Source organism: Lolium rigidum, chromosome 7, assembly GCF_022539505.1.
Source record: "Lolium rigidum isolate FL_2022 chromosome 7, APGP_CSIRO_Lrig_0.1, whole genome shotgun sequence".
Taxonomy (NCBI): Eukaryota; Viridiplantae; Streptophyta; class Magnoliopsida; order Poales; family Poaceae; genus Lolium; species Lolium rigidum.
Window position 1 is genome coordinate 289,317,072 of NC_061514.1, and position 67,424 is coordinate 289,384,495.

At 46.9% G+C, this 67,424-nt stretch overlaps 3 protein-coding genes across 3 annotated transcripts; all 3 read left to right on the forward strand.

Annotated features, from left to right (window-relative positions):
• The first annotated feature begins 16,566 nt into the window (after window positions 1-16,566).
• Window positions 16,567-17,343, forward strand: LOC124672949 (protein SRC2-like). The gene has a single exon (XM_047209100.1). The coding sequence runs from the start codon at window positions 16,567-16,569 to the stop codon at window positions 17,341-17,343; it is 777 nt and encodes a 258-aa protein (XP_047065056.1).
• Window positions 17,344-28,765: 11,422 nt separating this feature from the next.
• On the forward strand, window positions 28,766-33,037 carry LOC124672951 (protein SRC2-like). Its single transcript, XM_047209102.1, has 2 exons — window positions 28,766-29,243; window positions 33,020-33,037. Exons 1-2 carry the CDS (start codon window positions 28,782-28,784, stop codon window positions 33,035-33,037), a joined length of 480 nt encoding a protein of 159 aa, XP_047065058.1. The 5' UTR covers window positions 28,766-28,781.
• Window positions 33,038-35,877: 2,840 nt separating this feature from the next.
• Window positions 35,878-37,185, forward strand: LOC124677299 (protein SRC2-like). The gene has a single exon (XM_047213303.1). The coding sequence runs from the start codon at window positions 35,951-35,953 to the stop codon at window positions 36,923-36,925; it is 975 nt and encodes a 324-aa protein (XP_047069259.1). The 5' UTR covers window positions 35,878-35,950; the 3' UTR covers window positions 36,926-37,185.
• Window positions 37,186-67,424: the final 30,239 nt, after the last annotated feature.

Here is a 67,424-nt window from a genome sequence, read left to right on the forward strand (position 1 = left end):
GTTCCATTTCTTGTTTAATATACCGCACTTCGGTGGAGGCTCGTTAAGTTGAACTTCCACTTAGGCAAGGTGCTACGCTTGTCTACAAGCTGAACAATGGACTATGCCTTGAATTGTCAGTCTTTGTGCAGCAAGTTTCGCTCAATGCCGGCACGGTACTAGGCTACCATAGCCTTCCCCTCGGGTGGAGCTTATAAGTCATACTCCTCGGCCTTTCATGAGCTTACTAGAGATTCACCCAAATCTCCCACACTATGACCAGTAGTGTCACTCATATAGGTGTGTTCTTCAAAAGATCGCCATGTAGGCCAGCGTCTTCGCTCATTAAGAGCCGCTCAGAACACATTAAGACATTGTCAACCTGCCTTACAGTAGCTATGAGAGAATTGCATCTGCAGCGGAGTGGGAGTATTAAATTTTCTCTCAACTCAGTTACTCCGGTTTGTTTTCCCGGGTCCTACTTCACGGAATTTCCGATCACATAGGTTGGGTTACCCCCTCGGCAACTCAAGTGGGTCTCAAACCCATCTCCATTGATGCAAGGTCTATCATATTTCTTGATAGTCCTTTTGTGAAAGGATCTCGCCAGATTTTTAGCACTTTGGACATAATCCAATGCTATCACTCCGGAGTTCTTCGGTTTTACGACGAGACTTCAATCTCCTCTTGATATGTTTGGAACTTTTCATGTTATCCTTAGAACTTTTCACTTTGACAATCACGAGTTTGATTATCACAGTTCATGAGGATGGCCGGTATTGGTTTTTCAACCATAGGCAAGTCCATCAAGAGCTCACGAAGCCATTCCGCTTCGACGATAGCTGTATCTAATGCTTGTGAGTTCTGCTTCCATAGTTGACCTCGTTAAGATGGTGCGCTTGCAAGACTTCCGAGGAAACAGCGCCACCACCAAGAGTGAAAACATATCCACTTGTGGCTTTCATTTTAGCATCGAAATCCAATTGGAATCACTATACCCTTCAAGTCCTCTTGGATGCCCGGTATAATGAATTCCATAACTCATGGTTCCCTTTAGATAGCGCATCACTCTCTCAAGAGCATGCCAATGATCATCTCCAGGTTGGCCACAAACCGGCTAAGTTTGCACACAGCAAACGAGATATCAGGCCTTGTAGCGCAAGCTAAATACATGAGTGAACCAATGATTTGAGAGTATCTCAATTGATTTTTAGTTGCCTTTTCATTCTTTCGAAGCAAGACACTAGGATCATAAGGTGTGAGAGAAGATTTGCAATCAGCATAACCAAATCTGCTCAACACCTTCTCAACATAATGAGATTGCACAAGTGTAATCCCATTATTCCCATCTCTCAATAACTTGATGTTCAATATAACATCAGCTTCTCCAAGATCTTTCATCTCGAAACATTGAGATAAGAAGGTTTTACCTCCTCAATCACTTTGAGACTTGTCCCAAGAATTAGTATGTCATCCACATACAGGCATAGGACAACTCCCTCACCCCCACCATGGCGGTAGTACACACATTTGTCGGCTTCATTGACAACAAAGCCCACAGATGTCAAAGTTCTTTCAAACTTCTCATGCCATTGTTTGGGTGCTTGTTTAAGGCCATACGAGAGATTTCTTTAATTTACACACCTTTCTTTCTTGACCTTGTAGTACGAAACCATCAGGTCTGTTCCATGTAAATTTCCTCGTCCAACTCTCCATTTAGGAAAGCCGTCTTAACGTCCATTTGATGAACGAGAAGACCGTGTGAGGTAGCCAATGACAGTAGTACACGAATGGTGGTCAATCTCGCCACGAGTGAGTAGGTATCGAAGAAATCTTCGCCTTCCTTTTGGGTATAGCCTTTGGCTACAAGCCGAGCTTTGTACTTCTCAATAGTACCATCAGCTCGAAGCTTCTTCTTAAATACCCATTTACATCCTACAGGTTTGCACCCATAAGGACGCTCAGTTAACTCCCACGTTCCATTAGCCAAGATGGAATCCATCTCGCTTTGAACCGCTTCCTTCCAGTAGTCTGCATCAGGAGATGCGAGAGCTTACGAAATGGTAGTGGGAGTATCATCCACAAGATACACAATGAAGTCATTACCAAAAGACTTTGCGGTCCTTTGTCTCTTACTCCTTGTGGGAGCTTCATTGTCATCTTCATCAGAATCTGAACTCTCATCATCGGATTCCTCATCAGACTCCATAGGAGTTTCATGTATTGGATCAGATTCCCAACTAGACATGCCATGCATATCTCTCATAGGAAATATATCCTCAAAGAATGTAGCATCTCTTGATTCAAAGATGGTGCCAACATTCATGTCGTCCACTCCAGATTTCACCACAAGAAATCTATAAGCAATGCTATGGGAAGCATAGCCAAGAAAGACACAATCCACGGTTTTTGGTCCAAGCTTTCGCTTTTTGGTGATTGGCAAATTCACTTTAGCCAAACAACCCCAAGTTCGTAGGTAGGAGAGTGTTGGTCTTTTCTTTTCCCACTCCTCATAAGGGGTAATCTCTTTATTCTTGGTTGGAACACGGTTTAGGACATGACATGAAGTCAATATAGCCTCCCCCACCATTCCTTGGATAAACCCGAAACATCTAACATGGCGTTAACCAAATCTGTTAGAGTACGGTTTTTCCTTTCCGCAATCCCATTGGATTGAGGGGAATTGGGAGGCGTCCTCTCATGGATTATACCATGTTCCGCACAGAATAAATTGAACTCATTAGAAAAGTACTCTCCACCACGATCGGACCGAACCCTTTTAATCTTTCTTTCAAGTTGGTTCTCAACTTCAGCCTTATAGATTTTAAAGAAATCAAGAGCCTCATCTTTAGTTTTCAGGAGATACACATAACAATATCTAGTGGAATCATCAATCAAAGTCATGAAATATTTCTTTCCACCTCTTGTCAACTCACCATTCATCTCACATAGATCTGAATGTATGAGCTCTAGTGGTGCCAAGTTTCTTTCCTTCGCAAGGCTTGTGAGGCTTGCGAGGCTGCTTTGCTTGCACACAAGCATGGCACTTAGAGCCTTTGACAAAGGTGAATTTCGAATTAAACTCATATCGGCAAGCCGCGTCATACAACCAAAATTAACATGACAAAGTCGTGAATGCCAAACATTAGTTTCATTAACACTAGTGCTTACATGGTTCACAACATTATCACAGAAGTCTTCTAGAGAGAAGCGCAACATTCCCTCACATTCATATCCCTTTCCAACAAAAGTTCCATACTTAGACAGTACAACTTTATTGGACTCAAACACCAACTTAAACCCATCTTTCATAAGACGGGAGCCACTAACGAGATTCTTCTTGATAGAAGGGACATGCAGCACGTTCTTCAGTTGCACGATCTTTCCCGAAGTAAACTTCGGATCTACCGTGCCAACACCACGAGCAGTAGCATGTAACCCATTCCCCATCATTGTCGAGGAACCTCGGGCTCGATAAGAGGTAAACATGGAGATGTCGGCACACACATGAACATTAGCACCTGTATCAACCCACCATTCAGTGGGCTGAAACACCGAAAGAACATGTAGGTAATATATTACCATACCACCTGTAGTTCCTTCCTCTCGTGTTGCCAATGACCATCTTCGACGAATTTGAGTTCAGTCCGGCTTGACATTTCTTTCCTTTGCGTTGTGGACAACGATTAGCCCAATGGCCAGTCTCGCCACACACCCGGCAAGGATCTTTCTTCTCCGTTTTCCCCTTCTTCTTGAAGTTGGTAGTGCGGGAGACTCCCTTGTTCTTTCCCTTGGACTTGTGGGCATTTTTACGCACCATATTGGCGGCGGAACGTCCCTCGGTTCCTCCGGTGTGTTTGTCTTTTGCCCTCGCCTTCTCCTCAACATCCGAGAGAGCCCATGATATTCTCAACAGAAAACTCATGCCTCCGATGTTTCGAGAGAAGTGGCAAAGTTCCTCCATGAAGGGGAAGCTTAGCGACAATGCATCCCGCGACAAACTTGTCCGGTAGCACACACTTGAGGAGCTCAAGTTCCTTTGCCATGATCCGTATCTCATGAGCCTGTTCTACTACGGATCGGTTCTCAACCATTCCGTAGTCATTGAACTGCTCCATAGCATACGAGTTCACCTCCGGCATCGGAAGCACCAAACTTAGCGTCCAGTGCATCCCACAGTTCCTTCCCATTTCGTATGTGCGAGATAAGCATCAACCAACTTGTCTCCAAGCACACTTAGGACGGCACCCACAAAGATTACGGTGGCATCCCCGAACGCTTTATCCTCTTCGGGAGTAAGCGGACCTCACGGGAATACCTTCCGCAACTCGGTGCACGCCCATAGCAGTGAGCCACAAGAGGGTCTTACTCTGCCATCTCTTGAAATGAGATCCCGTAAACGGGCTCGGTTTAGCGCGGCGGCAAAACCGAACGGTGAAAATTGCCTATGCATATAAGGTTTTTGGATTGTTGGATTATTAGGCAATTTCCGTATGAGATTAATTACCGAAAGCAACATTACGAGATGCACAAGCATACTTAACCACGCACATCAGACTAAGCACATGCATCGGATCCGAACATGGAACAAGTAGCGAGTGCAAGGTAGGAGAGGAAAAGCACGTACATCGCGACCGGGAAGGTCGCACCAGCGCAACGACACCACCACCACCATGGGTATTGTTGATGTCGCCCATGGTGTAGTCGGATCCGTCGATGAAGCAGCCGGTCCGTCGAAGAAGAAGCACGAACGATGGCGAGCGATCGCGCCGAGACGCTCCCCAAAAACCTTATCGCCCGTCTCCCGGTGCAGGATCTCAACGGACGGAGTTTCGGAGGCCTGCTCTCCCGGACGGCTGTGCACGCGATCGCGGGATGGGGAAGACTAGAGAGTAGCACAGCAAAAGGAACTTCTTCGTGAGAGAGATGAACTGTAGCGTATTCGACTCCAGATCTGATCCGTCTCTTGGTATAGCCTGGGAAGCCGACCCGACCGCGTTGCCACGCGTAGGAAGCCAGGGACACGCGGCGAGCATGCACATGCAGGCCGACACGTACCCAACACAGTTGGTGCACCAAGCAAAAATTTAGGCTTCCTTGAGTGTGTCTCGAACTCGAACTCGAGTCACGAAACGCGACGTGCGTGCGTGACGAGACGAGAGCCGAGGCGGGGCGGGCGGAGGAGGAGGAGTGCGCGAGGGCTCCTTCTATTCTCACTCACTTGGAATGACTAGAACAGCAGCCCTTATATACCACTCCAACTCACTCCCAACTAGCAATGTGGGACTAAACTTTGTCCCTCAAGGCTGTCCCAAGCTGCCAACGTGATGGGCCTTGAGATTTCAGGAATTGTAGACTACATGGGCTGCCTTACTGGGCTGCAGCCCATCTACATTCAACAATCCCCCACCAGATCTCATATGCACATCAGATGACTCATTAGTTCCATTTCTTGTTTAATATACCTGCACTTCGGTGGAGGCTGTTAAGTTGAACTTCCACTTAGGCAAGGTGCTACGCTTGTCTACAAGCTGAACAATGGACTATGCCTTGAATTGTCAGTCTTTGTGCAGCAAGTTTCGCTCAATGCCGGCACGGTACTAGGCTACCATAGCCTTCCCCTCGGGTGGAGCTTATAAGTCATACTCCTCGGCCTTTCATGAGCTTACTAGAGATTCACCCAAATCTCCCACACTATGACCAGTAGTGTCACTCATATAGGTGTGTTCTTCAAAAGATCGCCATGTAGGACGACGTCTTTGCTCATTAAGAGCCGCTCAGAACACATTAAGACATTGTCAACCTGCCTTACAGTAGCTATGAGAGAATTGCATCTGCAGCGGAGTGGGAGTATTAAATTTTATCTCAACTCAGTTACTCCGGTTTGTTTTCCCGAGGTCCTACTTCACGGAATTTCCGATCACATAGGTTGGGTTACCCCCTCGGCAACTCAAGTGGGTCTCAAACCCATCTCCATTGATGCAAGGTCTATCATATTTCTTGATAGTCCTTTTGTGAAAGGATCTGCCAGATTTTTAGCACTTTGGACATAATCCAATGCTATCACTCCGGAGTTCTTCGGTTTTACGACGGACTTCAATCTCCTCTTGATATGTTTGGAACTTTTCATGTTATCCTTAGAACTTTTCACTTTGACAATCACGAGTTTGATTATCACGAGTTCATGAGGATGGCCGGTATTGGTTTTTCAACCATAGGCAAGTCCATCAAGAGCTCACGAAGCCATTCAGCTTCGACGGTAGCTGTATCTAATGCTGTGAGTTCTGCTTCCATAGTTGACCTCGTTAAGATGGTACTGCTTGCAAGACTTCCAGGAAACGAGCGCCACCACCAAGAGTGAAAACATATCCACTTGTGGCTTTCATTTTAGCATCGAAATCCAATTGGAATCACTATACCCTTCAAGTCCTCTTGGATGCCCGGTATAATGAATTCCATAACTCATGGTTCCCTTTAGATAGCGCATCACTCTCTCAAGAGCATGCCAATGATCATCTCCGGGTTGGCCACAAACCGGCTAAGTTTGCACACGGCAAACGAGATATCGAGCCTTGTAGCGCAAGCTAAATACATGAGTGAACCAATGATTTGAGAGTATCTCAATTGATTTTTAGTTGCCTTTTCATTCTTTCGAAGCAAGACACTAGGATCATAAGGTGTGAGAGAAGATTTGCAATCAGCATAACCAAATCTGCTCAACACCTTCTCAACATAATGAGATTGCACAAGTGTAATCCCATTATTCCCATCTCTCAATAACTTGATGTTCAATATAACATCAGCTTCTCCAAGATCTTTCATCTCGAAACATTGAGATAAGAAGGTTTTTACCTCCTCAATCACTTTGAGACTTGTCCCAAGAATTAGTATGTCATCCACATACGAGCATAGGACAACTCCCTCACCCCCACCATGGCGGTAGTACACACATTTGTCGGCTTCATTGACAACAAAGCCCACGAGATGTCAAAGTTCTTTCAAACTTCTCATGCCATTGTTTGGGTGCTTGTTTAAGGCCATACAGAGATTTCTTTAATTTACACACCTTTCTTTCTTGACCTTGTAGTACGAAACCATCGAGTCTGTTCCATGTAAATTTCCTCGTCCAACTCTCCATTTAGGAAAGCCGTCTTAACGTCCATTTGATGAACGAGAAGACCGTGTGAGGCAGCCAATGACGAGTAGTACACGAATGGTGGTCAATCTCGCCACGGGTGAGTAGGTATCGAAGAAATCTTCGCCTTCCTTTTGGGTATAGCCTTTGGCTACAAGCCGAGCTTTGTACTTCTCAATAGTACCATCAGCTCGAAGCTTCTTCTTAAATACCCATTTACATCCTACGGGTTTGCACCCATAAGGACGCTCGAGTTAACTCCCACGTTCCATTAGCCAAGATGGAATCCATCTCGCTTTGAACCGCTTCCTTCCAGTGAGTACGCATCGGGAGATGCGAGAGCTTCTGAAATGGTAGTGGGAGTATCATCCACAAGATACACAATGAAGTCATTACCAAAAGACTTTGCAGTCCTTTGTCTCTTACTCCTTGTGGGAGCTTCATTGTCATCTTCATCAGAATCTGAACTCTCATCATCAGATTCCTCATCAGACTCCATAGGAGTTTCATGTATTGGATCGGATTCCCAACTAGACATGCCATGCATATCTCTCATAGGAAATATATCCTCAAAGAATGTAGCATCTCTTGATTCAAAGATGGTGCCAACATTCATGTCGTCCACTCCAGATTTCACCACAAGAAATCTATAAGCAATGCTATGGGAAGCATAGCCGAGAAAGACACAGTCCACGGTTTTTGGTCCAAGCTTTCGCTTTTTGGTGATTGGCAAATTCACTTTAGCCAAACAACCCCAAGTTCGTAGGTAGGAGAGTGTTGGTCTTTTCTTTTCCCACTCCTCATAAGGGGTAATCTCTTTATTCTTGGTTGGAACACGGTTTAGGACATGACATGAAGTCAATATAGCCTCCCCCACCATTCCTTGGATAAACCCGAAACATCTAACATGGCGTTAACCAAATCTGTTAGAGTACGGTTTTTCCTTTCCGCAATCCCATTGGATTGAGGGGAATTGAGGAGGCGTCCTCTCATGGATTATACCATGTTCCGCACGAGAATAAATTGAACTCATTAGAAAAGTACTCTCCACCACGATCGGACCGAACCCTTTTAATCTTTCTTTCAAGTTGGTTCTCAACTTCAGCCTTATAGATTTTAAAGAAATCAAGAGCCTCATCTTTAGTTTTCAGGAGATACACATAACAATATCTAGTGGAATCATCAATCAAAGTCATAAAATATTTCTTTCCACCTCTTGTCAACTCACCATTCATCTCACATAGATCTGAATGTATAAGCTCTAGTGGTGCCAAGTTTCTTTCCTTCGCGAGGCTTGTGAGGCTTGCGAGGCTGCTTTGCTTGCACACAAGCATGGCACTTAGAGCCTTTGACAAAGGTGAATTTCGGAATTAAACTCATATCGGCAAGCCGCGTCATACAACCAAAATTAACATGACAAAGTCGTGAATGCCAAACATTAGTTTCATTAACACTAGTGCTTACATGGTTCACAACATTATCACGAAGTCTTCTAGAGAGAAGCGCAACATTCCCTCACATTCATATCCCTTTCCAACAAAAGTTCCATACTTAGACAGTACAACTTTATTGGACTCAAACACCAACTTAAACCCATCTTTCATAAGACGGGAGCCACTAACGAGATTCTTCTTGATAGAAGGGACATGCAGCACGTTCTTCAGTTGCACGATCTTTCCCGAAGTAAACTTCAGATCTACCGTGCCAACACCACGAACAGTAGCATGTAACCCATTCCCCATCATTACTGAGGAACCTCGGGCCTGATAAGAGGTAAACATGGAGATGTCTGCACACACATGAACATTAGCACCTGTATCAACCCACCATTCGGTGGGCTGAAACACCGAAAGAACAGTAGGTAATATATTACCATACCACGTAGTTCCTTCCTCTGTGTTGCCAATGACCATGCTGACAGAATTTGAGTTCTGTCCAGCTTGACATTTCTTTCCTTTGCGTTGTGGACAACGATTAGCCCAATGGCCAGTCTCGCCACACACCCAGCAAGGATCTTTCTTCTCCGTTTTCCCCTTCTTCTTGAAGTTGGTAGTCTGGGAGACTCCCTTGTTCTTTCCCTTGGACTTGTGGGCATTTTTACGCACCATATTGGCGGCGAACGTCCCTCGGTTCCTCCAGTGTGTTTGTCTTTTGCCCTCGCCTTCTCCTCAACATCCGGAGAGCCCATGATATTCTCAACAGAAAACTCATGCCTCCGATGTTTCGGAGAAGTGGCAAAGTTCCTCCATGAAGGGGAAGCTTAGCGACAATGCATCCCGCGACAAACTTGTCCGGTAGCACACACTTGAGGAGCTCAAGTTCCTTTGCCATGATCACGTATCTCATGAGCCTGTTCTACTACGGATCGGTTCTCAACCATTACGTAGTCATTGAGCTGCTCCATAGCATACGGTTCACCTCCGGCATCGGAAGCACCAAACTTAGCGTCCAGTGCATCCCACGAGTTCCTTCCCATTTCGTATGTGCGAGATAAGCATCAACCAACTTGTCTCCAAGCACACTTAGGACGGCACCCACAAAGATTACGGTGGCATCCCCGAACGCTTTATCCTCTTCGGGAGTAAGCGGACCTCCGGGAATACCTTCCGCAACTCGGTGCACGCCCATAGCAAGTGAGCCACAAGAGGGTCTTATTCTGCCATCTCTTGAAATGAGATCCGTAAACGGGCTCGGTTTAAGCGCAGCAGCAAAACCAGACGGTGAAAATTGCCTATGCATATAAGGTTTTTGGATTGTTGGATTATTAGGCAATTTCCGTATGAGATTAATTACCGAAAGCAACATTACAGATGCACAAGCATACTTAACCACGCACATCAGACTAAGCACATGCATCAGATCTGAACATGGAACAAGTAGCAGTGCAAGGTAGGAGAGGAAAAGCACGTACATCGCGACCGGGAAGGTCGCACCGCCAGCGACACCACCACCACCATGGGTATTGTTGATGTCGCCCATGGTGTAGTCGGATCCGTCGATGAAGCAGCCGATCCGTCGAAGAAGAGCACGAACGATGGCGAGCGATCGCGCCGAGACGCTCCCCAAAAACCTTATCGCCCGTCTCCCGGTGCGGGATCTCAACGGACGGAGTTTCGGAGGCCTGCTCTCCCGGACGGCTGTGCACGCGATCGCCGGGATGGGGAAGACTAGAGAGTAGCACGAGCAAAAGGAACTTCTTCGTGAGAGAGATGAACCGTAGCGTATTCGACTCCGGATCTGATCCGTCTCCTTGGTATAGCACTGAGGAAGCCGACCCGACCGCGTTGCCACGCGTAGGAAGCCGAGGGACACGCGGCGAGCATGCACATGCAGGCCGACACGTACCCAACACGGTTGGTGCACCAAGCAAAAATTTAGGCTTCCTTGAGTGTGTCTCGAACTCGAACTCGAGTCACGAAACGCGACGTGCGTGCGTGACGAGACGACGGACGAGGCGGGGCGGGCGGAGGAGGAGGAGTGCGCGAGGGCTCCTTCTATTCTCACTCACTTGGAATGACTAGAACAGCAGCCCTTATATACCACTCCAACTCACTCCCAACTAGCAATGTGGGACTAAACTTTGTCCCTCAAGGCTGTCCCAAGCTGCCAACGTGATGGGCCTTGAGATTTCAGGAATTGTAGACTACATGGGCTGCCTTCTTGGGCTGCAGCCCATCTACATTCAACAATCCCCCACCAGATCTCATATGCACATCGAGATGACTCATTAGTTCCATTCTTGTTTAATATACTGCACTTCGGTGGAAGCTTGTTAAGTTGAACTTCCACTTAGGCAAGGTGCTACGCTTGACTACAGTTGAACAATGGACTATGCCTTGAATTGTCGGTCTTTGTGCGGCAAGTTTCGCTCAATGCCGGCACGGTACTAGGCTACCATAGCCTTCCCCTCGGGTGGAGCTTATAAGTCATACTCCTCGGCCTTTCATGAGCTTACTAGAGATTCACCCAAATCTCCCACACTATGACCCGTAGTGTCACTCATATAGGTGTGTTCTTCAAAGATCGCCATGTAGGCCAGCGTCTTCGCTCATTAAGAGCCGCTCGAACACATTAAGACATTGTCAACCTACCTTACGGTAGCTATGAGAGAATTGCATCCGCGGCGGAGTGGGAGTATTAAATTTTCTCTCAACTCGGTTACTCCGGTTTGTTTTCCCGGGTCCTACTTCACGGAATTTCCGATCACATAGGTTGGGTTACCCCCTCGGCAACTCAAGTGGGTCTCAAACCCATCTCCATTGATGCAAGGTCTATCATATTTCTTGATAGTCCTTTTGTGAAAGGATACTGCCAGATTTTTAGCACTTTGGACATAATCCAATGCTATCACTCCGGAGTTCTTCGGTTTTCGACGGACTTCAATCTCCTCTTGATATGTTTGGAACTTTTCATGTTATCCTTAGAACTTTTCACTTTGACAATCACGAGTTTGATTATCACGGTTCATGAGGATGGCCGGTATTGGTTTTTCAACCATAGGCAAGTCCATCAAGAGCTCACGAAGCCATTCCGCTTTGACGAGTAGTCTGTATCTAATGCTGTGAGTTACTGCTTCCATAGTTGACCTCGTTAAGATGGTCTGCTTGCAAGACTTCCGAGGAAACAGCGCCACCACCAAGAGTGAAAACATATCCACTTGTGGCTTTCATTTTAGCATCGAAATCCAATTGGAATCACTATACCCTTCAAGTCCTCTTGGATACCCGGTATAATGAATTCCATAACTCATGGTTCCCTTTAGATAGCGCATCACTCTCTCAAGAGCATGCCAATGATCATCTCCCGGGTTGGCCACAAACCGGCTAAGTTTGCACACGGCAAACGAGATATCGAGCCTCGTAGCGCAAGCTAAATACATGAGTGAACCAATGATTTGAGAGTATCTCAATTGATTTTTAGTTGCCTTTTCATTCTTTCGAAGCAAGACACTAGGATCATAAGGTGTGAGAGAAGATTTGCAATCGGCATAACCAAATCTGCTCAACACCTTCTCAACATAATGAGATTGCACAAGTGTAATCCCATTATTCCCATCTCTCAATAACTTGATGTTCAATATAACATCAGCTTCTCCAAGATCTTTCATCTCGAAACATTGAGATAAGAAGGTTTTTACCTCCTCAATCACTTTGAGACTTGTCCCAAGAATTAGTATGTCATCCACATACAAGCATAGGACAACTCCCTCACCCCCACCATGGCGGTAGTACACACATTTGTCGGCTTCATTGACAACAAAGCCCACAGATGTCAAAGTTCTTTCAAACTTCTCATGCCATTGTTTGGGTGCTTGTTTAAGGCCATACAGAGATTTCTTTACTTTACACACCGTTCTTTCTTGACCTTGTAGTACGAAACCATCAGGCTGTTCCATGTAAATTTCCTCGTCCAACTCTCCATTTAGGAAAGCCGTCTTAATGTCCATTTGATGAACGAGAAGACCGTGTGAGGCAGCCAATGAAAGTAGTACACGAATGGTGGTCAATCTCGCCACAGGTGAGTAGGTATCGAAGAAATCTTCGCCTTCCTTTTGGGTATAGCCTTTGGCTACAAGCCGAGACTTTGTACTTCTCAATAGTACCATCAGCTCGAAGCTTCTTCTTAAATACCCATTTACATCCTACGGGTTTGCACCCATAAGGACGCTCGATTAACTCCCACGTTCCATTAGCCAAGATGGAATCCATCTCGCTTTGAACCGCTTCCTTCCGATGAGTACGCATCGGGAGATGCGAGAGCTTCTGAAATGGTAGTGGGAGTATCATCCACAAGATACACAATGAAGTCATTACCAAAAGACTTTGCGAGTCCTTTGTCTCTTACTCCTTGTGGGAGCTTCATTGTCATCTTCATCAGAATCTGAACTCTCATCATCAGATTCCTCATCGGACTCCATAGGAGTTTCATGTATTGGATCAGATTCCCAACTAGACATGCCATGTATATCTCTCATAGGAAATATATCCTCAAAGAATGTAGCATCTCTTGATTCAAAGATGGTGCCAACATTCATGTCGTCCACTCAGATTTCACCACAAGAAATCTATAAGCAATGCTATGGGAAGCATAGCCGAGAAAGACACAGATCCACGGTTTTTGGTCCAAGCTTTCGCTTTTTGGTGATTGGCAAATTCACTTTAGCCAAACAACCCCAAGTTCGTAGGTAGGAGAGTGTTGGTCTTTTCTTTTCCCACTCCTCATAAGGGGTAATCTCTTTATTCTTGGTTGGAACACGGTTTAGGACATGACATGAAGTCAATATAGCCTCCCCCACCATTCCTTGGATAAACCCGAAACATCTAACATGGCGTTAACCAAATCTGTTAGAGTACGGTTTTTCCTTTCCGCAATCCCATTGGATTGAGGGGAATTGAGGAGCGTCCTCTCATGGATTATACCATGTTCCGCACAGAATAAATTGAACTCATTAGAAAAGTACTCTCCACCACGATCGGACCGAACCCTTTTAATCTTTCTTTCAAGTTGGTTCTCAACTTCAGCCTTATAGATTTTAAAGAAATCAAGAGCCTCATCTTTAGTTTTCAGGAGATACACATAACAATATCTAGTGGAATCATCAATCAAAGTCATAAAATATTTCTTTCCACCTCTTGTCAACTCACCATTCATCTCACATAGATCTGAATGTATAAGCTCTAGTGGTGCCAAGTTTCTTTCCTTCGCGAGGCTTGTGAGGCTTGCGAGGGCTGCTTTGCTTGCACACAAGCATGGCACTTAGAGCCTTTGACAAAGGTGAATTTCGGAATTAAACTCATATCAGCAAGCCGCGTCATACAACCAAAATTAACATGACAAAGTCGTGAATGCCAAACATTAGTTTCATTAACACTAGTGCTTACATGGTTCACAACATTATCACAGAAGTCTTCTAGAGAGAAGCGCAACATTCCCTCACATTCATATCCCTTTCCAACAAAAGTTCCATACTTAGACGAGTACAACTTTATTGGACTCAAACACCAACTTAAACCCATCTTTCGTAAGACGGGAGCCACTAACGAGATTCTTCTTGATAGAAGGGACATGCGAGCACGTTCTTCGGTTGCACGATCTTTCCCGAAGTAAACTTCGGATCTACCGTGCCAACACCACGAACAGTAGCATGTAACCCATTCCCCATCATTACCGAGGAACCTCGGGCCCGATAAGAGGTAAACATGGAGATGTCGGCACACACATGAACATTAGCACCGGTATCAACCCACCATTCGGTGGGCTGAAACACCGAAAGAACGATGAGGTAATATATTACCATACCCTGTAGTTCCTTCCTCTGTGTTGCCAATTACCATGCTGACAGAATTTGAGTTCTGTCCAGCTTGACATTTCTTTCCTTTGCGTTGTGGACAACGATTAGCCCAATGGCCCGTCTCGCCACACACCCAGCAAGGATCTTTCTTCTCCGTTTTCCCCTTCTTCTTGAAGTTGGTAGTCCGGGAGACTCCCTTGTTCTTTCCCTTGGACTTGTGGGCATTTTTCGCACCATATTGGCGGCGAACGTCCCTCGGTTCCTCCGAGTGTGTTTGTCTTTTGCCCTCGCCTTCTCCTCAACATCCGGAGAGCCCATGATATTCTCAACGAGAAAACTCATGCCTCGATGTTTCGGAGAAGTGGCAAAGTTCCTCCATGAAGGGGAAGCTTAGCGACAATGCATCCCGCGACAAACTTGTCCGGTAGCACACACTTGAGGAGCTCAAGTTCCTTTGCCATGATCCGTATCTCATGAGCTCTGTTCTACTACAGATCGGTTCTCAACCATTCTGTAGTCATTGAACTGCTCCATAGCATACAGTTCACCTCCGGCATCGGAAGCACCAAACTTAGCGTCCAGTGCATCCCACAGTTCCTTCCCATTTTGTATGTGCAGATAAGCATCAACCAACTTGTCTCCAAGCACACTTAGGACGGCACCCACAAAGATTACGGTGGCATCCCCGAACGCTTTATCCTCTTCAGGAGTAAGCGGACCTCTGGGAATACCTTCCGCAACTCGGTGCACGCCCATAGCAGTGAGCCACAAGAGGGTCTTATTCTGCCATCTCTTGAAATGAGATCCCGTAAACGGGCTCGGTTTAAGCGCGACGACAAAACCAGACGGTGAAAATTGCCTATGCATATAAGGTTTTTGGATTGTTGGATTATTAGGCAATTTCCGTATGAGATTAATTACCGAAAGCAACATTACAGATGCACAAGCATACTTAACCACGCACATCAGACTAAGCACATGCATCGGATCCGAACATGGAACAAGTAGCGAGTGCAAGGTAGGAGAGGAAAAGCACGTACATCGCGACCGGGAAGGTCGCACCAGCAGCAGACAGCACCACCACCATGGGTATTGTTGATGTCGCCCATGGTGTAGTCGGATCCGTCGATGAAGCAGCCGATCCGTCGAAGAAGAGCACGAACGATAGCGAGCGAGTCGCGCCGAGACGCTCCCCAAAAACCTTATCGCCCGTCTCCCGGTGCAGGATCTCAACGGACGGAGTTTCGGAGGCCTGCTCTCCCGGACGGCTGTGCACGCAGTCGCCGGGATGGGGAAGACTAGAGAGTAGCACAGCAAAAGGAACTTCTTCGTGAGAGAGATGAACTGTAGCGTATTCGACTCCAGATCTGATCCGTCTCTTGGTATAGCCTGGGAAGCCGACCCGACCGCGTTGCCACGCGTAGGAAGCCAGGGACACGCGGCGAGCATGCACATGCAGGCCGACACGTACCCAACATAGTTGGTGCACCAAGCAAAAATTTAGGCTTCCTTGAGTGTGTCTCGAACTCGAACTCGAACTCGAGTCACGAAACGCGACGTGCGTGCGTGACGTGACGTGACGTGACGTGACGAGACGAGGAGGAGGAGTGCGCGAGGGCTCCTTCTATTCTCACTCACTTGGAATGACTAGAACATCAGCCCTTATATACCACTCCAACTCACTCCCAACTAGCAATGTGGGACTAAACTTTGTCCCTCAAGGCTGTCCCAAGCTGCCAACGTGATGGGCCTTGAGATTTCAGGAATTGTAGACTACATGGGCTGCCTTACTGGACTGCAGCCCATCTACATTCAACAAGTACTAGAGCAATCTTTCATCCGAAGCAACTTGAACGTCTTATACATTTCGCTAATTCAACCGTGGTCTTTCAAACAAAAAAAACTAATTCGACCATAGATGTTTTAGTTCTAGATAGGTGTTAAGATCAATGGGGTTTACAACAATGGGAATGGGATAGTGGAGACCAAATGTCAAGAACAAGCTTCTGCATTTGTTCTTCCCCTTGGCAGTAGGCCTCTCCCGCGTCCAGCGTCCTATACATACCCCGGCAGGCCATCCCATGGCTGCCTTAAGCCGTACGGCAAGCTCGCAAGCAGCCACGTACCTTTCCCTCGGTGGCCTGAGCTTAGGAGGATATCAATGGTGCACAGGGTCCTCGAGCTAACGCTCGTCTCGGCTCACAGCCTCAAGGATGTGAACCTGTTCAGCCGCATGGAGGTCTACGCCATCGCGTCCGTCTTCGGCGACCCTCGCACGCGCCAGCGCACCCACACAGATCACGACGGCGGCAGGCACCCGAGGTGGGAGGACACGCTCTGGTTCGCCGTCCCGCCCACGGCGGCCGCGGCCTCCGCGTATCTCCACGTGCTCCTACGCACCGAGCGCCTCTTCGGCTTTGACGACCGCGACGTCGGCGAGGTATCTATCCCTCTCGCCGACCTACTCGACGGCGCCTCTGGTAGCGCCACGGCGTGGCGGTGCGCGTCGTACAAGGTTCAGAAGATGCAATTCGCCGAACGCCGCGGCATGCTCAGCATTTCGTACCGTCTGGGCCCCGTGATGTCGCCCGTGTTCCGCGACGACGCCGCGGCTCTGGGGTACGAGGTGACGGCGCCGTGGCAGTACCGCCCTCCGCGATATGCTTACGTGCCGGAGTACCAGTTGGTCTATCCTCCGTCGTATGTTGGCATGCCGCCGGCGCCAGGGTTTGGAGCCGGCTCTGGCACGGCCGCTGCGTCGGCGGGGACGAAGAACATTCTGAAGAGCGGCAGCTTGGCGCTGGGGCTCCGCTCTGGGCTGCTCGGCGGAGGCTTTGGAGGGATGATGTTCGGCGACATGTCGTCGTTGTACAAATCGTTCCATGACGATGCCGGGCACGGGGCCGCGGCAGTCGACACTGGAGTAGTTGCCATCTAAGAAAAATACATAAATGTAACAAAAGCTTGAATAAACCATCAAGATTTAGAAGGGTGGACTTGCATTGCATGTCACGATGGCAATGGAGCGGGTTTGGACGGATACAACATGTATCTGCCTCATTTCAATCTCACGCCCGCCAAGGTTGAGGGGATCCGTCGATCTGGAGAGGTGGCAGGGACGGCGCCGACGGACCGCCAGCCCGCGGCTGCACCTTCCCTCACCGCATGTTGATGGAGCCGACGGACGGATCAATACTCGGAGACGGATGTTCGTGCGGGACGGGAGCCATAAGTATTTAGCGGTAGGAGACGGATGGGCAGATGGCTCGATTTTGGCTAAGTCCTTAATTATGGCAAGCAATTACCACAAGGAGGTGATGAAAGTCGGAAGAAGAGAAGTTCATGAAGGCCGGAGGGGAGGACTAGCTAAGGGAGGTTCAAGTCTCCGCGCTGTTGAGGGACTTGCTTGGTGTTCCGGGCTTCACAGCAGCGGTATGAAAGTGGGGGCGACAACACAGGTGAAGTTCGGAGTCCTACCTTTCAGGGTGAAAACCCAAGGTCCGGCCTTAACTGGTTGTGCCTGGCAATGACCTTGTTGGAGGCATTGTTTTGAGAGCGGGGACTATCTTCAGGGTGAAAACCTAAGATCGTTGATCAGGCACGATGGTGTTAGCGCACTGTTCCCTTCTTGGAGGCGTCGTTTTTGGAAATTCTGTATTTCAGGTGTTGTCTTGGCGGTGGATGTATTGCTGTTGTTAGGCCCGAGATACTGTAGCGAGACTTTTGTTTCTTAGTTTTTTTTTGGCTGTGTGCATCCGTAGTGCCATTAGGGTGGTGCGTTATTGCAGAGGCTGGATGTAATTGGTATCGTTTTGATATTAATATATTCCCTTTATCGAAAAAATTACCAAGAAGGCGGAGCAATCAGCGAAAAACCAGAGTCAATACGTACTAAGCCCAACCAGCACATCCGTGAATAGCTCTTCCGTGAGTATTTAGAGTATAAAATCATTAAGACTTAAATTAAGGATTTGGTGATTTGCGCCTAAAAATGGTAGCTAAGCCTAGGTAAAATCGAATGTGTCACTGACATGTGGGTCCCACATGTCTACCGGATATCCATCGAATATCCACGGAGCAAAAGCTCTATCCGTGCCCGCTCCATGAATTATTGGATATCCGGCCCATAAAATCCATGGACACAATTAGTCCTCTAAACCCGTGCCCGGTGGGTCGAATATCCGTGGATACCCGGATCCGTGGATAAAATTGCCATCCTCAATTGCATGGATAACATCCATGGTATTTTTTTATATTTTCCTTTTAACAGTGGATATCATTCAATGGATCGGTCCCACTCCATCAGTCGTGCACGAGATGCCCACGGCCCAATCCATTTAGCTTGGCAGATTCCCAAATATTACAGTGTTGTCACTTTAGGTTTCAAGAGAACACAATTTTCACACGTGCTTAATTCCTTGGAGTGAATTATTTCACCGTCATCGAATTTTCGGTACCCTATTATTTTGGAGATGCTGCTATGAGCCATGTTTTATGTGGATGACCTTTATTGTTCAACATCCATGGTTGACATGATTTTTATGGTTGTGTAGCCAGTGGTTGTCTTGTTTTTCTAAAAAGAAATATAAGATTATGCTAGATAGATAAACTCTTCATGGTTGACTAGCTCTGTTACCTTCCTGTCATTCACCCCAGTTAGATGTGCCGATTTTACCATATCAGCCAATCTAAACATTTTCACCTTTTAGGCCACGCATGCTAGTAAATGGAAGGTTCTTGAACATGTTGGTTCAAAAATCTTCTTCCGGAGTGATAGCATATCGAGTTCGTTTTCCAATATGAAATTGGCCTCCGTGCGGCTATATATTCCTTACTGAAATTATTGAGGATGCACTCCCATATAAGTATTTTTGAGTACTTTGGAGATGTGGCGGAGCTCTGTGTAAGCTAAGTGGTCAGTCGACCCCACAACTTTTTCAAAAAACACTTTCAACTTGTTGATAATTATGGAGTAGTCCCTGGTAGCTAAGCCAGCTGACCTTTATAGCCTTTTGCTGCTGGCCACTGGTTTGGAGATGCTGCCAGGCATGTTTTTATGTGGCTGATCTTGGTTTTCCTTTTCTTAGTTTGCATTATTGGACATAATGAGGGACAATTTTTTTATGGATGTGTCAACAGTGGTTGTCTTGTTTTTCTAAAACAAACTGAAAATTGTACTGGATAAGCAAACTTATGATGGTTGACTGGACCTTTCATTCAAGTTAAGTACTCCCTCAGTACCAAAAATGTCTCAACTTTTACAAAATTTAGATGTATCTAGACACTATCTAGTAGCTAAATATATCCAAATTTTGAAAATGTTGAGAAATTTTTGGTGGAACAGAGGGAGTAGTATGGGATTTATGGTTGGTTAATCTAAAGATCTTCACCTTTTGGGCCACGCGTTCAGTAAACTACGAGCAGTGCGTACGATTTGTGCCATCAAACCATCCATCCGTGTCCCAAAAGCAAAGCAGATTTGTCAGTGGACATGTATCGTACACTGATTTATCGCACGTAGAGAGGTTGTGCTAAATTAATCAATATTTTCACAGGCCTAGAAAAAAATGGAAATAACTAGCAACGGAATCCGAGTAATTTAATACGATCCGCTTGTGCTCTACCAGAACCATCCCTTAAGCGATTAACTGCTAATTAAGTACACTACAAGAGAGCAGTGCGGCAAGAGATACTAGTATTCCTGAAGAAAACAGACCAGGGTTAAAATGAAAATGATACACACAACAATCGCTACGGTTCTGTCTTTGCAGTTTGCACTACTGCCCAACAGCACATTCGAAGGTACAACAACAATGGCTGAAAGAAATGGTAGAGATATCCAAACTGGAATCTTTCGGCAACAAGAAAGGCGAACGAATAAACCGCAGAAAGGAGGGTTGGAGGCGCAGGCAGACCAAGATCGAGGCACCGATCGTCGGAGTAATATGCTGAAACGCAACTGCCAGAATCCCTCGATCTATACCGAGCATCAGATGCCCACAATCTTCTGTGCCTACCGGGCGCACTTCGATTAATGTGAAGCTGCTTGCCAATCACGGACTGACTGGTGTCCATACGCTTTGTGATGATGCCTTCGCTCCATTCTAATGGTTATGATAGGAGCCAATATGGTGGTGCCATTTTCGTATTTCTTTTGTGCTGACGTATACGTGATGTAGACTTCTAGACTTGTACGGAAACTAGATCTGTCTCTGTTCGTGACGGGCCCAAGCTAAGCATTGTGTTCTTGTAATTGTTTTATCTGTTTTTTAGATTCTCTCTATGTCATAATCAGATATATATTGACCATTTTCACGGTCTTGACGATTTATCTGTGACGACCGTTGCTGCTGGCTCCACCCTTGGTGGCAGAAGGCCCCGCTACCAAAGGCACGGGGTCCTCCAACGGTCCTACGCGGTCAGCGGTGTGTGGAATCTCAGGCCACAACCCGGTGGATCTTCGGATGACGCAGCGGCCGGACTTGGAAGTGGCGAGCCCAATTGCTCTTCGGCTAGTCTGCGGGGTGCATGCTCGCGTGATGTCTGGACCCAGTGGCAAGCGATGTTGAGCAGCCGTGTCTTCCTCAATAGTGTGATGGTGGTGGTTTTTCCTCCCGGCTGCATGGAGGAGATTTCGGTCCTCGATTTAGTGTAGTCTCCGCAGTGCGATCGATGCTTCATAGATCGAGCATGGACGGGCTTTCTTGCTAACAATTCTAGAGACCGTGCGGTGCGGTGTCTACGTTCTGAATAAATGTGGTATGGCCCTGCTGTTCTTCGAGCGCCAAGCCGCTGATCTGTTTTATGAAGGCTTCCTCGATCTGGACATCGACGAGTTCCGTTCTTCCTCTCGGAGATTTCTGATGTTTGGCGCATGGAATCACTGGATAACTAGATCGAAATCGATCTAGTCATGCACACCTTTAGCTTTAGCCAGTGAGTCTTCGTTAGGGTGTGGCGCGAAGCTTCGCTTTCTTCTCGATGCTATATATGGGACATATCTAAATATAGATATCCATGAAATTGACATTGGTGGAGAAAACTAGGTTGGTTGTGATCAGAGGTTTGTAATGGAAGACAGGTGTATTGGTTGCGATGAATGCAATAAGGCACAGGTTCTTCTGTGTGCCAGGTGTTTCACGACTTGCATCAACAACAACCTTGGCAAGAAGGGGCGGCAGCACATGTGGACTGCATTTTTGGTGGTGCTCCTCGATTGCCCGAGTCATAGTTTCGAGGGTGAAAACCCAAGCTGTGCCCTTTATTGATTGTACCTAGCAATGGCCTTGTTGAATGCACTAATTTGGAAACCTAGACATTATGCAGGGTGAAACCCCAAGATCTTTGATCAGGTGACGACAACACTTATGAATTGTTTCATTCTTCGAGGCATTGTTTTTGGAGAATCTCTTTTGTAGTCTAGGTTTTATCTACGATGGTGGTTAGAGTGTTGTTGTTGCGAGTGTTTCATCACCGTGACATGCTCTTTGTTTTCTTTTCCTCTCTTTTCTATTTTCATTTTTGTTTTGTACTTCCTTGATATGTTTGGACATCTTGTTAGTTCAAAGGTTGGGTGTAATTGGTATCTTCACGATATTAATATATTTTATTAATAGAAAAAACAATATACTATAAACATAATTTTTGTGACAAATTTAGGATATGGTTTACAAGATAAGAGAATTATATGTGTTCAAACAAATTGCACACCGGTGTCCATCTGTTCGGAGTTTTAGTGAACTAGCTCGTGCAACCAATTTAATACAGCATGAGAGCACTGATGTCTCAAGTTCAAGCCTTGTCTAAGACACAATCATTAAAAATTGTTGCGACATTCATGATCCCACGTCCAAAGCCTACTAGAGCCTACGTGTGCAAAAAGTGACCAATACCCCGATAGGTTAATAGATCATGTTGTTGGGTCCTTCAAATGTACACCATGCATTAGTCACCAATGACAAACAACCGAAAAACTGGCAATCAAATAATTCACACAAATATCAAATAAGTACTAGTATCATCTAATAATTACCAATCCCCTGTATTTCCCATGCGGTGGTGAACTACTATCGCAATTGAGGGGAGGGGAGAGGGGATGAACTTAAGGGAAATCATATCAATGATACTATAATCATGACAAACCAGTTGAATGATTTTTCTAAATAATAATCTCACAATTGGAATTCAAAATCAAGATTATAAACTCAATGGCATCTAAGGAGCTCTACCTATTATCGAGGAGGTTATTGCTTTTTCCCGTCTAGATCTATCATCTCCACTCTTCTTTATTCTATAGACTAGAATTGGCATCTCTTGTGTCGTGATGCTTCCAATTCGATATTTTAAGTGCTTCTGTCGGTGGCAAGCGGTACGAGCTATAACACTCCTACCACTCCTTTTCCTTTGCTTTGATGAGTTTGTTCCATTAAGGAAAGTTGCTAAAAAAAATCCCTTTTTTCAATCAGAATGTTCAATTAATAAAATACCTCGTTTTCTGCATACGTCACCAACACATAAGGTTTCTCATAATACTAGTTATTCAAAGCAAACACAATTATTGGGCAGCAAACTAGGGTGAAGTTGAGCAAAATCTTCGATGAATAAGTACGCAAAGTAGTGGAATTAAGTATGGAAAGGGCAAAATAGTTTGCATCAATCCATACATACATCCCTTTTGTGTATATCATAAATTTGTTATAGTCGCTGTTTATCTTAGCGCACATGATGCTTTCGTAAGACTTTGAACATAATATTTGTTAATAAAGGATTGTACGCATCGATTGATGTAGAGGCTGGGTTTTCCTTTTTAAAAAAAAAGTCAGGAAGTGGTTTTTGGTACGTAGTAAACTAATGTTGTTTGACTGTTACTTGTTTTTTCAAGATAGTGTACTAGTCATGGCGTTGGTGCACCGTATGTACACCAGCTTTGTTTCCAAGTGGGAATCTTAGTTGCTCACAAGCGCCTCCTATACATATACATGTCGCATTCCAACTTCCAAGCTCCCTCCCACTTTCAAATCACCATCACGGCGATCACCTGCTAAGCCGAAGGGCTGGTTACAAAGTCTAGCTCCCTTACTTCAACCATGGCGTACCGAGTGCTGGAAGTCACTCTCCTGTCAGCCAAGGACCTGAAGAACGTCAACCTGATCACGCGCATGGCGGTGTACGCCGTTGCCACCATCTCCGGCGACCCCATCACGCGGCAGTGCACCCCGCCGGACACACAGGGCGGCCGCAACCCGACCTGGAACGCCACGCTCCGGTTCGCGGTCCCGCCCACTGCCGAGGCGACCGCAGGCGGCGGTTGCCTCCACATCCTCCTCCGCGTGGAGCGCATGTTCGGCACCGACCGCGACGTCGGCGAGGTCATTGTGCCCCTGGCGGAGGTCCTCGCCGGCGTCGGCGACCACGGCGGCGACGACCTCGGCGGCCCCACACTGCCGCAGTTCGCGTCCTACCAGATCCTCAAGGTGCACCGCACCGAGACCCGCGGCGTGCTCTACCTGACGTATCGTCTCGGCCCCGTCATCACGCCGCAGCGGGTGCCCTGGGAAAGTGACGACGACGAGGAGGAGCCCGTCGTGGCGTACCCGTCACCGGAGAAACCGATGCCGCCTCCACCGCAAGCTTTCTGGCCCGGGCAATTGGGCCCGCCGCCTCAACCGCAAGCTTTCTGGCCCGGGCACATGCCTGCGCCGCCGAGTGCGACACCTGCCCCTGCCGGCGGCTATGTTGCTGTGCCATCTTCGACTGCGAAAATTGTCCCTGCCGGCTATGTGGCTGTGCCGTCTTCGACCACGAAACCGCCCAGGCATGTGGTCGGCCCTTCGCCTCCGAAAGCAGCCGTGGCCGCAGCGACGTCTCCGAAACCTTCCGGGTACGAGGCCGTGCCAAAACCAGCCGGCGTCACACCGGCATCTTCAAAACCTGCCGGACATGTAACCGTGCCACCGTCTCCGATACCATCCGGTCAGGCGTGGTCCATGCCACCTTCTCCGAAACCCGCCGGGCGTGTGGTGTCCATGCCGCCATCTCCGAAACCAGCCGGCGGGCAGGCGGTGTCCATGCCGCCTTCTCCAAAACCAGTCGAACTTGTGGTGTCCAAGCCGCCGTCTCGGACACCGGCGGTGCCTGTGGTGTCCATGCCACCGTCAACAAATCCATTGGGGCGTGTGGTGTCCATGCCGCCGTCTCGGGCACCGGCGGTGCCTGTGGTGTCCGTGCCACCGTCAACAAATCCATTGGGGCGTGTGCTGTCCATGCCGCCGTCTCGGACACCGGCCGGGCCTGTGGTGACCGTGCCACTGTCAACAAATCCATTGGGGAATGTGGTGTCCATGCCGCCGTCTGGGACATCGGCCGGGCCTGTGGTGTCCATGCCACCGTCTCCAAATCCATTTCGGGGTGTGGTGTCCATGCCACCGTCTCAGAAACCAGCCGTGCAGAATGTCTCGGTGCCGCCATCTCCCAAACCAGCGGGGCAAGTGGCTGTTCCACCGTCTAAAAAACCTTCTGGTTCTGGGTACGTCTCCATGCCTTCGTTTCAAAAACCAGCTGCTCATGTGACCGTGCCGCCTTCTCCAAAACCAACCGGTCATCATGCCGCGCCGCCGTCTCCAAAACCCGCCGGACATGGAACTCTGCCGCCCTCAACTCTGAAACCATCTGGTCATGCCATGCCAACTTCACCAAAGCCACCAACCGAACATGTGTCCATGCCATTGTCTCCAGCACCATACGGTCATGCATTCTTGCCGCCCTCTCCAAAGCAAGCTGCCGGACATGTGACCGTACCGCCGTCTCCAGCACCATACGGTCATGTGTCTGTGCCGCCGTCTCCGAAACCAGCTATCCTTGTCCCCTTGTCACCGCCTCCGAAACCATCCCCGATCATTGCCAATTTGCCGGCGACGACGACTAACAGCAGCAACATGGAGTTCGGGTGGGGACTTGGCGCCGGCCTGGTCAGCGGCGCGATCAGCGGGATGCTGGCAGGCGGCAAGAGAGGAGAAGCGGCCGCTTTTTCACCGGAAGTCGTTCCGTTCAGCCGTAGCCGTAAAGTGTCTGTGTCTAAGTCTAAGAAGTACGGCACAGATGTTTACATGCAGTAAGAGCTAGTAAGATCCACCATAGCTTATTATTTAGCTTGATACGACTTGCATAAACACTTGTACTCCGTACTATGCGCGCAGTGGGTGGCATTATCCAGGTGTGCCGGTCTGGCATGGCTCGGCTTATTGCTTGCTTGACAATGATGTATGTATTGTTTTTGGACTATGATTCTACCCTCATAATTAGGTTTCATACTCATGAGTTCAGTTTGAGTCAAGGCTAGCTCGCTCGATTTTCACTCGGTGTATACAATAGCTTGAAGCATTGTACTATACTAGATATGTTACCTTATTGGAAACACGGAATGCAAATATGTTATCTAGCGTGTATTAATCTACTGATAGAGAGGTCTCATCATCTATCTAATAACGTATAGTAAAGGGCCGAAAACTTCCCCCGTTGATCAACAGTAGGCAGTAGTCGCAAAGTACATTTAATACCAAGAAAGAATGGACCTTATTAGATATTTTTGAAGAAAGAGCTTGGAATTATATAAACATGCAGAATATGGGCAGAATGAGGGGAAGTATTGGGTAGCAGCAGCTATGCTCCCAAGTTTAACACTGATATTGTTCTTGTGATTCCATAAACTCCAACAGCAAGAGATCATGGCAACCTTTTAAAAAGGGTTTGATGATCAGTTTTTCACTTACATAAACATATCAATAAATGGGAGATCTGCGTTCCATTCTTCGCCAACCTTCTACCAAAAGTTTTGATTGAAATCAAAAGCAAATAAAAGGTGAAGCATTGTTTCAGGTACATATTCATCACATAATACACATTCTTATGATTCAGCAAAAAAAAAATTCAATAAGATCTCTTGTATTCAGCTTGTCCTGGATCATGAGCCAGAAGAAAAATTTGTTCATTGGAAGACATGGAGTTCTTTCCATATGGATCTTTCTCTATTAAGGATGGATCGGAAATTCGTTTCTCGGAGGATAAATGGTTGGATAACACCACACTCCGAGAACAATATCCAGCATTGTACAATATAGTGCGCCACAAAAGCGATACTATTGCTATGGTGTTGGAAAATTTCCCACCAAATGTGGAGTTTAGAAGAAGTCTCATCGGTCCCAGACAAACCTCTTGGCAGGAATTGTTACAGCGTCTTGAGTTAGTTCAATTGACGCAGGGACCGGATGTATTTCGATGGAATCTTACCGGGAATGGTTCATTCTCAGTGACTTCCATGTACAATGTTTTGATTCAGCCTGAACTTCCGGTCGATAATAATTCCAAAATTTGGAAGATGAAGATACCACTAAGAACAAAAATCTTTGTCTGGTATCTTCGTCGGGGGTAGTCCTTACTAAAGATAATCTTACCAAACGCAACTGGCATGGAAGTAAAAAAGTGTGTCTTCTGTCATCATCAGGACGAGACAATTAAACACTTATTCTTCCAATGTAAGTTAGCTAGGTCTATATGGTTAGCCGTCCAAATAGGGTCTACCTTATACCCACCAAGTAGTGTTATCAATTTATTTGGCAACTGGTTCAATGGTGTGGATGTTAGGTTTAAACGTCTTATTAGGATGAGAGTGATTGCAATCATTTGGTCGCTGTGGCTATGTAGAAATGACAAGATTTTCAATAATGTTTCTTCTTCCTTTTTGCAGGTCATCTACCGGTGCACAACTTTGCTTCATTCATGGATACCGTTGCAGCGTGTGGAGCACCGGGACCTCTTTATGGAGGTGTCTTCACGGTTGGAGGATACGGCGAGGGATATTTTCTCCCAACATGGGTGGCAGCGTGACCTTCGGCTGGATCCTCCTAGCTAGTTTTTGTTCCTGTTTTTGAACTATGTTTTATCTCTGAACACCTTTGTGGTTTTGTAACGAACTTGTGAGCGGCTGTGTGCATCTTAGTTATGCAGAGGCCGGGCTATTGCGCAAGTAATAAAATGCCCATTTTCGAAAAAAATGGAGATTACCAGATCCATTTGAAATGATCAGTAGCATGAGGTGCCTTAGCCTGTCATGGTCAGTATTATTTAGTAATATGCCTATTTATATTTTGTCCTTTTACGATATTATGCTTGTCGACATGTTGATGACGATAGTGCCATGACGAGGTGATCACGACAAGGGTTTACCGGAGGTGGTGAGCGATATGGTGCCCGAGACGATGCAAGACGATGTTTACCTAGGATCACGTCCCTGTGGTGGAAGATCTCTATGTCCGGCTAGAAATTCACTATAATGCACAAGGTAAAGGTTACAATGGTGTATCTCGTGGTCTTGCCATTAGCCGTCCCTAGATTTCCGTAAAAGATTTCCAAAACTAAGTCAGTAGAAGATTTACTTAACAAATTTCCGAAACTCTAACATTTTCGGGTGTCCCTGGTGTGGTAGTTATGTAATAGGTTAGCAAAGATGACATGTGTTCTTCTCTCGCTGGATTAGAGGTGCTTTGCCTTTTTTTTCTACTTTTCATGTCCTTGTAGCAAAAGACTGGAGGTTTATAAGTACCACATGAGGGAGTACCTTTTTCAAAAACACAATAATAGAAAATATTTGCAAAAATTATTCGCACAGCAGGAAAGCTTATTAAATCTATTCAGGGGAATCAGAGGAGGCACATGAAATGCACTAGTCCTGCAAAAAAAATGCACTAGCACATTTGATATGTGTCCTTACTCACTAAGCACAAAATTTGTCTTTCTTGAGTGAACTTGCAACGTATTAGTACAACATACATCGCTTACGGCCCTACCATGTCACAGAATATCAAAACAAATTGGATTTTTTTCTAAAGAGAAATATGATTAAATAGAAAAAGAATCTAACTATTAATAGTGCCCGCTTGATAAAGATGTTCGAATTTGGTATGTTGATAGCGAAAATGTTCTTGTTTGTTTATCAAGATATGGATCAAACTTAGATTGAGCTGGATCTTTTTGGCAATGATAGCTGTACGTCATGCTAATGTCATAGTTTCATTTCAGGGTTTTCCGACATTTAGATGTGTCTTTTTTAGAGCGTAGAACACTTGTATTATTTTAATGTTGCTACTCCACTAGTTTATTCTTTTTGGTACTACACACTCTATCTATTGCACTATCTACTGTGCTAGTGCTGTAGTGCACCTATACTAATTTTGCTTCCAGATCGAAATCTTATCTCTGCGCACAGCACAACCGCCTCTTCTATACATACATGTTGCGTTCCTCCATCCCAGCTTGAAACCACCATCACAGCGAACACACCTGGTAAGCGTTGGAAAATCCACTTCCTTCAACAGTTCAGCCATGGCGTACCGAGTGCTGGAGGTCACACTCCTGTCGGCCAAGAACCTAAAGAACATGAACCTCTTCAGCCGCATGGAGGTTTACGCGGTGGCCACCATCGCTGGCTACCCGATCACCCAACAATGCACCCCGCCGGACCCCCACGGCGGCCGCAACCCGACCTGGAACGCGACGGTCTGGTTCGCCGTCCCGCCCATCGCCAGGGAGGCCACCTGCGGCCGCCTCCACATCCTCCTCCGCATGAAGCGCACGTTCGGCGCCGACCGCGACGTCGGCGAGGTCATGGTGCCCCTGGCGGAGCTCTTCACTGGCGTCGGTTGCCATGGCTGCGACTACCTCGACGGCCCCACGTTGCCACAGTTCGCGTCCTACCAGATCCGCAATGCGCACCGCAGAGACGCGCGCAGCGTGCTCAACCTGACGTACCGTCTCGGTCCGGTCTTCACGCCGCAGCAGCATCAGGTATGCATGGTACCCCTGTGGATGTGGGAGAGAGACGTCGGGTGGCCGGTCCTGTCATGTCCGACGCATCAGGGGATGCCACCCCCGCCTCCGCCGCAAGCTGCACTTCCCGGGCATGTGACCGCGGCGCCGCCTTCCAAACAAGCCGGCAGTATGCCTCCGCCGTCTTCGCCGGCAATACCGGCCGGAGATGCGGACGTCCCACCTTCCTCGGCAAAACCACCCGGGCATGTGCCCGGGCCTTCGCCCGTGAAAGCGGCCGTGCATGGGACCGTGGCGCCGCCAACACCGAAACCAGACCCACGACCTGCAAAACCAGCAGGGCGTGTGGTCGTGGTGCCGCGGTCTTCAAACTCAAAGCCAGCCGAACATGGCGACGTGCCGCCGTCTCTGAAACCAGCCGCACAGGTCATGTCAGTGCCGCCTTCTGCAAAAACAGTCCAACGGGTGGTCTCCATGCCGAAGTCATCTCCGTCTCCAAGACCAATAGGGAAGGTCGTGTCCATGCCATCTTCTCCAAAACCAGTCGAACGGGTCGTATCCATGCCGAAGCCGCCTCCAGTGCCATATGATCATGTCTCTGTGCCGCCATCTCCAGCACCATATGGTCCTGCGTCTGTGCCAGCGTCTCCAACACCAGCGGGCCAACACGTATCCATGCCACCAGTGCCACACGGTCATGTGTCCATGCAACTATCTCCAGCGCCATACAATCTTGCGTCTGTGCCGGCGTCTCCAATACCGAATGGCAGACATGTATCAGTTCCCCTCTCTCCCAAACCATCCAGTCACGTGTTTGTGCGGTCTTCTCCAGTGCCACATGGTCTTGTTTCCGTGCAGCCATCTCCAACGTCATACGGTCGTGCGTCCGTGCCGGCCTCTCCAACATCGGATGGCCGTGTGTCTGTGCCTGCATCTCCAACACCAGTCGGCGGACATGATTCCTTGCTACCAGCTCTAACACCATATAGTCAGGTCCTCATGCCTACATCTCCAACAATAGCCGACCGACACGTATCCAGTCCACCGTCTCCAGCCCCACATAGTCGTGTGTCTGTTGCCATCTCCAGCCCCACATAGTCGTGTGTCTGAGTTGCCATCTCCAGTGCCAGTCGGTGGACACGTATCGGTATCGCCATCTCCAGCTCCATACGGTCATGTGTCTAGGACGCCATCTCCAGCGCCATACGGTCGTGCTTCTGTGCCGACGTCTCGAACAACAACCGGCGGGAACGTATTTGTGTCTCCCTCTCCACCTCCATATGGTGATATGTCCATGTGGCCATCTCTAACACCATATGATCGTGTGTCCGTGGCGGCATCTTCAACACCAGCTGGCAGACATGGATATGTGTCGTCGTCTCCATCATCATATGTGTTAAAGTAGTTTGTACCTTATTGTTATGATATTTTCTGTTGTTAACTGAACGGTGAAGATAAATCATATCGGCCATAGTTAGCTTTCTTGATTTTGAAGTTGTGAATTGTTGTAATTGTAATCTCCTTTCAATATTGATGAACTGGCTATTGATGAGTGCTTTTTAGCATGTTTTTGCATTACTATTTTATAAATTTATCATCAAGTAGTGATAGGACCTTTGTATTTTACCGCGCCACCGCGCCAATTTATGTTTTTCTATACATGATCTTAAAATAATAAGTCAATAATAAATTAACAATGAAAACTGTATTTTCTAGCATTTGGACGTGATAGAAATTGTTTTTGCACCTAATAATGCGCTTGGCGAAAGGACAATGCGGGGATAGCTCCCAGAAACTTTAACGGGCATCGTTACGGGAAAAGACTGCACGTACTGTCCGCCCGTACCACCCTCCAGGAGCACCGCCTCGTCAAATACTTTCACCTTCTGCCGACGGATCAGAGATCAGACACACATAGCTCTGCGAAACCAAGAAACACTGCCCCAGATCAGATCTCAAGAAGGAACTTTGGAGGAGACAAGATCTGAGCTGCTACATGGATCCTCGGAGGACAATGCATCATCATCAACCGCTGCACCTTCATCACCATCATCCTCCAACCATAGTTGTAATCTTTATTACTATTGTGGATTTGTATTTGAATTTGTTCCATTCCTCTCATTCATTCCACAAGATTATGATGATGTTCTTGATTGTCTCCATGTGTGAGTAGTCTTATTAGTTCTTGGGAAAATGAAGAAAAACTAGAATGAATATGAGATGAATCTAAGATGAGTTATAGTTTCAAGTATTAATGTGTGTTACTTTTCTCTCTTGTTATTACATGTTGTGCACCATGTAATATTACCTATTGGTCTTGAGAGGGAACTACTCTTTGAAGTGTGGTAAAGCGAATAACGAGAAGTCACATTACCGTATCAGCGCTTTGACACATGAATAAGGAGGATAAGAGGGATTCATGAAGCTCATATGGATGACCATGGGGTATACCCCTTAACAGCACTAGTCCATATGTGGCCATAGAAGGCTAGATGTTGTGGTTATTTAGAGATGCGATGATCGGTGGTTTTATGGGTGCATCTTATTACAGAGCTCTCCAACTCACCACATGCTTGAAAGCATATTTCATCTTTATTAACATGAGTCCTAGTGCAAGGTGGATCCAATAATCACTGAGAACACTTTGTCTTATAAAGTTCTAACTCTTTTTATATAATATTTTTACTGCTTTATTTATTTTTCCTACAACCATTTTCAACACCCTTTTTATCATTTTGAGATTAGAAAACAATTATTAAGTAATCTTTATTAGAAAGTAGCAAGGGATATCAAGATCATTACTAGTAGCTCCTTGTAGTTCGATACTCTTATTTTGAAACTAGCTACAACTGCTATTTTTTGGCGCCGTTGCTGGGGAGCTCAACGCTTTTGGTCTTTATTCTTAGTTGATTATCTATTATTGTTTTTACTAAAGTTGTTTGATAGTTTCAGATAGTAGCATGGCTGCTCTTGGGCTTATGAATAAGCTTGATGCTGCTAAATATCTCGGAAGATTCAACCGAAGGTTCGTTAAGGAATTCCCAAATGGGAATGACATCGAATATTCTATTCATCCGCGCTTTATTACTATACTGAATGAGAATAATTTTGCAGGAGATGATCCCGATGAGGATCCTTATACTCATTTACATTCTTTTACTGAGTTTTGTTGGACAATCAAATTGAGAAACTATACTGGTGATGAGCTTAAGCTTAAATTGTTTTGTCAATCTGTAACCAACACTGCATTATCTTGGTATTAAACTTACCCTGCAGAAAAGATTGATATTTGGGAGAATCTCAAGAAGGAATTTATATCTCGGTTCTATCCAAAAGTTAAGTCCGCGGAAGCAAGAAAAGAAATAACCAATTTCAAGAATTGCCGCGGTGAAACCTTAATGAGAGCGAGGGCATAGACGAGACCTTGGCTCCACTGTCGGTTGTGTCTTCTCCCCTGGCACTTGGCTTTGAGAAGAGTGATAATGTTGACATTGCAGTCTCTCTCTCTCGTCTGAGTTCGAAAAGCATGGAGTTTCTTTAGGTGATGGAGTTGCTAAGTCAGATCTGTTTGCGACTGCGCCCGGAATTGTCATCGCGAGAGAGGTTTGCGGTTTTCTCGCCACCTTAGCTGCTGCCTACCCGGGGATCTGCAGCTCATTGATGGGTGCCTCCTAATGCCTTGGTGAGTCTTTGTCGGCGTGATGTTGGAGTGTAGTGTTTGGAGTGTTTGTTTCCTTTGTGGTCTTTTGTGTTGGCTGGAGTGAATGTGACCCTGTTATTCGGATCTTTGTTAGGCCCTCGCCTGGATGTGAGTGTGTGGGTCAGCTGTTTGTGTAGGCTTGGCCCTCGTGTTTTAGGTTCTCAGCCAAAAAAAAATCTAAAAACTAGGAACATTTATTCTTATTTAATGGATGTAGCAGAGCTTCAAAGAAAAAAAATAGTTACTGTGGCAATAATTCGAGAGAACAAAACGCCTGCAGCTGTATACATCGAGCATCTTCAGTTCCCTGCGTCAGGATCACTCTCATGCAGAGAGAAGAAGTACGATAGATTAGATAAGATCGAATCACTTTCAACCATATGGAACAGAACTTCACCTTTAGACTATCAACTCGCCGGTAGTTATCCAGTCCAAAAAAACGGAAAAGGTAGGGAAACTGAGGAATCCATGCACGTTTTACTGAGCGTGCGCGCATCGCAAGTAGATCAGAGACCCCCACCACAATATTGTGTGCAAAGCAGGCAGGAGTAGAGAGAAAATGTCTACGCAAAGTATATTGTGCTAGTATTTAAAACAAGGAAAAGAATCGTTCTCACCGGATATTTCTGAAGAAAGAGCTCTGAATTATGTAAGCAAACATCACTTTGGTCTTGTCTTAGCACTAGCCTGCAGCACATTTTGAAAGGCTCGGCCGCAACGGACAAATTAGAAACAACCACTCTACATTTCTGTGTACAACCAGGCAGTAGATAGACACAAAGAACCACGAAAGAATCGGTTCAAAGAAATATTTCTGAATTATGTAAGCAGACAGCATTTCGTTCTTGTCTTGCGCACTACTGCATACCTACAGCACATTCAAAGGCTCAGCAGCAAAGACGGGTGAAAGAAATGGTATACATATCCAGACATCGCATCTTTGAGCAACACAAGAGTATACATATCCACACTGGCATCTTTTCTTTGTCGAAAAGAGAAGACTGGGCATCTTTCAGCAACAGAAAAGCACGAATAAGCGCATTGGGAAAGAAAGGGGAACGAGTGAGACGAAGATATCGGAATCCGTGGGCGGTGGTGGGCAAATAATCGCTCGAAACGTCCGATCAGAAGAGAAAAGAGCGAGCGAGATCTATGCATTCAGGTCATGATTGCTATATGAATCTAGTCTCTACAAGAATAACACCTCGATCAAGTTGATGAGCATCAGATGCCAACATATCTTGGCCTACCCTCCGAACTTGGATCAATGTTATCTCTGGAAAGGGAGTGATAACTATGCATATTTGCAGTGTGGATCCACATCATGCTATGAGATGCCCGAGACACGTACGTTTGGGTGAAATCACGTTTCCATAGCAGCGTGGGCACACTCTTCGGTCCAAGCTACCTCAATGGCTACACACACATATGGTGATTTTCAGACCAAAAAGAAATAAATGCATAAATAAAATGATTGAGTTTCACTTTTCACCCTCTTAGATACCAATTTTGTGGCAACTTTTACCTCATATAGCAAACAATTATCTCCAAAATAAGCCATTTATGCAAGTTTATCCATTTATTTAAAGTTTTGGCCCATCCTCTAACGTCGGCGGCCATCGGTCCAAGAGGCACGCTGAGTCAGATGCTAGTTTTGTGCCGCCATCATCGGAGAGACGTGCCTGATGCAACTATCGAGGAGGGGTGAGCCGGTTAACCCGGACAAGACACCCAAATCACTTGCCTTGAGATACCCTGGCCACGGGCGAGACACCCAAATCACTCGTCCCTATCTTAGGGCAAGGGCTAGCTTTAGGGCATTCGCCACATCGACAACAATAACCCACCATAGAAGGAAGCGTTGGCATCGGCGACTGATGCTGAAGCAGGATCGAAAGCGGTGGTTTCTTTGTTGCTTCACATTGGAGATGGGCACATGCACAAGCCGTCACAGTGGAAGCCCAAGGTCGGTTCGTGCACCCATCTGTTTTGTTGGGCGCGCCCATGAGGAAGATAACGCCGATTTGACATTTGACTTTGTGCACTCCATTGGACAGATGATGGCCCCTCTTGATAGAACCTGACAAACTTTGAAAGAGGTAAAACGAGAACAAACTTGTTTTAATAGGGTATTCTAGATGAATATCTACTAAATAGAATATCACAAAATCGATATTTGCAATTAAATGTGGAATCACTTTTTTCTTGTTTTTATTAAGAAGCCATGTGGTGATATATGTAATTTTTTACGAGTGTTTCCACTTAGGTGTGTGCGTCCCGGTAAGCATGACAATTAATTCGAACCATAATAAGTGTGTTCAACATTGATGTTGCATCATCATCATTTTTTTTCTTCTTCTTCTTCTTCTTCTTCTTCTTCTTCTTCTTCTTCTTCATTCTTTCGTTGTACTTGATTCTGATTCCATCTGGTTGACACTTTGTAAGATTTAAATTAATCAATAAAGTGCTGAATTCTCATCAGACACCACTCGCCAGCTCGCGTCTATTTAATCAGAATGGATGGAGTACAATCGAAGTGACGGTTTTGTCTTAATGAGATTTTGTTATTTTTGCCAAAAATACAATGTATTTCGTTTTGAAATTTTCCACACTGGTGGAGTACAACATAAACTACATCCAGGTTCCTTTTTAGGAAAATTTTAAAATCAAAGTTTTGAAATCTCAAAAAGGAAAATTGAGCAAAAGAGCTACCTGGTGCTCGTGCTCTTGAGTGATGTTTTGCCCACAAGTGCCGCTTTCTGATCTGATCTCCCACTTACCAAACACTACGATGGTAGCACGAATCACACAGCTCTCGAGTCCCAACTGGATCTGTACAAGATTTGGACCAAGAAAGGAACCTTGCCATCGCACGCAGAAGGGAGGGCCCACATCACCTCCTATACATGCATACACCGCACATGTTGCAGAGCACCTCACACGCAGCATGAAGCCAGCACCAGCTAATTAACCACTAGAAATCACCAGCTTACTTAGTAAGAGAATCAACCAAGTTCAGCTAACAATGGCGTACAGAGTGCTGGAGGTCACCCTCCAGTCGGCCAAGGACCTGAAGAACGTGAACTTCATGACGCGCATGGAGGTGTACGCTGTGGCGACCATCTCCGGCGACCCAATCACGCGCCAGTGCACCCCGCCGGACCCCTACGGTGGCCGCTACCCGACCTGGAACGCCACGCTCCGCTTCGCCGTCCCGCCCACCGCAACTGCTGGTGGCAGCGGCTGCCTCCACATCGTCCTCCGCACCGAGCGATCCCGCGGCGACCGCGACATTGGCGAGGTCATCGTCCCGCTCGACGAGATCCTCGCCGGCGCCAGCTACGACCTCGGCCCGCGCCCGCAGCAGTTCGCGGCTTACAAGGTCCGCACGGTGCACCGTGCCGAGACCCGCGGCGTGCTCTACCTGTCATACCGCCTCGGCGCCGTCGTCGCGCCGCAGAACCGGGTGGCACCGCACCGGCTGACGACGAGAGCCGCCGACGACGAGCCGGTCGTCGCGTACCCGGTGACGCGGCCGTACGGTCATCAGTCGTACGATTACATGCCGGTCCTGGCGCTGATGCCGCCGACTCCAGGAGCTTCCGGGCGTATGTCCATGGAGCCAGCGTCTCCGAAGGCTTCCGCTGGGCATATGGCCTTGTCGCCGTCGTCATCACAGGCTCATGATGGGCATGCGTCTCTGCCGCCGCCTCTTCCAAAAGCATATGGGCACCTGTCCATGCCGCCGCCACCAGCGTCTATACAAACTTCTGGGCTCGCGACGACGCCTCAAAAATCAGCCGGGTACGCAGTCACCTCGCCGTGGACGACCGCGAGGAATAACGGCAACCCGGACATTGGTAGGGAGCTCAGTACCGGGCTGGCCGGTGGCGCGATCGGCGGTATGATGGCCGGCGACATGATGTCTGAGGCCGCGGCCTATAACGCCGGATACAGGGCAGGGCTGGCCGGCGAATGGGGCAGGCCCGCCGTGTACTAGCTAGCCTAGAATGTTCTCGTGTTGTACGTCCGTACTGTGCTGCATGAACTAAGTTGATTTTATTTACCTGCAATATAGTGAATCTAAAATTTACCTGCAAATTACAATGTATGTTTGTCGACATCATCAGACATTCAGATGTACTCCTGTGTTTGTTTCACTGGGGTGAACATATGTGAAGTAATCTGGGCGGCATGAGTGAAGTAAAATTGTCTTGTTGCAATGTTGCTAGATGCTCCTGTCCATCCAGCTTTTTAAAATGTGCTTTCGATTCTCCTGTCCATCCAGCTTCGTTGAAGAATTTGGCAGATGGTCTTTAAATTTCCAAGCCCGGGAGAGTTGTTTGTAGAGAACCAGAACAGAGCAAGGCTTCCAACATGTTATGCTGGATGGTAGTATTGCTAGTTCTTGGTCGATCGAGAAAGATCGGTCAGTTGCAACCCATTATAACTTCCAGCCAGCATGAATGATGAGGCAAATTAAATGAGTGGGACATTCTTTTCCTCACTTGCAACCCGCTTGTAACTCTCAATGGGTATAAAACGTGCTTCGGATGAAGTTCAGTTAAACCCTTTGATCTAAAAAAAAAGAGGTGAACTAACACTGGTAGAAAAACAGGCTTCCGTCCAGCACCATAAGTCGCGAAGCTAAAGGAACCGCGACTAATGGGACCTTTAGTCGCGGTTCGGGTGGCGAACCGCGACCAAAGGCCTAGGCCCAGGGCGCACGGTGGCCAGCTGGTGCACGTGGGGGGCTTTAGTCGCGGTTGGCCAGGCCAACCGCGACTAAAGCCGCCCGCAGGCCTTTAGTCGCGGTGGGCCAGGCCAACCGGGACTAAAGCCCCTCCCCTATATATACCCATCCAGCAGCCAACACTTAGCCATTTGGAGCCATTCTCTTCACAAACTTCACAAGTGAGTGTTAGGTTTGCTTTTGGTTCCTCTTATGCACATAAGGTGTTTGATGAAATGCCCCAAGAGCATGAAACAAACATGATATGAAGTGTTGGAGCCACACTTGAGCTTTCTCATTTATTTTTTCCTCCTCGATCGCGGTTAGCAACTTGAACCTTTGATGTGTCATTGATAAAATATGCATGTGTGTAGTTCATTGTTTAATTTATATTGTTTGTAGCTAGTTAGTTTAACAAATGCATGATGGTTAATTATATATTTTATATTATAATAATGCAGATGAATCGGCAATGGATGTACGGTAACCGACTCTCCGGCGAGTTCAGTACGGGTTTGAAAGATTTCCTCGTAGTGGCTAATGCGAACAAGCAGGGGGTTTTGTTATCTGTCCATGTGTTAACTGTAAGAATCAGAAGGGTTACTCTTCCTCAAGAGATGTTCACATGCACCTGCTTCGACACGGTTTCATGCCAAGCTATAATTGTTGGACCAAGCATGGAGAAAGAGGGGTTATAATGGAAGAAGACGAAGAAGGGGATGATTTCATCGATGAAAGCTATCTTGCTCATTTCGGTGATACTTTCATGGAGGATGCTGAAGGTGAAGCGGAAGGTGAAGGGGAAGGTGAAGAAGAGGCACGTGATGATCCCGTTGATGATCTTGGTCGGACCATTGCTGATGCACGGAGACGCTGCGAAACTGAAAAGGAGAGGGAGAATTTGGATCGCATGTTAGAGGATCACAGGAAGGCGATGTACCCCGGATGCGATGATGGTCTGAAAAAGCTGGGCTGCACACCGGATTTGCTGAAATGGAAGGCACGAGCAGGTGTAGCTGACTCGGCATTTGAAAACTTGCTGAAAATGTTGAAGAATATGTTTCCAAAGAATAACGAGTTGCCCGCCAATGACGTACGAAGCAAAGAAGGTTGTCTGCCCTCTAGGTTTAGAGGTTCTGAAGATACATGCATGCATCAACGATCGCATCCTCTACCGCGGTGAATACGAGAATTTGAATGAATGCCCGGTATGCACTCGCATTGCGTTATAAGATCAGAGGCGATGACCCCGGTGACGATGTTGAGGGCCGAAACCCAGGAAGAGGGTTCCCGCCAAGGTGATGTGGTATGCTCCTATAATACCACGGTTGAAACGTCGGTTCAGGAACAAAGAGCATGCCAAGTTGTTGCGATGGCACAAAGAGGACCGTAAGTCGGACGGGGAGTTGAGACACCCCGCAGATGGAACGCAATGGAGAAAGATCGACAGAGAGTTCAAAGATTTTGCAGCTGACGCAAGGAACATAAGATTTGGTCTAAGTACGGATGGCATGAATCCTTTTGGCGAGCAGAGCTCCAGCCATAGCACCTGGCCCGTGACTCTATGCATCTACAGCCTTCCTCCTTGGTTGTGCATGAAGCGGAAGTTCATTATGATGCCAGTGCTCATCCAAGGTCCGAAGCAACCCGGCAACGACATCGATGTGTACCTAAGGCCATTAGTTGATGAACTTTTACAGCTGTGGGGCAGACCTGGTGTCCGTGTGTGGGATGAGCACAAAGAAGAGGAATTTGACCTACGAGCGTTGCTTTTCGTAACCATCAACGATTGGCCTGCTCTTAGTAACCTTTCGGGACTGTCAAATAAGGGATACAATGCATGCACGCACTGCTTACATGAGACGGAAAGTGTACATTTGCCAAATTGTAAGAAGAACGTGTACCTTGGGCATCGTCGATTTCTTCCGAAAGGTCATCCAGGAAGAAAGAAAGGCAAGCATTACAACGGCAAGGCAGATCACCGGCCGAAGCCTGCGGAACACACTGGTGCTGAGGTATTTGATATGGTCAAGGATTTGAAAGTCATCTTTGGAAAGGGTCCTGCGGACAATCAGTTCCGAAGGGAGCTGACGGGCACGCAGCCATGTGGAAGAAGAAATCTATATTCTGGGAGCTAGAATATTGGAAAGTCCTAGAAGTCCGCTCTGCAATCGACGTGATGCACGTTACGAAGAATATTTGCGTGAACCTCCTAAGCTTCTTGGGCGTGTATGGGAAGTCAAATGATACAAAGGAAGCACGGCAGGACCAACCAAAGTTTGAAAGACCCCGATGACCGGCATCCGGAACGGTTTCAAGGTCGTGCCGCTACGCTCCGACCAAAGAAGAGAAGGTCATCTTTTTTGAATGCCCGAGCAAGTATGAAGGTCCCGTCCGGATTCTCGTCCAATATAAAGGGAATAATAAACATGGCGGAGAAAAAGTTCCAAAACCTGAAGTCTCACGACCGCCACGTGATTATGACGCAATTGCTTCCGATTGCTTTGAGGGGCTCCTGCCGGAAAATGTTCGAGTAGCCATTGTGAAGCTATGTGCATTCCTCAATGCAATCTCTCAGAAGGTAATCAATCCGAAGTTCAACCACGGTTACGTAACGATGTGATCCAATGTCTTGTCGGCTTCGAGTTGGTGTTCCCGCCATCCTTCTTCAATATTATGACGCACCTCCTGGTTCACCTAGTCGATGAGATTTCCATTCTCGGTCCTGTATTTCTACACAATATGTTCCCCTTCGAGAGGTTCATGGGAATATTAAAGAAATATGTTCGTAACCGTGCTAGGCCAGAAGGAAGCATCGCCAAGGGATATGGAAATGAGGAGGTAATTGAGTTTTGTGTTGACTTTGTTCCTGACCTTAAGCCGATTGGTCTTCCTCGATCGCGGCACGAGGGGAGACTAAGTGGAAAAGGCACGATCGGAAGGAAATCAACGATATGTATGGACGTCCATTCTCTGATCGAAGCACACCACACAGTTCCGACCAATTCCAGCTTGGTGGCTCCGTACTTTGAGAAACACAAGAATATTTTACGCTCGGACAACCCTGGGAAGCCTGAATCCTGGATTAGGAAGGCCCACATGGAGACTTTCGGCAGTTGGTTGAGAAAACATTTAATGAATGATGAACATGTTGTAGATCAGTCTGTACATGTTGGCCAAGACACCATCTTCGACTATAACGACTTTCCAAGGGTACGAGATAAATGGGAATACATTTTACACGATCGCCCAAGATAAAAAGAGCACCAACCAAAACAGTGGTGTCCGTTTTGATGCAGCAACCGAGAATGGGCAAAAGGTCACATATTATGGTTACATAGAGGAGATATGGGAACTTGACTATGGACCCTCCTTTAGGGTCCCTTTGTTCGGTGCAAATGGTTCAAGCTAACGGGAGGTGGGGTAAAGGTGGACCAGCAATACGGAATGACAATGGTGGATTTCAACAATCTTGGTTACCTTGACGAACCATTCGTCCTAGCGAAAGATGTCGCTCGGGTTTTCTATGTGAAGGACATGAGTAGCAAACCGAGGAAACGGAAAGATAAGAAAACGATCAGTACATCATGCGATGATCCAAAGCGCCACATTGTTCTTTCAGGGAAAAGAAACATCGTGGGAGTGGAGGACAAGACAGACATGTCAGAAGATTATAATATGTTTGCTGAAATTCCGCCCTTCAAAGTGAACACCGACCCAAGCATTAAGTTAAATGATGAGGATGCTCCATGGATACGGCACAATCGTAAGCAAGCAGGGACACAGGGAAAGAAATGATGTGTAATAATTTATTGTACCAAACTTTGTTGAATGGATCATGTGAATTATATTACCCGTGATGTGTTTGGTGTCCATTTTCGAATGATTCAATTGACTCGAGATAGCACCGATGATACATGAAATTTGGAGTGACTAAGTCATACTCCCGCATACATGAAATTTGGGTCTATTTAGTCATACTCCTGCCTAGGCGTATAATATGCATACTCGTAGTCTTCATAGTCACCGCCGTTGTACTGATAGTCGCCGCCTTCTAAGTTGCCTCCGTCGTCGTCGCTGCCGTCGTCGCTGTCGTCGGGCGGCGCTCGTGGCTCGAACTGAGGGTAGCGCAGGCGGGGGATATCGCCGGCCGTGATGTAGTCCATGACGCTCTGCAGAGTCCGGCCGTACCACCATAGCCGACGGTCGGCCTCGTGGAAGTTTCCAGGAGGCAGACCGTCCTCCTCATACCTGGCGAGCGCCCTCTCACGCCGATTGATGAAGAAGGCCTCCCAAGTATGCTGGTGTTGGCGTCAGAAACCCCCTGGCGGGCAGAGACGGGCAACACAGTAGAGCCGGGAACAACTAGGGCTGCGGCTGGCCCCAGTCCCTCAGAGCGACGGCCCGGAAATCCTCCTGGTCACACGTCCGATGCTATCGCAAGGGCGTGCCACCTGACCTATACCCGGTCGGGAAGGTGTGGATGATGCCTCGCTTAGTTTCCTGCATGGCATACACGTAAACATTAAATACGAGCCTCGATCGGCTCTCGAGTTATCTCGTGAATCGGCTCAAAGAGCCGATCCACCCATGATTCGAACGAGGTGTCCGAATATATGGTGGTCCTGCTTGATCAAGGTAAAGATAATAAGATCTACGACGATTTAGGGTTTTCACCGCATAATCGGATCATCCTACTCACGATTGGGCCTCGCGCTCGCGCACGGTGACCGTAAGCCGATCCTAGACAGGGCCTAAAAACCAACACGAGGTTGATCCCCGGAACATCCTTTCTAGGGCTAGCAAACGTCACCCTACACGCCGCTGGATCCTCCAACCCTTTGTAAGGCCTAACTATTGCGGATATTAAACTAATCTTTGATGAACAAGGAGCAACCGTAACGGATCAGATCTACTAAACTATGATCAAGCGGGGTGCCGCCCCTACACCTAAGATAGGTGTAAGGGCGGCTAGATGCATGAGGGTTGCACTACGACAAGCATATGATACGAAGAACAATGCAAACCCTAACACATCTAAGATAACTACGTTGCTCGCCATCAAAAAGGCTTCAGCACGAGCAACGCATGAACAACGTGGGTAGGCTTGTGCTGCCTAGATCGCAAGATGCGATCTAGGCAGCATGGTGCTTACCGGAGAAACCCTCGAGACGAAGGAGTTGGCGATGCGCCGAGATTTGTTTGTGTTGAACGTTGGTTGTTGTTTATTCCATAAACCCTAGATACATATTTATAGTCCAGCGGACTTTCTAACGTGGGCGTGCACCTAACCGTGCACGGGTACAACTCTAACTCTTAACCGACACGTAATCTAATATGTTACAGATACAAGGGAAAACTAGCCCAAACTTTGCATGTAAGGCCGATTCACGTATTTCTTCTATATATATATTCTTCAAGTCCATCTTGATCGCGGCCCACCTCTCGACTCGGTCAAATTCTGGTGATAACACATGCCCCCTGGTTTTGGAAATGACATTTCCAAAATCATTATGCTCTTCTTTCGTCGGGTCATGTCGTGGCGAGCGAACTGCCGCAGAATCTTCCATCATTACGCCTCGCCTCCTGGGCTTCTCTGTACGAATTGACAATTTCGGCATCACATCCTCGAGAACCGTCATGGCATTAAATCTCCACTACACTCTCTTTATTTATCTGTGCCAAACGGTTCACCACTCCATCCCCTTGCTCTGCTCTGTCTACCAACGCCAAAAAACCCTCTTCCCCTGCAGCCATGTCTTCCTCTTCCTCCTCCGCTTCAGGCCTCTCTCTCCAATCGTCGCCGAAGGACAAGGAAAAGGACGATCCCCGCTCCGGGGCGAACCCCATCTCCTCTGACAAGGAGAAGCAAGAAGGAGAAGCGGAGAAGACCAAGGCCTCCCCCTCCGCCAGACTTCCGCCGAAGAAGCGCTCCCGCATGTGGGCGGACAGCGAGGACGACGATGACGACGAGGAAGGAGAAGATGAGGAGGAGGAAGATGATTCCTCCTCCTCCGCTGGGTATCGTCCAACGAAGCGCTTCCGCAGCTGGGCGGATAGCGAGGATGATGATGATGACGAGGAGGAGGAGGAAGCTCCAGCCGACGGCTGGGGCAGCAGCGGCGAGGAGTTTCCTGGGAGCAGCGCCGACGACCTCGACGACGGCGATGATGAGGATAGCGACGACTAGTAGAGTAGGACCAGCAGTAGCAGTGCACTAGGCACCAGATCCCCCTTTTGAGAGCCATCGGCTCTTCTTGTAAAGCCGCCCCTTTGAATTAATGAGAATTGTTCTTTCAATTTCTCTTTCCATTAATCCAATTTCCATCCTTCCGCTTGCCACACCAAGACCGATAGCAACGAATCGGATTATTATTTTTTCTTGACCGTGGTATTTTGCAAGCCCACAGCCGATGACTATTCATCGGCTAATTTGAGAAACCAGTCTCCTTCCTTTTCTTGTAGCACCAGCACGGTCCAAACCTCGTACAAGACGACGGCTTTTCCTTCCCAGCTCCTCCCTGAGAAGATCATGATGCAGTGTCAGCCGATGCAACTCCAATCGGCTCTCAAAAATAAAGCACCTCCCAAGTTAGTGGCCCTCCGAGCCTTAGTCAAGGCGAGAAAGGTAGCGAAATAGCCAATTATGTCGCCATTGACCTCACGCCGCAATGCAGAGCCAGCCGATTCCAACAAAATCGGCTCCCCAGAGCAGAGAACCTTCAGGGTGAGCTGCCCCCCGAGCTTTTTCAGTCTACTCCCTGCGCCTTGTTGATTAGATCGGCTCCTTTCCTTCGGTGGATCTGAGGCAACCCACCCTTGGCCTGATCTGCGCATCCACGCTGCTCTCGGCATTGTTCTTGAAGAGAGGATCCGAGCCATTGAACCATTGAACCACTCCATTGAGGAGTTCTCTCATCATAGTCTCTCTTCGTGGTCCACTTCCTCTGATCATAACGTGTATCCTTAAGTCGATGTCTGCTGCATCGGCTGTGCTTAAAAAATGTCGAATTTTTTACGGCCGATTTATGCATCGGCCCCCATACTTTTAATACCCATCACCAAAGGATGAGACGCTTCCACTGCATATCCTCGTGTTTTATCCACCTGGGTGCCCCCCGAGCCGATTCTGTCAAGAGAATTGATGGTATCGGCTCTGTTGGATTACATGTTGAACCCAGGCAGAATGGATGGTGAGGATAATTTCGGCCGATTGCTGGAATCGGCCTCCACGTTGCTCGCTTCGTGAAGGTTTTGTAATGTCCTTCCATAAATTTTTGGGGCCGATCACAAGGATCAGCCTCGCCATGTTTGCTCATTGATTTGCTCCTGCTACTCGTTCAGGCCGGTAGATAAAACCAGCCCAATCTCTGATTTTATCATGTTGGTGCGCTTGCTGTCGTCCACCTTGAGTGCATCGTGTAATCGTGGAGCACTAAGCTTCGTCGGAAGAACGAGCACCATGTTTGTGCCAGCCGATGTTTCATCATCGGCTTTCCTTTGCTTGGGGCGCCACTCCATTTTTCGTGGACGACCCTCTTCATCCAGGGTTCGCTGAACCTTCGCAGCCAGATCAGGCCTTGCCTTCCTCAATGTATGCAAGTATAACCTTTCGGCTTCCTCCAGGCCGCACAATCGCTGAACCCTGCGCTTCTGGGAACGGCTGAGTCCATCAGGGCACCACCTTGGCCGGTGGTACCTGTCTTCTTCTTCTCCCTCGCCTTCTGAATCTTCGAGATCTTCCAACCGAGGGGACTAAGCACGTTTGCTTTGTGGCGGGAGAGGCCCTAGGCGCTTGAACACGGACACGTTGGTTGTCTCCTTCTTCTTCTGGTTGCATTCTGGGCAATTGCCGATTGTGGGCAATCGGCTCATTCCTGAGTCCCAGCAGTGTCTGAAGAAGGGACAGTCCCAGTGCCTATCCTCGTCGACTCGCTCCCCCAACTTTTCCTTGGCACGGCGCTCGTGCTCCTCCTCATCACGATCATGCCGACGATGTCTCCTGTCGTCCCTAGCCAGACGATCTTCTTCATCATCGTCGTTGTATCGCCAGCGTTGGTCATACTGACTCACATACTTGTTGAGGAGGTGATCAGAGAGAGGTCGTTGATACCTTATGTTTTTCACCTCTCCCTCTGTGACGTAGCGCTTGCCGGTCTTGGCGGAGCCGATCGCGTGGAGCGGCTTCCTCTGTATCTTTGCTATGAGAGCAGCTGCCCTCATCTCCGTCCTTACCAGAGTGGTGCCCAAGCTCTACCATGTTGATTTTGCACGAGAAATCCGGCTGGCACCCTCCATGGTAAGTATACTCCACCATGTTCACGGCGGGGAAGGGGTGTGTGTCGACCTTCATGGCGTACTGGTTGAAAATTAACCGTCCATTTTCTATCGCCATTTGGATCTGCTGCCGCCACACCCTGCAGTCGTTGGTGGTGTGGGTGAACGTGTTATGCCACTTGCAGTATGGCTTTCCGTTCAGCTCTTGCACCGTGGGGATCTTGTGGCCTTCGGGTACCTTTATATGCTTCTCCGTGAGTAAGAGATCAAAAATCCGCTCAGTTTTGGTCACGTCGAAGTCGAACCCTTTTGGAGGGCCTTGTGGCTTCACCCATTTGCAGGACACGGGGCCTGCCGCTCGAGTCCATTCAGCCACTGCTACCTCTTGATCTCCCGCAGCACCTTCATCCTCGTCTGCCTCAACCAGGGTCACCGCACGCTTGAATTTGTCCCGGTAGACATCCGGGTGGCGCCGCTCATATGCCGACAGCTTACGCACCATGTGCGCCAATGAAGGGTAGTCCGCTCGGGAGGCCACGTCCTTAATCGATGATGAGAGACCCACCACCGCCAACTCGATCGCTTCTTTTTCACTTACATGAGCCGAAAAGCATCGGTTCCTAATGGTCTCGAAGCGCTGGACGTATTCCGACACCTGTCTCCCCGCGCTTCTGTCGTACTTGTGCTAGATCGGCAATACCAACCTCGGAAGCCTCTGAGTGATACTGCTCATGGAACTGTTCTTCCAACTGCTTCCAAGTCCGGATGGAGTTCGGTGGCAGCGATGTGTACCAACCGAAAGCCGATCCTGTGAGGGACTGTGCGAAGAACCTCACACGCAACTCGTCTGATGCTGAGATCGTGCCCGACTGTGCCAAATATCGGCTCACATGCTCGATGGAGCTGGAACCATCCGATCCACTAAACTTTGTGAAGTCCGGGAGCCGATATTTGGGTGGTAGCGGGATCAGTTCGTAGTCGTTGGGGTACGGCTTGGTATAGCCGAACGTCTTCCTTTTCGGCATCATGCTGAACCGATCTTTCGAGATTGCACAAATCTGATCCGCGGTAATGGCCGAAGGTGTCGAACCCCGAAGATTCGCCGGGTGGCATACTTAACCAGCCATGCTTGCTTTTCCGGTTCTAAGCCAACTGCAGGAGCTGGGCTCTGGAGGTTTGTCGGAGTGGCGTACTTAGCTAACCACGTTTGCTTCTCAAGATCGGCTCCCGACGTTCCTCCTGCTGATCCAGAGGCCCCTACTGTCGCGACCTGGTTCGAGAGTGCCCAGGTATCGCAGTCTGGTACGTATGCGCACGCGTATCCGTGCGGGATCTCCTTGGGTGCCTCAGGTAGGAATTGGTAGTCACTAGGATCACCACCAATCTTGTAGACGACGTATGCCGATGAGTTCGGCAGTTCCGGTGCTGCCCATGCGAACGGATGGGGCTGGAGTGGCATCTCTCCTTTGAAAGTCCCCGAGCTGGTCCCGACGGAGAATACCGGTGGCTCATGATTTCCTGGACCACGCGCGAGCGACACGCTCCAAAGTGTTCACCGGGCTCTCACAGTGGCGGTGCAGCGAATGAGCCACCATGTAGTTGATTTCCTGCCGCAGCGACCTGGTGCGTTCTTCTGACGGGGCGGACAGGTCCACTCCATCGAGTGCGCCTTCAGGTGTGAAACCCTTCCACCTGACGCCATGGGAGCGGGTTCTGTGGAAAGAGCCGATGAGTTCGGCTTTGAGGGTCGCCTTGATCTCGTCATGTTTCTTCTTGAGTTCATCAGGCAGATCCTCGTACTTGACCGGAGTGCCTTCCGCCATCTCGGATGTAGATGGCGATGTTGTGGATGTCGAAGGTTGTCCCACCGGGCGTGCGCGAAATGTGTTGGCGTCGAAACCCCCGGCGGGCAGAGACGGGCAACACAGGTAGAGCCGGGAACAACTAGGGCTGCGGCTGGCCCCGGTCCCTCGGAGCGACGGCCCGCAAAGCCTCCTGGTCACACGTCCGATGCTATCGCAAGGCGTGCCACCTGACCTATACCTGGTCAGGAAGGTGTGGATGATGCCTCGCTTAGTTTCCCGCATGGCATACACGTAAACATTAAATACGAGCCTCGATCGGCTCTCAGGTTATCCTGTGAATCGGCTCAAAGAGCCGATCCACCCATGATTCGAACGAGGTGTCCGAATATATGGTGGTCCTGCTTGATCAAGGTAAAGATAATAAGATCTACGATGATTTAGGGTTTTCACCGCATAATCGGATCATCCTACTCACGATTGGGCCTCGCGCTCGCGCACGGTGACCGTAAGCCGATCCTAGACAGGGCCTAAAAACCAACACGAGGTTGATCCCCGAAACATCCTTTCTAGGGCTAGCAAACGTCACCCTACACGCCGCTGGATCCTCCAACCCTTTGTAAGGCCTAACTATTGCGGATATTAAACTAATCCTTGATGAACAAGGAGCAACCGTAACGGATCAGATCTACTAAACTATGATCAAGCGGGTGCCGCCCCTACACCTAAGATAGGTGTAAGGGCGGCTAGATGCATGAGGGTTGCACTACGACGGCATATGATACGAAGAACAATGCAAACCCTAACACATCTAAGATAACTACGTTGCTCGCCATCAAAAAGGCTTCAAGCACGAGCAACGCATGAACAACGTGGGTAGGCTTGTGCTGCCTAGATCGCAAGATGCGATCTAGGCAGCATGGTGCTACCGGAGAAACCCTCGAGACGAAGGAGTTGGCGATGCGCCGAGATTTGTTTGTGTTGAACGTTGGTTGTTGTTTATTCCATAAACCCTAGATACATATTTATAGTCCAGCGGACTTTCTAACGTAGGCGTGCACCTAACCGTGCACGGGTACAACTCTAACTCTTAACCGACATGTAATCTAATATGTTACAGATACAAGGGCAAACTAGCCCAAACTTTGCATGTAAGGCCGATTCACGTATTTCTTATATATATATATATTCTTCAAGTCCATCTTGATCGCGGCCCACCTCTGACTCGGTCAAATTCTGGTGATAACAGCTGTTTATCGGGATGCCAGCGGGGATTCATCCGCTGCTTCGGCGTGAGGTCGAGGTAGTAGTGGTTCGTGATGGCCGCCCGGCGCGCAGTACCCTGAGGGACGGGAGGGACCGGCACGCCACCGGCGCTTAGGCTCCAGCCCGGCGGGGACGCGGTAGCCCGGTGGGCAAGGGTAGTTCGAGGCGCAAAGCTCCTCCACCTCGTCGGTAGGTTAGAGTGGGTGCGGTGGAAGCCATGAGAGAGTGATGAGAGATTGTAGAGATGTGATAATGCTGGCCAAGCCGGGCTACATATATGTAGTGACAAATGGCGGGAAAAATGGGAGCGGGGAGACAGGAGGCGGGAAGAAAGTGGCGGGAAGAAAGAGGCGGGAAGAAAGTGGCGGGAAGAAAGAGGCGGGAAGAAAGTGGCGGGAAGAAAGAGTCGGGAAGAAAGTGGCGGGAAGAAAAAGGCGGGAAGAGGGGGTCGGCCGGGAAGAACTGAATTGAATTGAATTAGTTTTATTTTTCTGAATTTTTTGATATATTATTTGTATTTTCAACATTTTGAGTTGAATTAGTTTTATTTTTCTGAATTTTTTGATATATTATTTGTATTTTTAAAATTTTGAATTGAATTAGTTTTATTTTTCTGAATTTATTGATGTATTATTTGTATTTTCAACATTTTGAATTGAATTAGTTTTATTTTGCTGAATTTTTTGATATATTATTTGTATTTTTCACATTTATAAATGAATTAGTTTTATTTTCACATTTGGAAAATGAAAATAATTTTGAAAAAGGCCTTTAGTCGCGGTTGGGGTCACCAACCGCGACTAAAGGGCACCGACGGTATAAATACCTCGCGGGCGGCGCGCAGGATCGCACTTCTCCTTCCTCGCTGCGCGCCTCTTCGTCGACCTCGCCTCCGCCGCGCCGCCCTCGTCGCTGCCGTCGCCGCCCTCGTCGCGCCGCCGCCTCCTTCTTCCGTCGCCGCCCTCGTCGCCCGTACGTCGCCGCCGCGCGCCTTCTTCTTCTCCTGCGCCGTCGCCGCCCTCGTCGCCCGCGCCGATCGAACCCCCGGCCCTGTGCACGCCGCGGCCGCCAGACCTTGCGCGCGCCGCGCCGCAGTACGCGCGTGCCGCGCCGCCGCCGGCTAGACTTGCGCGCGGTTACAGAGAGAGAGAGGAGAGAGGCGGCCGGGTGCGTCCCGGCGGTTTTTTTTCTTTTTTTTTCCTAATTTTTTGATATGCAAATTATGAACTTTGACTTAAAAAGATTGTGTAAAAAAAATGAACTAAAATTTTGACTTAATAAAAATGAACTAAAATTTTGACTTAATAAAAATTGACTTAATAAAAAATGAACTAAAATTTTGACTTAATAAAAAATGAACTAAAATTGTAACGCCGCCGTACCGTCGCCAACGCCGTCAACGCGCCAACGCTACCTCTATTCATAAAAGTGTAACGCCGTCAACGCTACCGCGCGCCTCTATTCAACGCGCCAACGCCAACGCCGTCAACGCGCCAACGCCGTCAACGCGCCAACGCCAACGCGCTCATCCTCGCCTCCCTCTTCCGCGACACCCTCTCCCACCCCTTCCTCGCCCCTCCTTTTGCCACCGCTATTTCACCACCGCCACCGGTCTCTCGGAGGGGGCACCGCCACCGCGAGGGTTATGTGTCCTCGGCACCGCCACCGCCCTTTCGCCACCGCCACCGGTCTCTCGGTCACGCGGTCACTGCGTCGCCCCTCTCGCCTCCCTCGTCGCCCTCTCTGTTTATATGTAGAGAAGAGATGTGATAATGCATATACACAATTAATTTATTTTTACTACATGTTTTCAGGACTGACATATGGCGGACGATAGAGCTGACCCAATTATGGATAACTATGATCCGGACGCTGAAGAACATATCTTTGGCATCATAAAAGGCGATGTTCTATATGTGCCGACCAGACAAGAAGAAGATGATATCGATTCTTATCTGAACCTTGACGGTGAAGATGAAGGGCGCCGTCAGCAAGATGGTGCCGAAGAAACGTCGATAAACGACGATCTTCAATTGGAAGTAGCAACCACCTCCGGCGCCGAGGTGTATATATATACATTGAGCCTCTGGTGATACAAACTAACTGATTTGAATAAATATGTGTGTACTAGCGCGCGCGCCTCTCTTTCTTATTTTAGCCCTCGGCCGGATCGTCGAAACAATCGAGTACGTCGTCGTCAAAGCGTGGCGCAACCAAGACGATGAAACCAGGAGAAACATGCACCATCGATGTTGTCGAGGAAGCAACCGGCAGGCCGCTGGAGCCCAGCAAGAACGCCACCAAGTTTATCAGCCAATGCGGAGCCGTTGTTAGAGACAACGTCTCGATCACCGTCCAGGAGTAGAATGAGCCAAAGAAGGCACGTGTTGGTTTCACTTTTGTCGATAAGAGAACAAAAAAAGATTGCTTCAGAAAGCTTATGGAACATTTCGTTCTACCTCCGGAATACCGCAAATACGATGAGGAGGGTAACAAGATTGCAGAAAACAAGGAGAGGTGCAAGCTAGTCAAACAGTTCGCTCTTTCTAAGATGTCCAACGCATTCGGAAATACAAGCAAAATCTAGCCCATGACTTTGTCAAGCAGGGCAAGACTCCGGATTTCAAAGGACAATATGAGAAAGCTGCAACATGATTGGCCAGAATTTGTGAAGCAAAAGAAATCGGAGCAGTTCCTTGAAATATCGAAAAAATAAGGATAATGCGGCCAAGAAGGAGTACAATCATAAAATGGGGCCAGGAGGGTATCGCTTTTGGCAGCCTAGGTGGGAGAAGATGGAGAACGAGGCGAGGACGCGAGGAATCCGTCCAGGTACGGAGGGATGGGACCCAAGGGCCAAAAGCTGGTGGTACGGGCATGGGGGATCGCCGAACCCGGAGACAGGGAGTGTGTTTACCGAGGACAAAATAATTACACCCACCCAAAAGCTTATTGAGGCAATGAGGGATGCTCAAGAGGGAGGATCAAGTTCAACGAGAGAACGACGCCCGACAAAAGCCCTCGGGAATCCTGAACACGGAGGACGTGTACGAGGCATGGGGCCCATTCCGTGGAAAATAGGGTTCCCCGAACGATGACCCGTACGGTTACGAAGCCGTAAGAGAAAGATGGATCGGGAAGCAGATGTTGTGGCGCGGTTGGCATCGGAAATGGATGTCATGAAGAAAACCGTGAGTGTACTAGTAGCCGAAAGAGATGCAGCTCGGGCGCAGACATGAAGATCATCCATTGGATCTCGGAAGCCAGCCGCGGAGAAGCAGCGTGGCTTCCACGGAGGCCCCATCGGCTGGTGCACCGACGATCGAAATTACTGCACCGGAGCCTACGGTGGTCGAAATTACTGCACCGGAGCCTCCTCGCTACCCCGTGGACGATATAAAGGAGATGAAAGCATGTCATCTGTATTATCCTATCGGGAACATGTCCATGAAGGTAGCCATCGGCGGTGCTTTATCACCGGAGCACTCCACCACAACAACCCCATTCAAGATGGCTATGCTCGTGTCACGGTGGAGGACATAGTCCAAGGGTTTGAGGACCTGGACATTGACATTGCTACACCTGAAGGGGCGACAAGACTTGGAGATGTCAAGCGCCGGTTCATTCTATGGCAGAAGAAGTTTATCAAGTTTCCGGGTGAGGCGCCAACAAGTCCACCCCCTACGGTGGTGGTGGTGGCGGCGGTGGCGGTGGTGGTGGTGGTGCTTCACCTACACCTCCTTCACGAGGGCCGACGCCGCCCCCAATTCACCTCCGGCGGGTAAGAAGCCGCCGCCCCTAGTCCGCCCGGGCGGGTAAGCGGACGCCGCCCCCAATCCACCTCCGGCGAAGAAGCGACAGCGAGTCCTGGATTATTAACCCGGACCCTTACGTACCTAAGAAAACAAAGGTACCGGAGGTATCACTGAAGCCTCTCCCCACGAGGCCTTGGGAATGTAGTGCCGAGGAAGTCGAGGCGGGCGCGGCTGCTGATTTAGAGAAATGGAAGGCGAGCTGCAAGAAGAAAAGAGAGCCCGAGCCCAAGCCAGTATTTTCTGATGAGCAAAAGAAGTGGGCTAAGTCATTTTTGAACACACCGTCCCAAGCCGCAAAGAATCTTCCTGACGACTATGCACGTGAACTAAAGAATCAGGCACGCATATTCAAGGAGAAGAAAGAGGAGGCCGATAAAGCGGAATTACAAAGTGCACAAAGCGGGAAACGAGTTGTTGCCCATCTCGGGGAACAAAGTAAACAATCGATTGCCCCGCTTATAGTGACAGCCGCCGGTCCGGATGCCCTCGAAATCATAGAAGTTGCGGCAGCACAGGGATTGACTGTAACGAGTGCCAGAGAACAAGCGGCCAACTTAGGTATTACTCTTCGTGAACTCGTTAGGCCTTGATGAGGCGCCGGTGCGAGGAGGTAGTACTTACATATGTGAAGAATGGGCCTCTCGTCGAGCCTGCGCGAGAAGAGGATCTACCTCCACAAATGAGAGGTCTCGCTTAAATGGTACAAGGGTTACATAAAAAATAAAAACGCCAAAGAATATATTTTTGCGGAAGTTGGATATGAGCATCACTTCAAACGGTACTGCGTAAAAATTCATCCGAGTGAATTGTTCCAGCTTTTCAATCTGCGCGAGCTCGACAAATCTATCATCAGTTGCTACATTACGTAAGTGATTTATTTCTACCCCATCTCGTTCATATTGCCTGCACAATATATATGTCCTAACTATATTGTTGTGTCCGCTATTATATATGCAGATTGAAGATTAAGGAATGCAGAGTAAGGAACATCCATGATGTTGGGTTCATTGACCCACACATCGTTAATGGATATACGTTACAGCATCACCCCACCGACGTGGAGGCAGACCTGTGGCGGTTTCTTACAAAGCAGCAACTCAAAAGTGATATTCTATTTCCTTACCATTTTGGGTGAGTGTTTATGTCTTGAGCACATTCTCTTTTGTTTACTCCATGCATGGTATGTGGCCGGCTAATCGATGAGTTATGCATGACGTATTGTGCATGTATTTTGTCCGCAGGTTCCACTGGATTCTGCTAGTAATTAAAATTGACAAACAGAATGTCTCATCCACGACTCTCTGAATATGGATGCGGCGACTTGGGCCGACATGAGAAAAATGATTCAAAAGTAATTGTTTTCATTCATTTGCGCTCTATATCGATCGGCCTATTTCGTTCATTTCCTAATTAAACTTCAAGTAATTAACTAATAACTCTCTTGTTCATTTAATTTTCTTTGCCTCGTAGGGTTTGGAGACGGTTCTCAGATACAAAGGTCGGTGAATTCAAAAAAGAGCTACATTTCATGCGGTCAAAGACTAACAATGGTAGCGATATTCAGCCACCGGGGACCAATCTATGTGGATACTATGTCTGTGAGATGATTCGGAGATATACCTCTGAGCGCGTTCCGAGTGATACCAATGCTTAGAGCAATAACCTCCGGATGATGCTTAGTCCAGAAGCTCGCTTCCGACCACTTCAAGAGGAACTAGCTGGATGGTTCGGAGAGGAAGTCCTCGATCCTAAAGGATAACACCATTACGAGGACGTAGAACTATACATGCATTAAATTATGTATGGAAACTTGTTCAAACTTGTATATGGTCATCCGATGATATTGAATATATATTGTATATTCCTCTTGAATTCTTTTTGGTTCTAATTTCAAATTTTTTTGAAATTGTACATTCATATGCATGCATGTATGTAGTACCGTAGAATATGTGAAACTCCTTCAAAATTACAATAAAGCACAAAAGAAATAAAACATTACAAATTAAACAGAAAACAGGTTTGGGGGGGGCAGGTTTAGGGGGCCTAAAACCCTAAACTGCGGCGGCCTTTAGTCGCGGTCGGCCGGAAGAACCGCGACTAAAGGGCCTCCGCCCCGACGGTCGCCCGGCGCCCACGTGGACGGGCCTTTAGTCGCGTTTCGTAAGCAACCGCGACTAAAGGGGGGGGGGGCTTTAGTCGCGCCTATTTGGTCGCGGTTGCGCAACCGCGACTAATGGCAGTTGCGAACCGCGACCAAATGCCCTTTTTCCACCAGTGTAAACATGTGGAGAGTAAATCACAGATCGACGCAAGACACATGTGGTCGTGGCAAAGGATTTCAGTATCGGCATACTAGGGAGTATCATTTTCTTATGAGTATAGTACTCTAGAATGGTATTATTGTAGTATCATGATACTATAAGATTTTTACTTTAAATGAAAATCATGCATGTACTATTAATATATCTCAGATAATCATGAGTTGATTTCCATATGGACATAAGCTCTCCCCTCTCGTTAGGATTTTAGTGCTCCGGCGGGCGATTTTCTTTCGCCTCCGTGAGATCGACGCTGTTCTCCACCAATTCCTCGCGCCTCCCTCTCACCCTCCACCTCCACCACCTGTGTACATGCGCTCCCCCGCCTCTTGTGGGTTTCCCTGGACGGAACGTCTAGGGTTTTCGGTGATGACGGATATGCTTGCTTCCTCTTCGCCGCTAGCGATGATGGGGAAGGAAAAGGAGTTAGACGACATGCTGGCTCACCTTGAGCTCCGGGAAGATGAGTTGGATGATGTTGTGATCGCGGTTGATGCTGTGAAGGAATTCCAGAAGGATGCTCGATGGTTGGCGATCGTTAAAGTGCATACTACTCGCTCGTTTAGTTCGGAAGATTTGTTTGGCAAGATGAGAGCGATTTGGAATTTCTCCAAGGATCCAACCTGCAGGGAGGCAGGGGAAAATTTATTTATCTTTCAGATGCATTGCCTTGGAGATTGGAAAAAATTGTCCACCAAGGGCCATGGACCTTCCGTGGCTGGGCTATTTTGATTGAGGATTATGATGGCAAGGAGGATCCTGAGAAAATAATCTTCAATGGTTTACATATATGGGCGCAAATCCATGGTATTCCAGAGCTTTATCGGAAAACTAATGTTCTAGATGATCTTGCCCGCAGGATTGGCAAGAGTAAGGAGGTTCAGATGAATCCAAAGCTGTTTTTTGAGGGGAATTATGTGCGACTGCGGGTTTTAATTGATGTTGGTAAACCTCTGATGCGGTTTGTCTCGCTTATGATTGAAGGAGAAGGAAGAAACAGGCTCCCGGTTAAGTATGAAAAAATTCCATATTTCTGTAAACGTCGTGGCCTACTTGGCCATGACCATGAGGAGTGCGGGGATGGGGCATGGAGGCCAAGGATCTCCAATATGGAAGCTGGATGCTAGCTACTAGGAGAAGTAATCTTCAAAACATGGATCGGCGGCGCTTTACTCCCCGCAAGCCTAGCCGTGGGGGGCTTAATACCTCGGCAGAAAAGCGCTCGTCTCAAGCTGCTGCTTTAGACAACACTGAGGATTTGGAGGATTCCGCTTCAAGCCCTGAAAAAATGGCTCCTATGGATGAAGACAAGGATGCTCATGAAAATGCAGCAGCTAGGAAGCAACTGGACATGGGGGTTTTGGAGGAGGCTAGCTCAGAAACCATTGTCCCTGGCTCTAACTCGGGGGATAACCAATCTACTCAACCTCCACCCCCAGGCTATGTCAACCCCCGTGATCGTTCTAAGCAACGGAAGACTGATATCTCTGAAAATGAATTCGCAAGATCGGCGGCCTCTCTCGAGGAGGACCACCGGGCCCAATGACGACCCAAGGTTGGAACGGCCGTGGCGTCGGGCAAGCTGCGACCGTTCAAGAACTCGTCTGCCTAGTGCAGACTGATGTCTACGGGTGCTTCTATTCTTGTAGACAGTGTTGGGCCTCCAAGAGCAGAGGTTTGTAGAACAGCAGCAAGTTTCCCTTAAGTGGATCACCCAAGGTTTATCGAACTCAGGGAGGAAGAGGTCAAAGATATCCCTCTCATGCAACCCTGCAACCACAAAGCAAGAAGTCTCTTGTGTCCCCAACACACCTAATAGGTGCACTAGTTCGGCGAAGAGATAGTGAAATACAAGTGGTATGAATGAATATTAGTAGTAGTATCGGCGCCAGAAAAGTGCTTGCTGGCGTGCAGTTGATGGTAGTAATATTGCAGGAAGTAAAGATGCGATAGAAACAAGTAAACAAGCAACGATAGCAGTATTTAGGAACAAGGCCTAGGGATCATACTTTCACTAGTGGACACTCTCAACATTGATCACATAACAGAATAAATAGATAGATGCTAGACTCTACACTCTCTTGTTGGATGATTGATGTCTACGGGTGCTTCTATTCTTGTAGACAGTGTTGGGCCTCCAAGAGCAGATGTTTGTAGAACAGCAGCAAGTTTCCCTTAAGTGGATCACCCAAGGTTTATCGAACTCAGGGAGGAAGAGGTCAAAGATATCCCTCTCATGCAACCCCGCAACCACAAAGCAAGAAGTCTCTTGTGTCCCCAACACACCTAATAGGTGTACTAGTTCGGCGAAGAGATAGTGAAATACAGGTGGTATGAATAAGTAGTAGCAACGGCACCGTGAAAAGTGCTTTGCCCAGGACAATGAAACAAGCAGTAGTAACGCATGAAGTAGTAACGCTAAAGAAACAAGTAAACAAGCAGCGATAGCAATATTTAGGAACAAGGCCTAGGGATTAGACTTTCACTAGTGGACACTCTCAACATTGATCACATAACAGAATAGATAAATGCATACTCTACACTCTTGTTGGATGATGAACACATTGCGTAGGATTACACGAACCCTCAATGCCGGAGTTAACAAGCTCCACAATTCAATGTTCATATTTAAATAACCTTAGAGTGCATGAAAGATCAATTCGACTAAACCAAGTACTAACACAGCATGCACACTGTCACCTTCATGCTATGTAGGAGGAATAATACACATCAATACTATCATACCAATAGTTAACTTCATAATCTACAAGAGATCATAATCATAGCATAAACCAAGTACTAACACGGATGCACACACTGTCACCATTACACCGTGCAGGAGGAATAAAACTACTTTAATAACATTGCTAGAGTAGCACATAGATAAATTGCGATACAAAATACATTGCAATCATAAAGAGATATAAATAAGCACTTCACTATGCCATTCATAACAGTGAATAAGTATTCTGTGAAATATAGCCTAAGAGACCCACACGGTGCACACACCTGTCACCTTTACACACGTGGGACAAGGAGTCTCCGGAGATCACATGAGTAAAATTCACTTGACTAGCATAACGATATCTAGATTACAAGCATCATCATATGAATCTCAATCATGTAAGGCAGCTCATGAGATTATTGTATTAAAGCACATAGGAGAGAGATGAACCACATAGCTACCGGTACAGCCCCGAGCCTCGATGGAGAACTACTCCCTCCTCATGGGAGCAAGCAGCGGTGATGAAGATGGCGGTGGAGATGGCAGCGGTGTCGATGGAGAAGCCTTCCGGGGCACTTCCCGTCCGGCGGCGTGCCGGAACAGAGACTCCTGTCCCCCAGATCTTGGCTTCGCGATGGCGGCGGCTCTGGAAGGTTTTCCGTATCGTGGTTTTTCGCATCAGGGGTTTCGCGACGGAGGCTTTAAGTAGGCGGAAGGGCGGAGTCGGAGGGCTGACGAGGGGCCCACACCATAGGGCGGTGCGGGCCCCCCCTTGGCCGCTCCGCCTTGTGGTGTCGCCACCTCGTGGCCCCACTTCGTATGCTCTTCGGTCTTCTGGAAGGTTCGTGGCAAAATAGGCCCCTGGGTCTTGATTTCGTCCAATTCCGAGAATATTTCGTTACTAGGATTTCTGAAACCAAAAACGAGCAACTGGCACTTCGGCATCTTGTTAATAGGTTAGTTCCGGAAAATGCACGAATATGACATAAAGTGTGCATAAAACATGTAGGTATCATCAATAATATGGCATAGAACATAAGAAATTATCGATACGTCGGAGACGTATCAAGCATCCCCAAGCTTAGTTCGCTCGTCCCGAGCAGGTAAAACGATAACAAAGATAATTTCTGAAGTGACATGCCATCATAACCTTGATCATACTATTTGTAAACATATGTAGTGGATGCAGCGATCAAAACAATGGTAATGACATGAGTAAACAAGTGAATCATAAAGCAAAGACTCTTCATGAATAGTACTTCAAGACAAGCATCAATAAGTCTTGCATAAGAGTTAACTCATAAAGCAATAAATCAAAGTAAAGGTATTGAAGCAACACAAAGGAAGATTAAGTTTCAGCGGTTGCTTTCAACTTGTAACATGTATATCTCATGGATAATTGTCAACATAGAGTAATATAACAAGTGCAATATGCAAGTATGTAGGAATCAATGCATAGTTCACACAAGTGTTTGCTTCTTGAGGTGGAGAGAAATAGGTGAACTGACTCAACATAAAAGTAAAAGAATGGTCCTTCAAAGAGGAAAGCATCGATTGCTATATTTGTGCTAGAGCTTTTATTTTGAAAACATGAAACAATTTTGTCAACGGTAGTAATAAAGCATATGAGTTATGAAAGTTATATCTTACAAGTTGCAAGTCTCATGCATAGTGTACTAATAGTGCCCGCACCTTGTCCTAATTAGCTTGGACTACCGGATCTTTGCAATGCACATGTTTTAACCAAGTGTCACAATGGGGTACCTCCATGCCGCCTGTACAAAGGTCTTAGGAGAAAGCTCGCATTTTGGATTTCTCGCTTTTGATTATTCTCAACTTAGACATCCATACCGGGACAACATGGACAACAGATAAATGGACTCCTCTTTAATGCATAAGCATGTGACAACAATTATTATTCTCATATGAGATTGAGGATATGTGTCCAAAACTGAAACTTCCACCATGAATCATGGCTTTAGTTAGCGGCCCAATGTTCTTCTCTAACAATATGCATGCTCCAACCATTAAGGTGGTAGATCTCTCTTACTTCGGACAAGACGGACATGCATAGCAACTCACATGATATTCAACGAGAGAATAGTTGATGGCGTCCCAGAAGCATGGTTATCGCACAACAAGCAACTTAATAAGAGATAAAGTGCATAAGTACATATTCAATACCACAATAGTTTTTAAACTATTTGTCCCATGAGCTATATATTGCAAAGGTGAATGATGGAATTTTAAAGGTAGCACTCAAGCAATTTACTTTGGAATGGCGCATAAATACCATGTAGTAGGTAGGTATGGTGGACACAAATGGCATAGTGGTTGGCTCAAGGATTATGGATGCATGAGAAGTATTCCCTCTCGATACAAGGTTTAGGCTAGCAAGGTTATTTGAAACAAACAAAAGGATGAACGGTGCAGCAAAACTCACATAAAAGACATATTGTAAACATTATAAGACTCTACACCGTCTTCCTTGTTGTTCAAAACTCAATACTAGATGTTATCTAGACTCTAGAGAAACCAAATATGCAAACCAAATTAGCAAGCTCTAAGTGTTTCTTCATTAATGGGTGCAAAGTATATGATGCAAGAGCTTAAACATGAGCACAACAATTGCCAAGTATCAAATTATCCAAGACATTTTAGAGTTACTACATGTAGCATTTTCCAATTCCAACCATATAACAATTTAACGAAGAAGAAACTTCGCCATGAATACTATGAGTAGAGCCTAAGGACATACTTGTCCATATGCTACAGCGGAGCGTGTCTCTCTCCCATAAAGTGAATGCTAGGATCCATTTTATTCAAACAAAACAAAAAACAAAAACAAACCGACGCTCCAAGCAAAGTGCATAAGATGTGACGGAATAAAAATATAGTTTCGAGGGAGGAACCTGATAATGTTGTCGATGAAGAAGGGGATGCCTTGGGCATCCCCAAGATTAGACAGCTTGAGTCTTCTTATAATATGCAGGGGTGAACCACCGGGCATCCCCAAGCTTAGAGCTTTCACTCTCCTTGATCATATTGCATCATACTCCTCTCTTGATCCTTGAAAACTTCCTCCACACCAAACTCGAAACAACTCATTAGAGGGTTAGTGCACAATAAAAATTAACATATTCAGAGGTGACACTATCATTCTTAACACTTCTGGACATTGCATAAAGCTACTGGACATTAATGGATCAAAGAAATTCATCCAACATAGCAAAAGAGGCAATGCGAAATAAAAGGCAGAATCTGTCAAAAGCAGAACAGTCCGTAAAGATGGATTTTATTAGGCCACCAGACTTGCTCAAATGAAAATGCTCAAATTGAATGAAAGTTGCGTACATATCTGAGGATCATGCACGTAAATTGGCTTAATTTTCTGAGCTACATACAGGGAGGTAGACCCAGATTCGTGACAGCAAAGAAATCTGGAACTGCGCAGTAATCCAAATCTAGTACTTACTTTACTATCAAAGACTTTACTTGGTACAACAAAACTTAAAACTAAGATAAGGAGAGGTTGCTACAGTAGTAAACAACTTCCAAGACACAAATATAAAACAAAGTACTGTAGCAAAATAACACATGGGTTATCTCCCAAGAAGTTCTTTCTTTATAGCCATTAAGATGGGCTCGGCAGTTTTAATGATGCACTCGCAAGAAATAGTATTTGAAGCAAAAGAGAGCATCAAGAAGCAAATTCAAAACACATTTAAGCCTAACATGCTTCCTATGCATAGTAATCTTGTAAATAAACAAGTTCATGAAGAGCAAAGTGACAAGCATAGGAAGATAAAACAAGTGTAGCTTCAAAAATTTCAGCACATAGAGAGGCATTTTAGTAACATGAAAATTTGTACAACCATATTTTCCTCTCTCATAATAACTTTCGAGTAGCAACATGAGCAAACTCAACAATATAACTATCACATAAAGCATTCTTATCATGAGTCTCATGCATAAAATTATTACTCTCCACATAAGCATAATCAATTTTATTAGTTGTAGTGGGAGCAAATTCAACAAAGTAGCTATCATTATTATTCTCATCAAGTGTAGGAGACATAGTATAATCACAACAAAATTTACTCTCCATAGTAGGTGGCACCAAAAGACCACTATCATTATAATCATCATAAATAGGAGGCAAAGTATCATCAAAGAAAATTTTCTCCTCAATGCTTGGGGGACTAAAAAGATCATGAAAACCGGCTTCCCCAAGCTTAGAACTTTCTATATTATTGTCAACAATGGTGTTCAAAGCGTTCATACTAATATTACTACCAGAGCATGCAAATAAGATTTCATAGGTTTTTTAATTTTCGCATCAAACCATCCATGTCTTAAATCGGGAAATAGAGTAAGAAGCTCATTGTTGTCCATTATGCCAAACTAGTGTAAACAAGAAACAAAAAGATGCAATTGCGGGATCTAAAGGAAATAGCTTCGAGCACACACACAACGGCGCCGTAAAGGTACTTATACACGGGACCGGAGTATGAGTGCCTTTTACCTTTCCTCCCCGGCAACGGCGCCGGAAAAGTGCTTGATGTCTATGGGTGCTTCTATTCTTGTAGACAGTGTTGGGCCTCCAAGAGCGAGAGGTTTGTAGAACAGCGGCAAGTTTCCCTTAAGTGGATCACCCAAGGTTTATCGAACTCGGGGAGGAAGAGGTCAAAGATATCCCTCTCATGCAACCCCGCAACCACAAAGCAAGAAGTCTCTTGTGTCCCCAACACACCTAATAGGTGTACTAGTTCGACGAAGAGATAGTGAAATACGGGTGGTATGAATAAGTAGTAGCAATGGCACCGAGAAAAGTGCTTTGCCCGAGACGATGAACAAGCGATAGTAACGCAACGAAGTAGTAACGTCGATAGAAAACGAGTAAACAAGCAAGCGATAGCGATATTTAGGAACAAGGCCTAGGGATTAGACTTTCACTAGTGGACACTCTCAACATTGATCACATAACAGAATAGATAAATGCATACTCTACACTCTTGTTGGATGATGAACACATTGCGTAGGATTACACGAACCCTCAATGCCGGAGTTAACAAGCTCCACAATTCAATGTTCATATTTAAATAACCTTAGAGTGCATGAAAGATCAATTCGACTAAACCAAGTACTAACATAGCATGCACTACTTGTCACCTTCATGCTATGTAGGAGGAATAATACACATCAATACTATCATAGCAATAGTTAACTTCATAATCTACAAGAGATCATAATCATAGCATAAACCAAGTACTAACACGGATGCACACACTTGTCACCATTACACCGTGCGGGAGAAATAAAACTACTTTAATAACATTGCTAGAGTAGCACATAGATAAATTGCGATACAAAATACATTGCAATCATAAAGAGATATAAATAAGCACTTCACTATGCCATTCATAACGAGTGAATAAGTATTACGTGAAATATAGCCTAAGAGACCCACACGGTGCACACACTTGTCACCTTTACACACGTGGGACAAGGAGTCTCCGGAGATCACATGAGTAAAATTCACTTGACTAGCATAACGACATCTAGATTACAAGCATCATCATATGAATCTCAATCATGTAAGGCAGCTCATGAGATTATTGTATTGAAGCACATAGGAGAGAGATGAACCACATAGCTACCGGTACAGCCCCGAGCCTCGATGGAGAACTACTCCCTCCTCATGGGAGCAGCAGCGGTGATGAAGATGGCGGTGGAGATGGCAGCGGTGTCGATGGAGAAGCCTTCCGGGGGCACTTCCCCGTCCCGGCGGCGTGCCGGAACAGAGACTCCTGTCCCCCAGATCTTGGCTTCGCGATGGCGGCGGCTCTGGAAGGTTTTCCGTATCGTGGTTCTTCGTATCGGGGGTTTCGCGACGGAGGCTTTAAGTAGGCGGAAGGGCAGAGTCGGAGGGCTGACGAGGGGCCCACACCATAGGGCTGCGCGGGCCCCCCCTTGGCCGCGCCGCCTTGTGGTGTCGCCACCTCGTGGCCCCACTTCGTATGCTCTTCGGTCTTCCGGAAGGTTCGTGGCAAGATAGGCCCCTGGGTCTTGATTTCGTCCAATTCCGAGAATATTTCGTTACTAGGATTTACGAAACCAAAAACAGCGAGAAAACGACAAGCGGCACTTCGTCATCTTGTTAATAGGTTAGTTCCAGAAAATGCACAAATATGACATAAAGTGTGCATAAAACATGTAGGTATCATCAATAATATGGCATAGAACATAAGAAATTATCGATACGTCGGAGACGTATCAATGATGAACACCACTAACTGTGTAGGATTACACGAACCCTCAATGCCGGAGTTAACAAGCTCCACAATATTCAATGTTCATACTTAAATAACCTTAGAGTGCATAACAGATCAACATAACCAAACCAAGTACTAACATAGCATGCACACTTGTCACCTTCACGCTACGAAAGGAGGAATAGATCACATCAATACCATCATAGCAATAGTTAACTTCATAATCTACAAGAGATCACAATCATAGCCTACGCCAAGTACTACACGATGCACACACTCGTCACCATTACACCGTGCGGGAGGAATAAACTACTTTAATAACATCACTAGAGTAGCACACGGATATATTTTGATACAAAACACATTGCAATCATAAAGAGATATAAATAAGCACTTCACTATGCCATTCATAACGGTGAATAAGTATTCACGTGAAATATAGCCTAAGAGACCCACACGGTGCACACACTCGTCACCTTTACACACGTGGGACAAGGAGTCTCCGGAGATCACATAAGTAAAACCCACTTGACTAGCATAATGACATCTAGATTACAAGCATCATCATATGAATCTCAATCATGTAGGGCAGCTCATGAGATTATTGTATTGAAGTACATAGGAGAGAGATTAACCACATAGCTACCGGTACGGCCCACGAGCCTCGATGGAGAACTACTCCCTCCTCATGGGAGACATCAGCGTTGATGAAGATGGCGGTGGTGTTGATGGAGAAGCCTTCCGGGGCACTTCCCCGTCCCGGCGGCGTGCCTGAACAGAGACTCCTGTCCCCCAGATCTTGGCTTCGCGATGGCGGCGGCTCCGGAAGGTTTTCTCCGGTTTCGTCGAACGTGTCGAGGTTTTTAGGTCAGGGACCTTTATATAGGCGAAGAGGCGGAGTCGGAGAGTCGACGAGGCGACGACACACTAGGGGGGCGCGGCCAAGGCCTGGGCCGCGCCACCTGTCGGCTGGGGCCCACAGGGCCCTCCTGCGCGGTTCTCGGGTGTTCTGGAAGCTTCGTGGAAAAATAGGATGCTGGATGTTGATTTCGTCCGATTACGAGAATATTTCCTTACTAGGATTTACCGGAACCAAAACAGCGAGAAAACGACAAGCGGCCCTTCGGCATCTCGTCAATAGGTTAGTTCCGAAAACGCATAAATATGACATAAAGTATGCATAAAACATGTAGATATCATCAATAATGTGGCATGGAACATAAGAAATTATCGATACGTCGGAGACGTATCAGCATCCCAAGCTTAGTTCTGCTCGTCCCGAGCGAGTAAACGATAACAAAGATAATTTCGGAGTGACATACCATCATAACCTTGATCATACTATTGTAAGCATATGTAATGAATGCAGCGATCAAAGCAATGGTAATGACATGAGTAAACAAATGAATCATAAAGCAAAGACTTTTCATGAATAGTACTTCAAGACAAGCATCAATAAGTCTTGCATAAGAGTTAACTCATAAAGCAATAAATCAAAGTAAAGGTATTGAAGCAACATAAAGGAAGATTAAGTTTCAGCGGTTGCTTTCAACTTGTAACATGTATATCTCAATGATAGTTTGTCAATGCAAAGCAATATAACAAGTGCAATATGCAAGTATGTAGGAATCAATGCACAGTTCACACAAGTGTTTGCTTCTTGAGATGGAGAGAGATAGGTGAACCGACTCAACATAAAAGGTAAAAGAATGGCCCTTCGCGAGAGGAAGCATTGATTGCTATATTTGTGCTAGAGCTTTGGTTTTGAAAACATAAAGAGAGCATAAAAGTAAAATTTTGAGAGGTGTTTGTTGTTGTCAACGAATGGTAGTGGGCACTCTAACCCCCTTGCCAGACAAACCTTCAAAGAGCGGCTCCCATGAAGGACGTTATCTCTACCAGCAAGGTAGATCATCCCTCTTCTCTTTTGTTTACACATGTATTTAGTTTTATTTATGGATGACACTCCTCCCAACCTTTTGCTTACACAAGCCATGGCTAACCGAATCCTCGGGTGCCTTCCAACATTCACATACCATAAAGGAGTGTCTATTTGCAAAATTAAGTTGCTTACTGATGAATCAGAGCAAAACATGTGAAGAGAATTATTAATGAAGGTTGATTAATTGGGGTCAGGAACCCCGCGCCAGCTCTTTTTGCAAAATTATTGGATAAGCGGATGAAGCCACTAGTCCATTGGTGAAAGTTGCCCAACAAGAATGAAAGATAAACACCACATACTTCCTCATGAGCTATAAAACATTGACACAAATCAGAGGTGATAAATTTTGAATCATTTAAAGGTAGCACTCAAGCAATTTTACTTTGGAATGGCGGAGAAATACCATGTAGTAGGTAGGTATGGTGGACACAAATGGCATAGTGGTTGGCTCAAGGATTTTGGATGCATGAGAAGTATTCCCTCTCGATACAAGGCTTAGGCTAGCAAGGTTATTTGAAACAAACACAAGGATGAACCGGTGCAGCAAAACTCACATAAAAGACATATTGTAAACATTACTAGTTGAATGCCCGCGCGTTGCTACGGTATTTTATTTTTTCCATCTTCTTTCCCCATATCAATGCAAGGCACATGAAAACTTACATGTGTATACTTACGGTAGTACATCAACATAGTACTTCAAAATTGCTAAGATTGCACTTCCCTCAAGTGTAATTCGTTAAAAGCTAAATATTCATGTGTATCTACATAATAACAAAGATGATACACAAAGGTATCAATTAAAGTTTATTTCAAACTAAGTCACGACAATTGGTGTTACATCTTGATTTTCACTCTCTATCGACCCCACTACTTGCTATCCCTTCTTTTGGTACAACTCCTCTACATGGCTACTTCCTAAGAAGACAAATATTTTTCCTCTATTTCCCCCTCCCATCTTTGCCCTCATCCATGCATCTATCTATGTTGATGCTTTGCTCAAGGTCGTGTGCCACTATCTTCTCCTTGTCTAGTGTGCCGCATAAATGGAAAGGCGTCTCAACATGACTCCCATAAAATTGAAAAGTCATTTCATTGAAAAAACATCTCATGTCCTAGAGGTTCTGATATTTGCATCCCTAATAAAATTGAACAGTTACTCCTGCAAAACAAGCATGGTTGTTGGCAGCAAACCTTTGTATCCATATCTACAGGCTGAGCACAAGCAAGTGAAAAAAAAGAATAAAACACTGAGATAATATCATGTATCAAACCTATGTATAACTACATGTACATACATTTTATAAGAATTGGCGAAGTGTCTGTAAGTAGACACCTCCTGTTTTG

Coding starts and splice junctions, on each gene's coding strand:
- LOC124672951 (XM_047209102.1), top strand. CDS start 28,782: ATGGCGTACCGAGTGCTGGAGGTCACACTCCTGTCGGCCAAGAACCTA.
- LOC124677299 (XM_047213303.1), top strand. CDS start 35,951: ATGGCGTACAGAGTGCTGGAGGTCACCCTCCAGTCGGCCAAGGACCTG.
- LOC124672949 (XM_047209100.1), top strand. CDS start 16,567: ATGGTGCACAGGGTCCTCGAGCTAACGCTCGTCTCGGCTCACAGCCTC.